This window comes from Schistocerca piceifrons, chromosome 2, assembly GCF_021461385.2.
Source record: "Schistocerca piceifrons isolate TAMUIC-IGC-003096 chromosome 2, iqSchPice1.1, whole genome shotgun sequence".
Taxonomy (NCBI): domain Eukaryota; kingdom Metazoa; phylum Arthropoda; class Insecta; order Orthoptera; family Acrididae; genus Schistocerca; species Schistocerca piceifrons.
In genome coordinates, this window is record NC_060139.1 from 406,867,277 (window position 1) to 406,939,365 (window position 72,089).

Here is a 72,089-nt window from a genome sequence, read left to right on the forward strand (position 1 = left end):
GACTCTGATCTTTTTCGATGTCTTCCTGTATCCGACCTGGTACGGATAGCAAACACTGGAGCAATACTCAAGATTAGACCGCACCAGCGTCCTAAACATTGTCTCCTTTACACATGAACAACACTTTCTCAAAATTCTCTCAGTTAATCGATGTCCATCATTTGCCTTTCCTACCACAATCCTCACATGCTTGTTCCGTTTCACATCGCTTTGCAACGTTACCACCAGATATTTAAACCAATGACCGTGTCAAGCAGGGTGCTACTAATCCTATATCAGAGCGTTACGGGTTTGTCTCTTCTTCACATCCGCATTGACTTACATTTTTCTACATTTAGTGGTAGGAAACGTTAGGCTGACAATTAACATTAAAAACCAGAACGAGAAAATAAATGGACTGAAAAAAAAGCTGACGGTTATGAGGAAAAATAACGATCAGAACACTCCATAGATAAAAATGCTCGCCCATTTTGGAAACGGAAATAAACCTTAAAAAAATTTTACGCAACTTCTTTCCGCCAGCAATGCTGCTTGTTTAGGTACCTTCATGTCTGATCATGTTAATTACAGTTATCATACTGTTTTCTTTTCTGGATGTTTAGTGGCAGAATTAAAGTTGAACAGGATGTCTTATCAAAGAAAATTTTTCTGTTATTTGGGTAAAATGAACCCACAGTCAACGCTCAAACCCTTCAAAACAACCCTCAAATTAACTGAGAAAACCAACTCTTAATAGCCTAAATCTGACCAACATGGCATTTGCACACGATACAGAGCAGTCTCGCCAACAAGACTGAAGAATTCATGACTCGTATAACCGCATGCAGCGCTGTACTGCACTCCACAGAGTCTGAGGAAGTACCAGCTCCTGATCTCCTGGAGAGGAAATTTTTCAACCTTCAAATGACATATTTTAACCTCAAATGGTAAAATACCACTGTGATTAAGTTGTGCAACGAGGGAAGGGGGATGTCCCAGTTGCAATCTGGAACGGACATCGGGCAGCATTACGCATCCACGTTTGTTTTATTCTTGGGATTGGCGGCAGAATCCGTGCGCTACTCTGCAACTCAATAAAGTCGTGAAAACTCCGTTTCACCAACGTTCTGCAAAGCTTAGCATTACTTTAGATCGCGAGACAGTGTCGAAACCAAATCCGCATAAAGTAAAATATTTTATTTCCAGAGAACAGCCCACAACCAAATAAACCAAAGTAATACAGTGCACTTGCTGAACACGTAGTATGTTGCGTCTTGCTCGACAACGCTAAACATGCAGTTTAGTGGAATCACAGACAATAATTTCTACAAATGCCTGACAATTTTGTAATGAATGGAAAATCTGTACTTCAGGCCACCCACACTATTTCAGCGGCAGGGAAAATCCTGTAAATGCTACATGCAAGTAAGAAATGAAGAGTTATGTATGTATTTGGGGAAACGGAAATATATACGCATACCAACTGAAACTAGCACAGTATGTGGAACGAACCGATAGAATTACGTACCACAACGTTTCACAGATTTTGAACCAAGTATTTGATTAAGTAGAGGGGCATAAGTGAAGTAATAAGAGCTCAGTTTTCTTTTCTTTCTTTCTTTTTTCAGTTGCTAATATGTTGTTACATAGAAGCTTAAAAGTTCAACAATCTTGTGAAAGATTTTAAATTTTAGTGTAGTTAATATTTCTGAAGCTTTATTCAAACAACATTCTGGTGAGGGCAACCAGTCCGGAACCGCGCGACTGCTTCGGTCACAGGTTCGAATCCTGCTTCGGGCATGGATGTGAGTGATGTCCTTAGGTTAGTTAGGTTTAAGTAGTTCTACGTTCTAGGGGACTCATGACCTCAGATGTTAAGTCCCATAGTGCTCGGAGCCATTTGAACCATTTATGAGTATATGGGGTAAGAACTTGAAAATAGTACATCACCGAAATCAGCTGATTCTGTGAATAGGTGAATATTGTCATAACAAACCAAAAATTAGAAAATGGATGTCACTCAATAAATATATGGCTTCAGCACTCGATACAATTATACATTTATTGAATGACAGTTCTTTTTCTATTTTTGCTTTGTTATTATAAAATGGAACGTCGTGTGGCGAGGGCCTCCCTGCGGGTAGACCTGATCGATTGGTGCAAGTCTTTTGAGGTGACGCGACTTCGGCGACTTGCGCGTCGATGAGAGTGAAATGATGATGATGACGACACAAACACCCAGTCCCTGAGCGGAGAAGATCCCAAACCCAGGCGGGAATCGTTCCCGGATCTCCCGGCATGACAAGGCGGCGAGCTGTCCACTCGGCTGCGGTGGCGGACTTGTTATGATAACAGTCATTTATCCACACAGTCAGCTGATTTCGGTGATGTACTCGATGTAATGAAGCCTTTCAGCACTAGATTGCAGGAGGGGGCCAAACGCGTTTTGCACACGTCTGCAGATATCTATGACCGTATAAAAAGCTGTTTGTTAATTGTGACTGGTCAGAATTGTACAAATCCTCTCCTGCTCTGAGAAGTTGGCTAGTGTGCATTCTGCAGTGCTTAGGACACAGCACGCGCGCAAGGAAGTAGGACGGTTCAAGCCCTCGTCCGACAATCCAGAATTAAGTTTTCCCTGAGTTACCTAAATCGCTTAAGGCAAATGCCGGGATGGTTCCTTTGAAAGGGCACGGCCGATTTCCTTCTCCGGCCGTTGGCAATCCTTGCTTGGGCTCCGTATCTAATGGCCGTTGTCGATCGGACGCTAAACACCAATCTTCCTTTATCCTTATGACATACACTTCTGCTCTGCTCAGCGCTTCTGGGGATCAAAAATGGTTCAAATGGCTCTGAGCACTATGCGACTTAACTTCTGAGGTCATCAGTCGCCTAGAACTTAGAACTAATTAAACCTAAGTAACCTAAGGACATCACACACGTCCATGCCCGAGGCAGGATTCGAACCTGCGACCGTAGCGGTCACGCGGTTCCAGACTAAAGCGCCTTTAACCGCACGGCCACACCGGCCAGCTTCTGGGGATCACTGAAGGAGATTCCATAGGTCTGAAAATGCCTTGTATACATTAAAACCTGTCACGATTAACCTTAGCGGTACCAACGCATTTTTCACAATGTGCCTCACTGGGTGGCGATGGGAGGGGCGTAGTACTTTACGGTAACAGCTAAAAATAATGTTAAAAAGCTAAATTCGTTACTTGTGGTCTGCTTATATAGACACACTACTCTTTTACGTTATGCTGCTGATGTATACGTAGGTCCAGAACTCGAAAATACTTTTCACCACACTCTTACCAATATCAACGCACTTTCAGTAATGTGTACTACAAAGGGCGCTGAACGAGGGTCGCTTTATACCCACCCCAACAAAGTTTAAGATATGTAATTTTCGTTAATTAATGCTGAGTTTAGCCGACAACGTACTTCTTCAAGAACTACTGATGTGTGAGTAAGATAATGAACTTGAAGTGCAGAAAGTGCGACTGTTAATATGACTTAAATTTTTGGGTCCAGGTTCACCACAAAATTTAAAACGTTTATGATATCTGGTAGAAAAATTCATTAAAAATAATTTTTTCCACAATTTTAAAAGTAAAGTAGCTCATTGCAATATTTATTAAAGTTGATAAAAAGTCGTCCTTCTCCCCTTTGCTACAGCGAAGTTTACTATAACATCCTCTATTTGACGGTCAGAGATGACTATTTTTTACAATTGATTTTAGATCACTGTTTTTCCAATTACCTTATCATAATTCATCAACGAACATTAGCTCAGAAAGCATACTCGCGAGCTGTATAATATCAGTTGTACTTAAACGTCTGAACCTGGCTTACGTAATTCCGTAGAAGCAGGTAACGTCTGCTTGCAACTTCCGATGTCGACAGTATTTTAAATAAATACCTTGCTTCACGAAAAAAAAGCTTTACTCCGCCTACACGCCAAGCATCGCGAGCCGCGTTTAAACTTGAAAGAGCAAATGTTGCCAGTTCGTTCCAGGGGAACGTTATTTAAACATACGGCATTTTAAAAGCTAAGCGGACTAAAGACTGTCAGAATTTTTTAGTACGAGAGGGATTCACGCCAATGAAATACTTATTGCTTTTTTTCTCGTAGTCAGGCAGGCCGGCCCTGGAGAAACGAAAACGGAGGAATTACGGGAGTCCTGCACAATAATGAAACGCGTCCCGGCCAAAGGGAGTGAGCGCCAGCGCCCGCGCGGCGGTAAATTCTTTTATTTATTCCATTAACAAGTAATCAGAGGAGCCGCGGGCTCTGCGAAAGAGTTATTACATGTTTACTTTCCGGCTTCGGCGGCGCTGCCGCTGCAGCGGTCGGGGCTTAACGGCGTCGCCACCTAAGCGGCTTAGCTACCGCCCGGCGCTGCCGGTGGGCGCGGCGTAGCGCGGCGCGGCGCGGCGCTGCAGCACCAGCCGCCCTGTGGGCGAACCTCGCAGCTCACGGGCTGCGCCCGCCACATCAAAGCAGCCTGTGCCACGCAAGTTACAGCTCCGTGCCGCGCTGCCCGGCTCCACAGCCGCCTGCGGACCCCATCTCTCGTGTGATCCCTTCAGCTCAGTCACCATCACCATCATACGGTTATGCGTGGAGCAGAAACTGACCACCTACTGCGGTTGACCTACGGGGTGGCGCACGAAAAACCGAATACTAGACTGCTAATTATCGCCCACCAGGCGTCACGTATTGTTTCGAAACTGTTGCGACTACGTTTCTTATTGTCAGAACGAAAGCCGTTGCGACGTGGTTAAAATGCGTGAAGTAAATATCTCGGCGAGACGTTACCTTCTTCAAGAAGAAAGAAAATATGTTATGTGGACATGTGTCCGGAAACGCTTACTTTCCAGGTTAGAGCTCATTTTATTACCTCTCTTCAAATCACATTAATCATGAAATGGAAACACACAGCAACAGAACGTACCAGCGTGACTTCAAACACTTTGTTACGGGGTACGTTCAAAATGTCCTCCGTTAGCGAGGATACATGCATCCACCCTCCGTCGCATGGAATCCGTGATGTGCTGATGCAGCCCTGGAGAATGGCGTATTGTATCACAGCCGTCCACAATACGAGCACGAAGAGTCTCTACATTTGGTACCGGGGTTGCGTAGACAAGAGCTTTCATATGCCCCCGTAAATGAAAGTCAAGAGGGTTGAGGTCAGGAGAGCGTGAAGGCCATGGAATTGGTCCGCCTCTATCATTCCATCGGTCACCGAATCTGTTGTTGAGAAGCGTACGAACACTTCGACTGAAATGTGCAGGAGCTCCAACGTGCATGAACCACATGTTGTGTCGTACTTGTAAAGGCACATGTTCTAGCAGCACAGGTAGAGTATCCCGTATGAAATCATGGCGGTGAATCGAGGAAGTACAGTACATACTAGTCTTTCACTAAAGCTTACGTAATATTCTTTCTTAGAATTTCCTATATATTGCGCCATTTTACATTGTCGAACGTTTTCTTAAGTCTTGCTTCCATTATCAAGTGCCTCTCTGGTGCTTCCACAGTTCCAAAAGGGAAACTGATCCTCTAACAACCCTCAGTCTTCATTTCACTATTTTAGATATTAATCGTGTCAGCAACTAGGTTGGACATGTAACATGATTATGCGATAATTCTAACACTTTCTGCGTTTGACGTCTTCGGGATTGTGTGGATTATTTTTTCGAAAAGTCTCATATACAGTACACACAAACTTGAACAGCCGTTTAGTTACGACTTTTTCCTCCTGACGTATTGGACCGCGAGCCTTCCGCACCTCTGGATCTAATATATCTCTACCCTAATTTTTTTCTTCTACCACATGAGACAAGTGCTACCCCTCTTACAAGCCTTCACTATACTCTTTCACCCTATCTTCTCTCTCTTCTGCACTTAACGATGGAGATCCTACTTTACTTTTAAAGTTGACGTCCAAGCTTTTATTTCGTGGAAGATTGTTTGGAATTTCCAATATGATGGATGGTCTTGCCAACGATAATTACTTTCAATTCCCTTTCATTTTCCAGCAGCCATTTCGACTTGGCTTCCATGAACTTCCTGTTTACTTCATTCGTATGTGACTTATACCTTTGCATTCTTGACTTACTTTCAACTTGTTTGTATTCCCTTCTATCGTCGATCAATCGAAGTGTTTCTGATGATATCCAAGGTTTATTCACCGTTACCCTCTTTGTACCTATGTTCCAAATTCTGTGATTGCTATTTTAGAGATGCCAATTTCTCTTCAGCTAAATCGACTACTAATACATTCATTAGAACGGTAATTATAGCCTCAGAGAACTTCAGACCCAACTCACTATTCCGCAGTACTTCAGGACACCACTACTTTGAACATGTTTATTCTTAAGGATTCTCTTGAACTTCAGCTACCCATCACCATTAGAAAGTGGTGATAGGAGTCTACCTGCCTCTAGGTGCTCCTAACAATGCAATATCAGATTTCGTAACCTCTGTCCGACCTTCATGTAATCCGTCTGGAATGTTTCCATGTCTTTAGATCTTTCCCAAGTATAATTCTCACATATGTGATCACTTTTATGTTCACATTAACTAACTGTGGTACATTCCTCTTCATAATGAATCCCATTTTCTTCTCTGTTGCTGTAGATATTGCCCTACATTACTCTGAGCAGACATCTTTCTCTTCATTCAATTTCGCGTCACTGAACCCCGCCCGCTTCCTCCTCTATACCTAGACTTTGCTTTTCCATTATCGTTTCAGGTTCTTAGCTTCCCTATCACATTCAAACTTGTTTTGCGACTCGCAGGTTCTTAAACATTCGTTGATCATTCAGTGTTTTTCTAATGGGTACCTTCCTTGTGGGAGTCCCCTCACGGAGATGGTGGACTAGACCGGAAGCTTTTGCCAACGGAGAGATCAACATAACACTTTTTCAATTATTGGTCTTATGTCCTCATTTAATGAAGGGGTTTCCACTGCCCTCAGAATTTTCATACTATTGATCAGTGCTTTTTCTTCCGCCCTTGAAGGCAGTTACGCTATTTGTCCATTCTTTCACCTTTTGACTAGGCCGCAGGCAGATCAAGGATGAGGAATTATACCTAAGGTCTTCCGTCACCATTATTGAGCCGGCCGCGGTGGTCTAGCGGTTCTAGGCGCTCAGTCCGGAGCCGCGCGGCTGCTACGGTCGCAGGTTCGAATCCTGCCTCGGGCATGGATGTGTGTGATGTCCTTAGGTTAGTTAAGTTTAAGTAGTTCTAAGTTCTAGGGGACTAAGCCATTTGAAGCATTTGAACCACCATTATTGAAAATTTGTCAATTTAAGCAGTCGCTGTGTGCCAATCCGGAAGCCAGGGCTCTTTGATTGCTCAAAGACGCTCTTCATAGACCACAGGAGACCAACAATTTTCCGATCTCTCCACTATACGGGGCGGAAAGCCTATGGCTAGCACCGCAGATTTTTACGGAAATACAAAGTGCTATAAACGTATGGTTTTCACAGACTGGATTTGTAGTCACGGGCTCGTATTTTTACTCAATAGAAAGACTGTAATAATGCTTAGATAGCGCAGTTTTAGTAGTTAACTTTAACATACCAAAAGTAAGGGAAATTAGAATGTCAGTGGTGTTTGTTGTAGGCCTCTAATGCGAGACGTTTACGAATTATCGTATTTTGAGCAGTTCCCAACGACACTTCTACAAACACATGTGGTAGCACGGACAAAAAAACAACAAAACTGCATACACTAGTTACGTGGATTCTGACCAGTAACGAGACAACTGATTACTACAGGCTGTGTTCAAAATGACCAGCGGCAGCTCCAACTCCTTTTTTTTCTTTTGTCATCAGTCTTCTGACTGGTTTGATGCTGCCCGCCACAAATTCCTCTCTTGTGCTAACCTTTTTATCTGAGAGTAGCACCAACAACCTACGTCTTCAATTATTTGCTGGATGTATTCTAATTTTGTCTTCCTCTACAGTTTCTGCCCTCTACGGCTCCCTCTTGTACCATGGCAGTCATTCCCTCATGTCTTAACAGATGTCCTACCATCCTGTCCCTTCTCCGTATCACTGTTTTCCACATATTCTTTTCCTTTCTGATTCTGCGTAGAACCTCCTCATTCGTAAACCTCATTAGTCGACGTAATTTTCAATAGTCGTCTGTAGCACCACATGTCGAATGCTTCGGTTCTCTTTTGTTTCGGTTTTGCAAGGTCCATGTTTCACTACCATACACTGCTGTACTCCAGACGTACGTTCTCAGAAATTTCTTCCTCAAATTAAGGCCGATATTTGATATTAGCAGACTTCTCTTGGCCAGGAACGCCTTTTATGTCATAGCTAGTCTGCTTTTGATGTCCTCCTTGCTCGGTGCGTCATTGGTTATTTTACTGCCTATGTAGCAGAATTCCTTTTAACTTTATCTACTTCGTGAGCATCAATCCTGATGTTAAGTTTATCGCTGTTCTCATTTCTACTACTTCTCATTACCTTCCTCTTTCTTCGATTTACTCCCAGTCAATATTTTGTACTCATTACACTGTTCATTCCGTTCAGCAGATCATGTAATTCTTCTTCACTTTCACTCAGGATAGCAATGTCATCAGCGAATCGCATCACTGATATCCTTTCACCTTGAATTTTAATTCCACTCCTGAACATTTCTTTTATTTACATAATTGCTTCCTCGATGTTCAGATAGAACAGTAGGGGCCAAAGGCTACATCCTTGTCTTACATTCTTTCTAATACGAGCACTTCGTTCTTGGTCGTCCACTCTTATTATTCCCTCTTGGCTGTTGCACATATTGTATATACCCGTCTCTCCTTATAGCTTAATCTATTTTGCTCAGAATATCGAACATCTTGGACAATTTTACATTGTCGAACACTTTTTACAGGTCGACAGATCCTATGAACGTGTCTTGATTTTTCTTTATTCTTGCTTCCTTTGTTAAATGCAACATCAGAGTTGCCTCTCTCGTGCCTTTACTATTTCTAAAGCCAAACTGATCGTCATCTAGCGCATCCTCAGTTTTCTTTTCCATTCTTCTGTGTATTATTCTTGCAAGCAACTTATATGCCTGTGCTGTTAAGCAGATTGTGCGATAATTCTCGCAATTATCAGCTCTTGCCGTCTTCGGAATTTTGTGGATGATGCTTTTCCGAAAATCAGATGGTATATCGCCAGATTCATACGTTCTACACACCAACGTGAATAGTCCTTTTGTTACCACTTAAGCCAATGATTTTAGAGATTCTGATGGAATGTTATCCATCCCTTCTGCCTTACTTGATCTTAAGTCCTTCAAAACTCTTTTAAATTCTGTTTCTAATAGTGGATCACCTTTCCCTTCTAAAGTGACTCTTGTTTCTTCTTCTATAAATTCAGACAAATCTTCACCCTCATATAGTGATTCAATGTATTCTATCCACCTATCCGCTCTCTCCTCTGCATTTAACAATGGAATTCCCGTTGCACTCTTATTGCTACCACCCTTGCTTTTAATGTCACTGAAGGCTGTTTTGACTTTCCTGCATGCTGAGCCTGTCCTTCCAACAATCATTTCTTTTTCGATGTCTTCACATTTTTCCTGCAGCCATTTCCTCTTAGCTTCCCTGCACTTGCTTTTTATTACATTCCTCAGAGACTTGTATTCCTGTATTTCTGAGTATCCAGGAACATTTTTGTGCTTCCTCCTTTCATCAGTCAACATAAGTATTTTTCCTGTTACCCATGATTTCTTCGCAGTTACCTTCTTTGTACCTATGTTTTCCTTCCCAACTTCTGTGATGACCCTTTTTAGAGATGTCCATTCCTCTTCAACTGTACTGCTTCCTGAGCTACTCATTATTGCTGTATCTATAGCCTTAGAGAACTTCAAGCGTGTCTCGTCATTCCTTAGTACTTCCGTATCCAACTTCTTTGCGTATTGATTCTTCCTGACTAATGTCTTGAACTTCAGCCTACTCTTTATCACTACTATATTGTGATCTGAGTCCATATCAGCTCCTGGGTACGTCTTACAATCCAGTAGCTGATTCCGGAATCTGTGTCTGACCATGATGTAATCTGACTGAAATCTCCCGGTATTACCCGGCCTTTTCCTAGTATACCTCCTCTTGTGATTCTTGAACAGGGTATTCGATATTACTAGCTGAAACTCTCCCATGCGATACTTTTACACTCCGTGGGCGCTAATGTTCCACCTGAGGAAGCAAACAGGGGTTGTCAGCAGATCAACAGTGCATGTTTGGGTGGTTTACCTGGCTAAGATTGGTAAATGTGGCTTCATCACTGATTAAGATACATAATACATCTGGAGTATCCTGTCTCTATGTCCATTGACAGAAGCTAAGACGATTCTCATAGTCGTTTCCATGCAGCTCTTGATGGAGAGAGAGGTGATAGCTTTGGTACCTATTTCGATAAAAAATCCGTAGGAATCTTGTCTGACTCATGCCACATCCTCATGCGGTTGCGTGGGAGCTAACTTGCGGATCAGCTACAACAGCAGCAAGAACATTAATTATTACCTCATTTGTCGTCAGTTGTTTTCTTCTGTTACGTCTTTTACTACCACTTTGATGTAACTGGTTGAAGAGGTTGATAAATAATTGTATGATGTTAGGAAGAACTCCGCTAAAAGCTGGTACAGTTCAAAAATGGTTCAAGTGGTTCTGAATACTATGGGACATAACATCTGTGGTCATCAGTCCCCTAGAACTTAGAACTACTTAAACCTAACTAACCTAAGGACATCACACACATCCATGCCCGATGCAGGATTCGAACCTGCGACCGTAGCGGTCACGCGGTTCCAGATTGAAGCGCCTAGAACCGCACAGTCACACCGGCCGGCCCGCTGGTACAGTTGTTGTTTATTAAAACACAACCGGTTTCGCGGCCTAACGCCGCATCATCAGGCGCAACCTACACGGTGGAAAGCAAAGGATATTAAACTTAACAAGGGAGCATCTAAAATATATTCACAACGTTAAAAAATCAGAGGTATATCCATCGCTCCTAGTCAAAATTTACAATTCAGTGAATAACGTCAATGCTATGACGAGCGAAATATAAAGAAGACGACCTACATTTTATAAATCTGCCTCCATGTACAGAAAAAAAAGTATTTTATAACCAGTGGAATCTAAATGTTTTTAAGAAATTGACACTGCTAACATGATTAGACGCGGCGCTATGGAAATTGCTGTATGGAAAGTATCAGATGGAAGTCAGTGAAAGAAAAGGGAGCTCCACTACAAGTTTAAACGCAGCCAAAACCTCTCAGACAAACAGAAGCTAAACGATGTCAAAGTTAGCGTAAGGAGGGCTATGCGTGAAGCGTTCATTGAATTCGAAAGTAAAATTCTATGTACCGACTTGACAGAAAATCCTAGGAAGTTCTGGTCTTACGTTAAATCAGTAAGTGGCTCGAAACAGCATATCCAGACACTACGGGATGATGATGGCATTGAAACAGAGGATGACACGCGTAAAGCTGAAATACTAAACACCTTTTTCCAAAGCTGTTTCACAGAGGAAGACCGCACTGCAGTTCCTTCTCTAAATCCTCGCACAAACGAAAAAATGGCTGACATCGAAATAAGTGTCCAAGGAATAGAAAAGAAACTGGAATCACTCAATAGAGGAAAGTCCACTGGACCTGACGGGATACCAATTCGATTCTACACAGAGTACGCGAAAGAACTTGCCCCCCTTCCAACAGCCGTGTACCGCAAGTCTCTAGAGGAACGGAGGGTTCCAAATGATTGGAAAAGAGCACAGATAGTCCCAGTCTTCAAGAAGGGTCGTCGAGCAGATGCGCAAAACTATAGACCTATATCTCTTACGTCGATCTCTTGTAGAATTTTAGAACATGTTTTTTGCTCGCGTATCATGTCATTTCTGGAAACCCAGAATCTACTATGTAGGAATCAACATGGATTCCGGAAACAGCGATCGTGTGAGACCCAACTCGCCTTATTTGTTCATGAGACCCAGAAAATATTAGATACAGGCTCCCAGGTAGATGCTATTTTTCTTGACTTCCGGAAGGCGTTCGATACAGTTCCGCACTGTCGCCTGATAAACAGAGTAAGAGCCTACGGAATATCAGACCAGCTGTGTGGCTGGATTGAAGAGTTTTCAGCAAACAGAACACAGCATGTTGTTATCAATGGAGAGACGTCTACAGACGTTAAAGTAACCTCTGGCGTGCCACAGGGGAGTGTTATGGGACCATTGCTTTTCACAATATATATAAATGACCTAGTAGATAGTGTCGGAAGTTCCATGCGGCTTTTCGCGGATGATGCTGTAGTATACAGAGAAGTTGCTGCATTAGAAAATTGTAGCGAAATACAGGAAGATCTGCAGCGGATAGGCACTTGGTGCAGGGAGTGGCAACTGACCCTTAACATAGACAAATGTAATGTATTGCGAATACATAGAAAGAAGGATCCTTTATTGTGTGATTATATGATAGCGGAACAAACACTGGTAGCAGTTACTTCTGTAAAATATCTGGGAGTATGCGTACGGAACGATTTGAAGTGGAATGATCATATAAAACTAATTGTTGGTAAGGCGGGTACCAGGTTGAGATTCATTGGGAGAGTGCTTAGAAAATGTAGTCCATCAACAAAGGAGGTGGCTTACAAAACACTCGTTCGACCTATACTTGAGTATTGCTCATCAGTGTGGGATCCGTACCAGGTCGGGTTGACGGAGGAGATAGAGAAGATCCAAAGAAGAGCGGCGCGTTTCGTCACTGGGTTATTTGGTAACCGTGATAGCGTTACGGAGATGTTTAATAAACTCAAGTGGCAGACTCTGCAAGAGAGGCGCTCTGCATCGCGGTGTAGCTTGCTCGCCAGGTTTCGAGAGGGTGCGTTTCTGGATGAGGTATCGAATATATTGCTTCCCCCTACTTATACTTCCCGAGGAGATCACGAATGTAAAATTAGAGAGATTAGAGCGCGCACGGAGGCTTTCCGGCAGTCGTTCTTCCCGCGAACCATACGCGACTGGAACAGGAAAGGGAGGTAATGACAGTGGCACGTAAAGTGCCCTCCGCCACACGCCGTTGGGTGGCTTGCGGAGTATCAATGTAGATGTAGATGTAGATGTAGTGACTTACCAGCGTCACCGTAAGCCGCTTTTGCTGTGCCCTGCACCGAGCTACCCTGCCGTCACACAGGTAAGGCATTGCCACCTGATACTTGGAACAAGCTTTCAACATCTTTTATTAACCTCATTAGAGCTTTATATTCCCTTTCAACTAAATTGCCTGGTGTGCTACAGTTTATCAAACTAACTATAGCCATGGAGAACTTCAAGAAAATGTCTTCATTCTTTACTATTTTAGTATCAACTTATTTGCGTATAGATTCTTCCTGACCAGTCTTTTGAACTTCAGCCTACTCTTCATATTCCTAACTTGTGACTTTACTGTACAACTACTCCTGGTTACATCTTACAATCCAGTATCTGATTTCGGAATGTCTACCTGACGATGAAGTAATCTAACTGGAACCTTTAAATATCTCCCAGACTTCTCCAAGTCCACCTCTTCCTCTTGTGATCCTTGAGCAATGTATTCGCTAGTCATAGCTGAAATACACTCCTGGAAATAGAAATAAGAACACCGTGAATTCATTGTCCCAGGAAGGAGAAACGTTATTGACACATTCCTGGGGTCAGATACATCACATTATCACACTGACAGAACCACAGGCACGTAGGCACAGGCAACAGAGCATGCACAATGTCGGCACTAGTACATTGTATATCCACCTTTCGCAGCAATGCAGGCTGCTATTCTCCCATGGAGACGATCGTAGAGATGCTGGATGTAGTCCTGTGGACGGGTTGCCATGCCATTTCCACCTGGCGCCTCAATTGGACCAGCGTTCGCGCTGGACGTGCAGACCGCGTGAGACGACGCTTCATCCAGTCCCAAACATGCTCAATGGGGGACAGATCCGGAGATCTTGCTGGCCAGGGTAGTTGACTTACACCTTCTAGAGGACGTTGAGTGGCACGGGATACATGCGGACGTGCATTGTCCTGTTGGAACGGCAAGTTCCCTTGCCGGTCTAGGAATGGTAGAACGATGGGTTCGATGACGGTTTGGATGTACCGTGCACTATTCAGTGTCCCCTCGACGATCACCAGTGGTGTACGGCCAGTGTAGGAGATCGCTCCCCACACCATGAGGCCGGGTGTTAGCCCTGTGTGCCTCGGTCGTATGCAGTCCTGATTGTGGCGCTCACCTGCACGGCGCCAAACACGCATACGACCATCATTGGCACCAAGGCAGAAGCGACTCTCATCGCTGAAGACGACACGTCTCCATTCGTCCCTCCATTCACGCCTGTCGCGACAACACTGGAGGCGGGCTGCACGATGTTGGGGCGTGAGCGGAAGACGGCCTAACGGTGTGCGGGACCGTAGCCCAGCTTCATGGAGACGGTTGCGAATGGTCCTCGCCGATACCCCAGGAGCAACAGTGTCCCTAATTTGCTGGGAAGTGGCGGTGCGGTCCCCTACGGCACTGCGTTGGATCCTACGGTCTTGGCGTGCATCCGTGCGTCGCTGCGGTCCGATCCCAGGTCAACGGGCACGTGCACCTTCCACCGACCACTGGCGACAACATCGATGTACTGTGCAGACCTCACGCCCCACGTGTTGAGCAATTCGGCGGTACGTCCACCCGGCCTCCCGCATGCCCACTATACGCCCTCGCTCAAAGTCCGTCAACTGCACATACGGTTCACGTCCACGCTGTCGCGGCATGCTACCAGTGTTAAAGACTGCGATGGAGCTCCGTATGCCACGGCAAACTGGCTGACACTGACGGCGGCGGTGCACAAATGCTGCGCAGCTAGCGCCATTCGACGGCCATCACCGCGGTTCCTGGTGTGTCCGCTGTGCCGTGCGTGTGATCATTGCTTGTACAGCCCTCTCGCAATGTCCGGAGCAAGTATGGTGGGTCTGACACACCGGTGTCAATGTGTTCTTTTTTCCATTTCCAGGAGTGTATATTACAAAAACCAAAAAAGTCTTTCTTCTCTCTGATTTTTACTACCAAGACCATATTTTTCAATAACTCTGTCTTCTCTTCCTTCCCCTAGAACCGCATCCCAATCTCCCATGACCATTAGATTGTCGTCTTCCTTTACGTGCTGAATTAATCCTTCATTATCCTCATACACTTTCGCTATCTCCTCATCTTTTGATTGCGACGTTTGTACGTATGCCTGAATTATTGTTGTCGGAGTTGATATGCTGTCGATTCTAATGAGAAAAAACCTGTCAGCTGAACTGTTCACAGTAATTGAACCTGTCCCTTGCTGTTGATATTGTCCTGTTTCCCCCTACATTGTCTGGCCTGAAATCCTAGTCTTCTGTCCAGTTCTCTTCACTGATCCCCACTATATCACGATTGATCCTTAGCATTTCGCTTTTCAGAATGTCTTGCTTTCTTGTCATCTTCAGACATTCCGCGCCCAGTTTGTACAACTTTGCACTTTAGTTTGGTACACAATCTTTTCCCATGGTCACCTCCCCCTGGCAGTCCCTTCGCAGAGGCTCGAATGGGGGACTAGTCCGGAATCTTTTGCCAACGAAGAGATCAATATGACATGTTTCCAGTTACTGGGCACATGTTCTGTGGATGCGCATTATGTGTCCTTTATATAGTGGATTCCATTGCACTGCGTCCTCTTGCCGTTAATGATTGTTGCGTCTTCCCCCTTGTAAGGGCAGATTCACACCCAGAGGAAGAGATTGCCCTGAGCCTCTAATCCCTTCTTCGTCCTTTTTGACAAGGGCGTTGGCAGACCGAGAGTGACTTCTTATCCTACGCCGGAGGTATTTGGCTACCTTTCCTGATGATTTTCATTAAAAATTTTGTGGCGAATTTCGATTCTGGGACCCACGATGTTTTGATTACCAGATAATACGCTATCCCTAGACCACTGTACGTAAGTGGGAACAGTTGCACCTCTCTGTTGCACATGGCCAACAGAGTGCATCTTGTAATTCGTGTTTAGTGTTATTACCAGACGTAGTATGATATGAAAGGGGTTTGAACAGCACCATACGTTGAGAGATCACTGTGAAGTAGGAGGAGACACAGGTTAGTCGTTGGAGGGAAAGTTAGCAGTGCCTGACAAGAGTTGCTACTAGAACATTTATTCATCTGCTGTAGATTCACAGTCAGTTTCATGACGGTAAAGTCGTATCCTCAAATGGTTCAAGTGACTCTGAGCACTATGGGACTTACCATCTGAGGTTATCCGTCCCATAGAACTTTGAACTACTTAAACCTAACTAACCTAAGGAAATCACACACATCCATGCCCGAGGCAGAATTCGAACTTGCGACCGTAGCGGTCGCGCGGTTCCAGACTGAAGCGCATAGAACCGCTCGGCCACAGCTACCGGCTTCGTATCCTCAATTGACATATATAGGTAAGACGTATCCTATCCTTATACTGATAGTATCGTGAGAACCATGTCATGTTTCAATACGCCAACGCTTGTACACACATGACAGTGTCTCTACGTACTGTCTGCGTGACGCTGAGATACTCCCATGACCAGCAAGATCCCCATATATGTACCCAGTAGACCACGTATGATAACAGCTCGGATGTCAACCACATCCCATTTCCAACATCCATAATATCAAGGATCAGTTACAGCACCGGGATTTGACACCCTTCCCAACAGAATAATACCATGCATCAAGACTAGAGGCGATGTAGCGTCGTACTGATATGTAGGCTCATACTGTCAAGTTCTTTACAAAACTGATTTAATTTTTAATGACTGAAATAATATCATACTACCAATCTGTCAATCTCCAGTTACTTTCCTTCTCCTTTTCTGGGTGATTCACCTTTTTCCTGAGTCGATGTATTACCAAATTAATGTTATGTCTACATCTGATGAACAGTAACAAGTTTCATTTACCCCAATTATTCTCTTCTAAGTGATTGTCATTTGAGGTTGTACCTCTTAAGAAGCCGGCCCATTGTGTCGGAGCGGTTCTACGCGCTTCAGTCCGGAACCTGGCTGCTGCTACGATCGCAGCTTCGAATCCTGCTTCGGGCATGGATGTGTGTGATGTCCCTAGGTTAGTTAGATTTAAGTATTTCAAAGTCTAGGGAACTACATCTACATCTACATCTATGTGATCACTCTGCTATTCACAATAAAGTGCCTGGCAGAGGATTCAAAGAACCATCTCCAAGCTGTCTCTCAGACGTTCCACTCTCGAACGGCACGCGGGAAAAACGAGCACTTGAATTATTCTGTGCGAGCCCTGATTTATCTTATTTTATCGTGATGATCATTTCTCCCTATCAGGTGGGTGCCAACAGAACGTTTTCGAAATCGGAGGAGAAAACTGGTGATTGAAATTTCATGAGAAGATCCTGTCGCAACAAAAATGGCTTTGTTTTAGTGATTGCCACTCGAATTCACGTATCATGTCTGTGACACTATTTCCCCTGTTTCGTGATAATACAAAACGAGCTGCCCCTCTTTGTACTTTTTCGATGTCACCGTCAGTCCCACCTGATGCGGATTCCACAGCGCACAGCCATACTCCAGAATAGGGAGCACAAGCGTGGTGTAAGCAGTCTCTTTTATATACCAATTGCACCTTCTAAGAGTTCTGCCATGAATCACAGTCTTCGGTTTGCTCTACCCACAATATAATCTATGTGATCGTTATAATTTAGGCAGTCTGTAATTGTAATCCCTAAGTTTTTAGTTGAATTTACAGTCCTCAGATTTGTGTGGCCTATCGCGTAATCGAAATTTAGCTGATTTCTTTTAGTACTCATGTGAATAACTTCACACTTTTCCTTATTCAGGGTCAATTGCCACTTTTCGCACCATACAGGTATCTTACCTAAATCAATTTGCAATTCGTTTTGATCATCTGATGACTTTACAAGACGGTAAATGACAGCATCATCTGCAAACAATCAAAGACAGCTACTCAGATATCCTCCTATGACGTTAATATAGATCAGGAACAATAGAGGGTCTATAACACTGGACTGATGACCTCAAGATGTTAAGTCCCATAGTGCTTAGAGCCATTTGAAACATTTGAGACTCTTAACAACCTTTTACGAAATTTATATTAACTATGAGGGCGTGCTGAAAAATAAGTCTCACAATTAAACAATTAATGCATAATCAACATACGTATTTATTCTGCATTTCTACACATTTATTTCTTAACATAATCGCACTGGCGAACGAGCTGATGTGATGAAACCGTCACTGTAGAATACTTGACTTGGTTGGATGAACCACAACATCACATCTGCTTCCACCACTTCATCACTATCAAAATAAACTCCTTGAAGATATTCTTCCGGTTTGAAACAGATGAAAATCGGATGGGACCAAGTCGTGACTGTATAGAGGATGACCGACGACAGTAAACCCAAGTCGCTGGATTGCTGGAAACGTCGCAGCTTCGTGTGTGTTCCGGCATGATCATGCAGAAGGAGAGAGTGCTCAGTGTGTGGACAAACTCTTTGAATTCGAAACTCGATTCAGCACGCTTTTCTTAAACACCAAAATAGTTTGGTTACACACTGCAATGGTACGCGCCACAGTTTGGAGCCCTCGGGCGGCATAGGACGGCAAATATGTAGATATTAAGAGAAATGAAGAAGAAAGATGTAGAATGCTAAAAAGTTTCTTTTATTGAAAAAGGCTTAAGAGCTCATACATAAAGATTTCTGAATCATTACTTGTCACCAAGCCGCCGTACACGTAATTAACGTGTTTAATGATCACTGGATCGACGGAGCGTTAAATTCAAATGTTCCTTCTTTCTTACATGTCAATATGTAATATTTAGCCCACAGTAAACGTAACATACACACTGTTGAATAGGAAGTTTTATATCATTTTTTTTAAAAACCACCAGTGAAAATTATACAACGTGGATAGCGAGACATTAGTGCGGTATCAAGGCAAAAGAAAGTACTTTGCCTTTCGCAAATGGACAGTCTAGTATCATGCAAAGTGATCTCCACTTTACGACCCTACATGAAATGTGATATCAGAATTAATCACTCTCAAAGCAGTGTTTGACAATACACCCCTTGTCTCCAGGTTTATTGTCGTTATTAGACGCCATTGTGGTTGGGGGACATGCGCCCATTGAATCGTAGTCATTAATACTGTTGCCATAAGCAGTGCCGCCTAGGGGCGTTGCGCTGCTCAATATTGTTACCATCACCCTGAAGAGAGAAAAAGTTATTTCATATTATTATTCTTATGATAGCACACTAAAATCATGTATCATATTTATTATTGGCCACTCAACGAGATATATTTGCTTTAAATAAAATTTATTACTTAACATAAATTACAAAACCTAATATCTTACTAATTTGGCTAACTTGGGGTTATGGAAGAATTCCTCCGGCAGCCTACTTCTCTGTGTTTCGATTCGTCGTACAGTGTATGCACCACACATGTTGATATCATGTGACAAGAATCGTCCGTAGACACAAACAGCTCTATGTATGTGTTCCATAGACTTCTAGTAAGTGCAATGAAATTGCCTATCCAGCTTACTTTGGGCGAAATTTTCTTTAAATCATGTTCCGACGTAATAGGCTGTGATAGGACTGGATTGAGTGGTGAGTGTTATTAATTTTAAAACTTTTATTTAACAACAACGCAGAGAACTTATATCACAACTACTCTTTTTTAAAAAAAGAAAAGAAAAGAAAACCTATAAGAGTAACGCGTTACAATCCAAGAAGATGAATAACAACAAATAGTAACAGCCTAGTGCCCTATCAATTAATGCAAAATGGAAGGACCGTTAGAAGTAATTAAAATACAAAACTAGATAAGTGACTCCAAACGTACGAACCATAACATGAAAAACAAGTAACATAATAAAATTGCGCTGGGTCAGCCGGCGGAATGAATATAAAAACACGTAATGGAAAAAAGGAAACTCCTTGATAACGCCCTGAAGACCACGCGAAAGATCACGCCGTAGTCGGACGATTGCCATGTTATCTTCATTCATCATCAGATGAAGGGGCATGAGGGCCAGCACACCGCACTTCCGACCGATGTCGAAGTTCCGACATTGGAGCCGCTACCTCTCTGTCAGATAATTCCTCGATTGACAGGATGAGGCTACGTTCATCCCAGTTCTGCCTTCATATCTAGGAAAAATCCCTGCCAGTACCGCGAGTCGAACCATGGTATGTCTCGTTGACATCTCGGCTATCGTGGCGGACATGGAAACACTTTATTTTGGGTCATCAGTCTTCTGACTGGTTTGATACGACCCATCACGAATTCCTTTCTTGTGCCAAACTCCTCATTTCTGAGCAGCGCTTGCAAACTACGTCCTCAATTATCCGCTGGATGTATTCCAGTCTCTCTTTTCCTCTACAGTTCTTACCCTACACAACTCCATCTGGTACCATATAAGCTATTCCCTGATGTCTTAACAGATGTCCTACGATTCTGCCCCTTCTTCTTGTCAGTGTTTCTCATATATTCCTCTCTTCAGCAATTCTTCAGAAAACCTCCTCATTCCTTATCGTATCTCTCCACCTAATTTTCGGCATTCTACTGTAGCACCACACCCCAAATCCTTCGATTCTCTTCCGGTTTTCCCAAAGTCCAAGTTTTACTTACATACAATGCTGTTGTCCAAACGTATATTCTCAGAAATTTATTTCTCAAATTGAGGTCTATATTTGATAGAAATAGACTTCCCTTGACCAAGAATGCACGTTTTGACAGTGCTACTCTGTTTTATGTCCTCCTTGCTTCGTCCGTTAGGGGTTCTTTTGCTGTCTACATAGTAGAATTTCGTACCATATCTACTTAGTTATCACCAATTCTGACGTTAATATTCTCACTGTTCCCATTTCTGCTACTTCTCATTACTTTTACCTTTCTTCGATTTAGTCTCAATTGATATTAAGTACTCATATGACTTTATTCTATTCATCAGATGCTGTACCTCCTCTTCACTAGCATTGAGGGTAGCAATGTCGTCAGCGAATCTTAACATTCAATTCCACTCTTGATACCTCCTTTAATTTCCATCAATGCTTATTCGATGTGAACATTGAACAGTAGGAGCAAAGACTACATGCCTTTCTTACACACTCTTTAATCCGAGCAATTCGTTGTTCTTCGTCCACTCTCATTTTTCCATATTGGTTCTTGTAAGTGCAGTAGATTACCGGCCTCTCCCTATAGCTTACCTCTATTTTTCTGAGAATTTCGAGCATTTTGCACCATTTGGCATTACTGACCGTTTTTACCAGGTGCACAGATCCTATGAAAGTGTGTTAATTCTTCTTTAGTCTTGCTTGTATTATCAACCGCAACGTCAGAATTGGCTCTCTGTGCCTTTACCTTTAATGAAGACAAACTGATCGTCTTCTAACACATCCAGAATTATCTTTTTCATTCTTCTGCATATTATTTTTTGTAGAAGCTTGGAACATAAGCTGTTAATATGATTGTACGATAATTGTCGCACTTAGCGTCTCTTGCAATCTGTGGAATTGTGTGGATGATGTTTTTCAGAAAGTCAGATGATATATCGCCAGAGTCATACATTCTACACGCCAACGTGAATAGCCGTTTTCTTGCCACTTCCCTCAATTATTTTAGAAATTCTGATGGAATATTATCCATCGCTCCTGCCTTGTCCTGCCAGCTGAGATCCCAAAGATGTACAGGCTCACATGCGTTTCCTCTTCTTCAAAATGTCTTGGCTCAAACTCATCTAGAAGTTGAACCACAGGTGTCGCATTACACGTCCTAAAGTATACACTTGTGACCCTTTGGTTAAATTGTCTGGCTATTGGCAGGTTTGCGAAATACAAAGTTCATATAACATATAATAACAGTAATAATAATATTGGGCACTAAATTAACGACCCATAAATGATGTAGGCCACACAGTTGGGATTTGGTTAGAAAATTGTTTATTCAGAAAGCAAAGTAATAGCGAAAGTGGTTGTATTTAGAATTCCCATTACACTCGAGTACATCCATTTGACACAGTTCGATCATTCACAATCTCATCTCGAATTACAAGTCCAATACACCACCTCGTTGACTACGCGGAAACTTAGGGTTCACACCAGAAGCGCGGCTGCTCATCGCTCAATTACCAAGACCCGCAATACCATACAATGCAAAATTTTCTAAGTCATTTCACTTCCTAGCTGCCTAAAGACCGACCGTCCGCTTTCGCGTCCATACCAGCGCTGTACCCTTTGGTGTCTAGACCAGAAGTGCCCTCTCTGCCCGTCTCTGCCCTCTCTGCGTCCCCCCAGTGCCGAACATCGTCGCTCAACCCTTTCCTGAAGCCGTGCTTCTGATTGACTACAGCTTATTCTACATTATTTTCCATTTTAATATATTTAAATATTCAAAGCTTGACCACTTTCACGTTCTAAAAAAGTAACAGCAATATCCATTACATAATAAACGTTAAATTCTTTTACATAAAACCAATACAATTTCCTTCTCTACTTTGAACGTCACGGCCAGTAGCCTTGCCCTATGCTATCTGATAAACAAATGAATAACAAAAATAAGGAATATGCACTAAACTTTACAACAAATATTCTATTACCAAGTGATTCAATAAGGTGTCATCTGTCATCATTCAATGTGCTTCTTGTGGAGAAAATTATGATCTGATGCTTAACTGAAAATACTGATAATTTAGATTTTCTATATCTTTTAAACAGTTAATGTTACAGTATTCATATTTACATCATTTGTCATTTTAATGATGCGCTTCTATATGGATATCGATCGTAAAGATCGACCAAAGCATTCAGAATTTAGCATTCAGGTCTTTGTTACAGAACTTGTTAATTTCACTTCAACAAAAAATCCTACACTATTACAGACTTGATCAACATTCAAGTTTTATTTGGAAAACAAAGAAAATTTATGAAAGATGGTAGGTTAAAATTACTGTGACTTCATTCCATGAATTACTACGGAATTAAATAATTTTCATAAATGTTTCCCTTTATGGCCGATCTTAGGTCCACCATAGTTAACACTGCTACGTTTCCTCAGCCACAGAAGCCTTCTACTGGGTTTCCCTATGACGTAGGTTCTCGTCTGTCTCACTCACATACAACAGCGCTTTGGCCTGATCAGCCTGGTCTAATTCAGCACAACTGACGCCCACGGACTTCCCCCTTCTCGTGGCGAATCTGCGCCCTTTGTGGCATACAGTCCTAGACGGCTGGATGCGTTTAACAGTTCCTGAAGGCTGACTCTTTCGGCCATTTACTTAAATGAGAGCGAAATGCTCGTTAACTCACAGTGTGATCTGATGCCTTCCAAAGCTCTTTTAAATTTAAATTCTAATACTGGGTCCCATATCTCTTGTGTATCGACCCTGTTTCTTCTTCTCTCACATTAAACAAGTCTTCCCCATCATAGAGGCCGCCAATGTACTCTTTCCACCTATCTGCTATCTCCTCTTCGATTAGCAGTGGAATTGCCATTGCACTCATAGTATTTCTTATTACCTTCTTTGTACCTAGGGCCTACATTTTTCTTTATAACTTTTGTGATAGCCCTTTGTAGAAATGTTCGTTGGTCTTCAACTGGACTACCTACAGTTACGTTAACAATTAGCTAGCGGTAATTAGATATTTGAGATTTGTGGAAAATTACGGTCGCTAGTACCATGGACAACTACTATAATAACTGAAAATGAGAGATTAATGCACATATATTTAGCACCAAAAGCGTGGCAACTGAAGGTTGACACGTGTTGTGTGAAAACTGAATGTGTGTCAGAAGTAATAAATTTTGCTACACTCTGACTTAATTTAGCAAAAGAATTAATAACACCGGAAAATTGAAAGTTAATTTAGTGACTGAAATTAATAGTGAACTTTGTTTCCGAAGCACTACGAAATTCAATAAAATAAGGTTAGTCTTGGGCTACCTCAACAATCATTTCAAAAGCTACTTGAATTTACGCAATTTACAAATAAGAGATTTAACTTTGAACTTGAATTAAATGATTCTGAACAACTAACAATAGTAAAATTTAGTACGTATCAAGCTGAGCTGCAGTCACAGGTAAGCTAAAATATGGTAACAAAACTCGAACTCTTAATTTGTGCTTGTGTAATGTAAAGATTATAGCCAGCTATGAATACTTTAACTGAATTTTAAAATTAAAGCAGTGAAATGGAATGATATTACTTTAATACTGGCGTTTGAATTCCAACGACACTCGGGTTCATTCCACAAAAGGAAGGGACCCTGCTTGGTAATGCAATTGGGACAATGAGCAACAAAGGTTCATGCTACGTTGCTGTAATTTTGTGATTTCAACAGTTTGAAAAGCTGAGGTCTGCCATACAGTTCTAAAACTATACGTGCTTCCAGTCTTCCTTGTCACTTGATTGAAGGTTTGACGTCGTCGATCGAGGAGGTGGCGACAGTCACTCACTGTCGGCCGTCGCTGTTGCAGAAGCTGGATGTTGGCGCGCCTTCTTCTCGACACGGTCGCCAGGCGAAACGGGCTCTTGATGTGCGCCAGCTAATGCTTCCCGTCCGTGACACCGTGTCAGAAACTATTATAGCAGGTCGAGCACAATTACATGCTGCCAAATCCCGAAAGCGCGGCAACTCGCGGGAGCGTCACAAAACACACCTGCTCAACTGAACCACTCCAGTGCTCTGCCCGCGCCCCACGCGGCGGAGTTAACACTACCAAAGTTCCTAAACGCTTTGGTTCTCCACACGACCTATCGATGTATTCGTTCGATAGCATAGTTTTACCTAGGCAAGACCCAGCGTAAAAATACAAATAGTATTTACAAAACAAACCAATTATACATCGACATAAATGCATGTATATACAAATAGTAAAACAATTACAATATACAAAGACACAGAAACGTCACATCTTCAGGTAACGAAATAAGGAAAAAAATTTATAATACAATAGAAAGAAATAGGAGGATATGCATTTCCGGCGTTACACGTGCCCCACATTGTCTGAGGATGTTCGTGTAACCTAAACAGACTCAGAAAATGTCCCCAAAAGAAAAAAAAAAACAGCGGAAATGCATATGCTCAAAACATCAAGAAATTTTAGCATTAGGCTGATTAACCATAAACCAATTTTTTGACCATAATAATTGAGTGGAGACACTCCTAATCTTATTCCAGTCTGTAATCTTACATAATAGAAAACATGTTGACAACATATTAAAATTCATAGAAAACATAGAAAATGCTTTAGCTATCCAAAAAATCAAAATTCCTGACAGTATCAAGAAATGGAATACTATTTACAAAATTAATCAGAGTACATGGTCATAAAGAACAGGTATATCAAAATAAGCAAATTAATAATTAATTACATAGAATACACATTTTATATAACATTTTCATAATTAATACTCTCGCCATGAGAGTTCACTTAACGCTAAACAAGGAAATAATATACAGCAGATCGACAAAAACATAAATATTGACAGCAGAATTCTTTCACATCAGCTGTCCGGGAAGAAAAACAACTCCGCCTTCCGTACCCGAAAGTACAAAGAATGCTGAGAGCGGCACAAGAGCCGATAGCGGCTCCGCCTCGCTAGTATTGTTGTGCCCGCCTGTGCGGCACGCTTGATCTCACTCGCCCTTATAACGGCATTTCCAGAACGTCCGTTTCACTGAATTCTTTCGGAAAAACTCACTCCCGAGTAATCTCAGGGACTCCATTAACACTATCACAGTGGATAACTCGACACTGTCCATCTTCACACGCATGTACTAGCCTGAAACTTAAAACAGCGTCTAAGTACATCGGCAATGACTAGTAAATCACATATTTATGAATCTTACAGCTAGTTACAAAATTATATTTACAGTCCTTTGTCTACTGTGACTCAGCTGAAAACTTAAAATAGCAGCTTGGATTTTTCAATTGATTATGTATCAGTTACTCTTAAATCATTTAATCAAAATTAATTACATATTAATTACAACTTCTTTAATGTCCTCTTGGTCAGGCAAAAGCATGGCAATCTAGCAAATCGTTAAATATTACAATCTATATTTACATACTGTACAAATTACCCATTCTGTGGTATTAATCAATCCTTGGTTGGTACAATTTCAAGTCTACAATGTTCCGTATACCTAATAGTTTTCCAGAGCTTGAATACTCTAAGCAATAAGCATTTGTGTGAGGTATACCAATGACTTTATATGGTCCATTATAAACAAACTTAAATTTAGAGATTTCACTGTCTATCTCGCTCGATCTCTCATGAGCTTTTACAAGTACTAAGTCTCCGATTGCAAACTTAGCAAAACGCGCTTTAGCGTCATGACAACGTATGCGAGCATCGGCTTTTAGCTTCATTACTTCTCGCAAACGATCTTTTTTCACACCAATACTAATGTCAATCCGTGGAGGGAATTTGATTATCTCTTCCACTAAACTTTTACTTCTGACATCCAACAGGATTTCCTCTGGAGAAAATTCCGTACATTCATGTCTCAAGGTGTTCATAATTCTCTCAAATACTGCTACATATTTGCCCCATGCCCTATGGTTGTGATGGCAATAGGTACGGCAAAGTCGGCCTAGCTCGCGCATATACCTTTCAGCGGGATTCCCAGCCGGACAATAAGCTGAAATATGGGTCACTTTGACCCCATTACTTTCCATGCCTTCATTCCACAACTTAGAAGTAAATTGTGCTTCATTGTCTGATAGAATCGCCTTGGGCTTAACAATATGAACAAAATAATCGTTCACAAGCTTGCTATAGACCGCTTTGGCTGTAGCTTTCCTAATCGGGTATAGTTTGATGAACTTGGAAAAAGATTCTAGCACTACTAAAATGTAGGCAAAGTTTCCTGATGACTTGGGCAAAGGTCCGTACAAGTCCACGCACAGTAATTCAAAGATGTCGTTAGCCCTTATACTTTGCATAGGACCACGACTCGTACAGCTGGTAACCTTCACCTTCTGACATAAATCGCAAGTTTTCACTTTGTCAGTAACGCGTTTTAACATGTTGTTAAAATGCACTACTTCACTCAGCTTTTCCGTACATTTCTTTGGTCCACAGTGACCAGACGCCAAATGGTAGTAGTCTAGTATTTCCGTGACGTATTTGGTGGGCCAGCATACCCGCCAAATATTACTATCTTCACCCTTACGTATGTACAGAATATGATCGTATATCTTGTAATACTTCCTTAATTTCTCTCCTTCTGGACTCCTTTCGTCATATCGGGTTTTCACCATATTGAAACAACCATCCTCGTTCTGATGACGACGTAGATTCTTACAGATGTTCACTATTAATTTACGTCCCTCAACTTCTTTAAAATAGTATAATTTGACCACTCCATCTGACTCATCTTTCAATACGTCTTGATCAGACTCGGGCATTTGTGTGAGGTATACCAATGACTTTATATGGACCATTATAAACAAACTTAAATTTAGAGATTTCACTGTCTATCTCGCTCGATCTCTCATGAGCTTTTACAAGTACTAAGTCTCCGATTGCAAACTTAGCAAAACGCGCTTTAGCGTCATGACAACGTATGCGAGCATCGGCTTTTAGCCTCATTAGTTCTCGCAAACGATCTTTTTTCACATCAATACTAATGTCAATCCGTGCAGGGAATTTGATTATATCTTCCACTAAACTTTTACTTCTGACATCCAACAAGATTTCCTCTGGAGAAAATCCCGTACATTCAGCGCATACGCTACGCAATTGTCGGTCCCTTTTGCGTAACAGATGTCATAGTTAAATTGCTGTAAATACAGCGACCACCTAGTCAGTCTTTCGTGAAGTACTTTACAATCCTTCAGATATGTGAGCGCCTTATGGTCCGTATGAATAATCACCTTACGGTCCCATAGGTAACCCTTGAACTTCTTGAATCCCTACACGATAGCGAGACACTCTTTCTCAGAAATCGTGTATTTTCGGTCACTTTTTGATAAAGTTCGACTCGAGAACGCTATCGTCCGGTATTCCTTATCCTCTCCTTTACCAACTTCTTGGAACAGTTCTAACACCACCCCGTAATTCGACGAATCCATTCCCAGGTGGAAGGGTAGCGATAAATCAGGATGAAATAGTATGTTAGATCTTAACAACTCGTCTTTTAATCTCACGAAAACGGCCTGACACCCGTCAGTCCACACAAACGGAACATTTTTGCGAAACAGGTTATTCAAATTTTCATTATTAAACACTTGTCCTTTTACAAATTTACGGTAAAATCTTGTGAGCCCTAGAAAATTTTTTAACTGTTTCCTAGACTTGGGTGGAGGACAATTCCTTATTGCATCTAGTTTCTCTGGGTCCTTCGTAATACCAGCAGTGGTAACTACATGCCCTAAAAATTTCAGTTCCTGCTTCACAAATTCGCATTTCTTTAGGTTTAGAGTCATTCCGCCACGGCGCAATGCTCTAAAAACTTCATCTAACAGGTCACAATGGCCATGCCAAGTCGCATTGGCCAACAATAGGTCGTCAACATATACAGTTAATCTTGAACTCAAAGTCAGTCCTAGCACTTTATCTAGGGCTCTGATGAATACGGACACAGATATATTAAGTCCAAACGGCAGTACTCTATACTGATAACACCTGCCCGCAAACAAGAAGGCGGGCCTAGATTCTTCTTCGAGTTCTATGTTCCAGTAACTAGCAGTCAGATCGAGGCTAGTCATGAACTTCACGTCATGAAAACGTTGCAAAATCTCCTCCATACTCTCAGGTCTGTCTGTTTCGCGTTGAACGACCCTATTCAACTTGCGTGCGTCAATCACAATACGTACACTATCATCCCATTTTGCTACAATGACCAAACCGTTATTGTATGGACTCGTACTTCTTTCAATCACTCGCCATTCGATCATCGTATCTATCTCCCGTTGCACTGCTTCCATTTCGGACAGCCGTATAGCATTCGGTCTCACGAAGGATGGCTCGTGTGGAATTACATGCAACTTGCATTTATATCCCTCCACAAGTCCCGGTTTGTCTGAAAACAAACTCTTATTCCTCATTATTACTTCATACAGGCCTCGTCTTTGTTCGTGTGTTACGTTTGACACACCATCTACAATACTTTCCAATTCACTTTCTACACTATTGTCAATGCAGAGATTCCTCACATTACAGTAGTTCAAATTCATACCTATGTCAATAGCATCCGGCCAGTTAACAATGTGTGTGGGCTGGTATTGCCTAAGCACACCGTCACCTGCCTCGTCAAAACTAACTACTATTGTTTTATCTTGTGACGTACATATCAAAGTTTTACTTTCGCAATTAATCTCTGCACGGTACTTCAATAGCCAATCTAACCCGATAATTACTTCCCTAGTTAAGTCTGGCACGACGACAAACTCTTGTTCGACTCGTGCCCCACATATATCGAAGTTGACAAAAATCTGTTTTGTGACCGGTTTACTGGCCTTCCCAGTATCACCGATAATTTTCACTCCTGTTACTGGCATAACTACGATGCCAGGTCTGTCTTTCAGTAACTCAAACATTTTCCCAGATACAGCACTCAATTCTGCACCGGTGTCAATCAACACGTTTAGTTGTAGGTCGTGCATATTAACAGACACTACTATCTGTCTACACTTGTCCTCGACTGTTTCTTTATTTTCCCACAGTAAATCCTCGTCTATATCCAGGTCAATCCAGAAAAAAAACCATCCGGCTTTGATCCTAAATCCGGCTTATCTGGCGGCTTTTTCAATCTCTATTCACATACAGTTTTAATTTCAGAACGTTTGTCCTAAGGCTTAGTCTGTAGTTTCGCCTCCAATACCGAAACCTTTTCCTGTAACTCGTCAACTAGTGAGTGTTGCTTTGCTATCAATTCAATAATTGTCACCTTCGTTGATTCCTCTTTGGTCAGATTGACCTCATCTGACAATCTACTTGGAGGAATGTGCCCAGTAGTATCTGCAATTACTTCCTCTGTATCTCTGCAACCCACACTGCAACCGTCTGACCGTATAACGTCAGCTCCAACCTCATGTTGTTGTTGTGGTCTTCAGTCCTGAGACTGGTTTGATGCAGCTCTCCATGCTACTCTATCCTGTGCAAGCCTCTTCATCTCCCAGTACCTACTGCAACCTACATCCTTCTGAATCTGCTTAGTGTATTCATCTCTTGGTCTCCCTCTACGATTTTTACCCTCCACGCTGCCCTCCAATACTAAATTGGTGATCCCTTGATGCCTCAGAACATGTCCTACCAACCGATCCCTTCTTCTGGTCAAGTTGTGCCACAAACTTCTCTTCTCCCCAATCCTATTCAATACTTCCTCATTAGTTATGTGATCTACCCATCTAATCTTCAGCATTCTTCTGTAGCACCACATTTCGAAAGCTTCTATTCTCTTCTTGTCCAAACTATTTATCGTCCATGTTTCACTTCCATACATGGCTACACTCCATACGAATACTTTCAGAAATGACTTCCTGACACTTAAATCAATACTGGATGTTAACAAATTTCTCTTCTTCAGAAACGCTTTCCTTGCCATTGCCAGCCTACATTTTATATCCTCTCTACTTCGACCATCATCAGTTATTTTGCTCCCCAAATAGCAAAACTCCTTTACTACTTTAAGTGCCTCATTTCCTAATCTAATTCCCTCAGCATCACCCGACTTAATTAGACTACATTCCATTATCATTGTTTTGCTTTTGTTGATGTTCATCTTATATCCTCCTTTCAAGACACTGTCCATTCCATTCAACTGCTCTTCCAAGTCCTTTGCTGTCTCTGACAGAATTACAATGTCATCGGCGAACCTCAAAGTTTTTACTTCTTCTCCATGAATTTTAATACCTACTCCGAATTTTTCTTTTGTTTCCTTTACTGCTTGCTCGATGTACAGATTGAACAACATCGGGGAGAGGCTACAACCCTGTCTTACTCCCTTCTCAACCACTGCTTCCCTTTCATGTCCCTCGACTCTTATAACTGCCATCTGGTTTCTGTACAAATTGTAAATAGCCTTTCGCTCCCTGTATTTTACCCCTGCCACCTTTAGAATTTGAAAGAGAGTATTCCAGTCAACATTGTCAAAAGCTTTCTCTAAGTCTACAAATGCTAGAAACGTAGGTTTGCCTTTCCTTAATCTTTCTTCTAAGATAAGTCGTAAGGTCAGTATAGCCTCACGTGTTCCAGTGTTTCTACGGAATCCAAACTGATCTTCCCCGAGGTTGGCTTCTACTAGTTTTTCCATTCGTCTGTAAAGAATTCGTGTTAGTATTTTGCAGCTGTGACTTATTAAGCTGATAGTTCGGTAATTTTCACATCTGTCAACACCTGGTTTCTTTGGGATTGGAATTATTATATTCTTCTTGAAGTCTGAGGGTATTTCGCCTGTTTCATACATCTTGCTCACCAGATGGTAGAGTTTTGTCAGGACTGGCTCTCCCAAGGCCGTCAGTAGTTCCAATGGAATATTGTCTACTCCGGGGGCCTTGTTTCGACTCAGGTCTTTCAGTGCTCTGTCAAACTCTTCACGCAGTATCGTATCTCCCATTTCATCTTCATCTACATCCTCTTCCATTTCCATAATATTGTCCTCAAGTACATCGCCCTTGTATAGACCCTCTATATACTCCTTCCACCTTTCTGCTTTCCCTTCTTTGCTTAGAACTGGGTTTCCATCTGAGCTCTTGATATTCATACAAGTCGTTCTCTTATCTCCAAAGGTCTCTTTAATTTTCCTGTAGGCGGTATCTATCTTACCCCTAGTGAGATAGGCCTCTACATCCTTACATTTGTCCTCTAGCCATCCCTGCCTAGCCATTTTGCACTTCCTGTCGATCTCATTTTTGAGACGTTTGTATTCCTTTTTGCCTGTTTCACTTACTGCATTTTTATATTTTCTCCTTTCATCAATTAAATTCAATATTTCTTCTGTTACCCAAGGATTTCTACTAGCCCTCGTCTTTTTACCTACTTGATCCTCTGCTGCCTTCACTACTTCATCCCTCAAAGCTACCCATTCTTCTTCTACTGTATTTATTTCCCCCATTCCTGTCAATTGCTCCCTTATGCTCTCCCTGAATCTCTGTACAACCTCTAGTTCTTTTAGTTTATCCAGGTCCCATCTCCTTAAATTCCCACCTTTTTGCAGTTTCTTCAGTTTTAATCTACAGGTCATAACCAATAGATTGTGGTCAGAGTCCACATCTGCCCCTGGAAATGTCTTACAATTTATAACCTGGTTCCTAAATCTCTGTCTTACCATTATATAATCTATCTGATACCTTTTAGTATCTCCAGGGTTCTTCCATGTATACAACCTTCTTTCGTGATTCTTAAACCAAGTGTTAGTTATGATTATGTTGTGCTCTGTGCAAAATTCTACCAGGCGGCTTCCTCTTTCATTTCTGTCCCCCAATCCATATTCACCTACTATGTTTCCTTCTCTCCCTTTTCCTACACTCGAATTCCAGTCACCCATGACTATTAAATTTTCGTCTCCCTTCACAATCTGAATAATTTCTTTTATTTCATCATACATTTCTTCAATTTCTTCGTCATCTGCAGAGCTAGTTGGCATATAAACTTGTACTACTGTAGTAGGTGTGGGCTTCGTATCTATCTTGGCCACAATAATGCGTTCACTATGCTGTTTGTAGTAGCTTACCCGCATTCCTATTTTCCTATTCATTATTAAACCTACTCCTGCATTACCCCTATTTGATTTTGTGTTTATAACCCTGTAGTCACCTGACCAGAAGTCTTGTTCCTCCTGCCACCGAACTTCACTAATTCCCACTATATCTAACTTCAACCTATCCATTTCCCTTTTTAAATTTTCTAACCTACCTGCCCGATTAAGGGATCTGACATTCCACGCTCCGATCCGTAGAACGCCAGTTTTCTTTCTCGTGATAACGACATCCTCTTGAGTAGTCCCCGCCCGGAGATCCGAATGGGGGACTATTTTACCTCCGGAATATTTTACCCAAGAGGACGCCATCATCATGTAATCATACAGTAAAGCTGCATGCCCTCGGGAAAAATTACGGCTGTAGTTTCCCCTTGCTTTCAGCCGTTCGCAGTACCAGCACAGCAAGGCCGTTTTGGTTATTGTTACAAGGCCAGAACAGTCAATCATCCAGACTGTTGCCCTTGCAACTACTGAAAAGGCTGCTGCCCCTCTTCAGGAACCACACGTTTGTCTGGCCTCTCAACAGATACCCCTCCGTTGTGGTTGCACCTACGGTACGGCTATCTGTATCGCTGAGGCACGCAAGCCTCCCCACCAACGGCAAGGTCCATGGTTCATGCACGCTGTAATCTACGTGCTTTTCTACCACTCGTGTCCGGCTATCACTAAAATTCTCGTAAACTTTCTCCTCATTAGTTTCGCAATGTTTACAATGGAGTTTTGCGTCGGATGGGTCGGCCACTTCTAACACTATAACTTTCGTTAAAGTCTGCCGGTCAGGGCCAGAACTTTCCGTTACTACTTCAACATCCGACTCTTGCGGTATGAGACATGACGAATCTTGCTCGTGCTCCACATTAACATCAACTATTTCTGGTAAAGTCTGCCGGTTAGGGCCAGAACTTTTTATCATTTTACAGACACTATCTTCCTGCCGGACGAGATGCGGAAAATCATGCACGCGCTCCCCATAAACAGTTCTTCCGTACAGGCCCCTATAATCTCTTAGTTCGTCGTATAAGCGACCGAACTGCCTCAACCAGACCTCATCCCCCTCTGCGTACCCTCGCTCGATGACGGACGTTTTATCTGACATCAGATCTTCTCTCAACACTTGCGAATCATTCTTAAATTCAATCTCCAGTTCCGCTGTGGATGTTACAGCTGCCACTTTATAATCGATTTCCGTAACACTACTTAAATTTCCAGAATGGGATTTTCAATCTGCACCGGAGGGTGCGCTGACATGCAACTTCCTGGCAGAAGTAAAGCTGTGAGTACCAGGAGTGAGTCGTGCTTCAATAGCTCAGATGGTAGAGCACTTGCCCGCGAAAGGCAAAGGTCCCAAGTTCGATTCTCGGTCGGGCATACAGTTTTAATCTGCCAGGAAGTTTCACTACTTAAATTGTTCTCACTGACAGTGAATGTATTTTCTACTGCCGTGTCTACAGCTGACCTACTACTTGTGGGTGCACTCCTATCTCTTAACACTGGCACACTAGCTGCGGCTAATGGTTTCCCCATCTCGTCCCAGCAGATCTGCTCCCTGGATACTGCTGAAGCTGCTGATCACACCCTCTGGTGTTATTACTATTCTGCGAAGCCCGTATCATGCTAGTATGATACTGGTTTCCGTCATTCCTGTTATTATTTGCATTGTACCAATTGTCATTATGGCCTGAACGACTATTGTTATTGTTGCCAAGATTGCGGTATGCATTATTGCCATAGTTATCATTGTTGTGGTTGCTGTGGTACCCATTGTTGTTACCTCGGCCTCTACCACTGTCGCGATTATTGCGCCAATTGTCCTCGTCCTCAACTCTTTCCAGGAAATCATTGAATGTCCTGTAATTGCTTCCTACGTAGCGTTTTGTATCATCTGGAAGCTTCTTGTAGAGTTCCCAGACTATTTCGGATTTCGTGCGGCGATCACGCAAATATTCCAACTTGCGGATACAGCCCTCACAAAACTCCTTCATCGAGCCGCGCGAATTCGCATCGAAAGGCCTCGATACGACAAATTCACACCGGACACTTTGTTGTTTTTGCTCTGACCAGTATTCAGCCAGAAACAAATTTTTAAACTCGTCAAAAGTCAGGTTAGTAATGTTGAGGTTTAAGCTCCAACGCTTGGCATCACCAGCCGACACATCAATAACCGCATTAATATTTCTCACATTAGTCCATGATCTGGGTAAAACTCTTTCACAATTTTTAATGAAATTCGTCGCGTGTATACCGCCTTTTTTCAAGGAGTCGAACCGCTCCTCTTTCGTCAACAATTCCGAACTATGTGCACATATTGGCACATAGCTCTGTTTTTCGTCAAGTTTCTTTTCTAATTCCGAAACTCTCGTAATTACTTGGCAAGGGGTTGTCGCAAGCGTTTCCACTTCCCTCTTTTTCTCTTCGCAGGTATTAGCCTGCTTCCTCACTTTAATATCTACTTCGGACACTAAAGCCTTTAAAGTTTCCACCTTCTGTTGATCCTCTTTTTTCACTAATTGAATTTCTTCCGTCACCTTATTCTCGATGATCGGAGCATCTCCTGCTCCTACACTTTTCTCGATTCTGCTAATTTCGGAATAAAAACGAGTATTTAGGCTCGCAATTTCCGCCTGAACGCCTATCATTTCCTGTTTAAGATTACCGATTTCGGTATTAATCACAACAACATCTTCTTTGATTTTATCAACTTTTGTGTTAACAACTCCAACATTGTTGTTAACAACATTAATAGCTTTGTTCTGATTGTCTAGCTTCCGATCAATTTTTTCAGACAGAGCTTCTTGCTTGGGAGACTGAGCTTGCTTGGCAGCCTGAGCTTTAATTTCTGCCGATTGACTCTTGATTTCGTTAATCAAAACATTCAATAAATCAGTTAAATTCCCAGAAACTATCGGTTTTACTTCCGTAGCGGCATCCTCTTTAATTGTCCCCCCGTATTCGTCATCAAGGGGTTCAGATTTGATTTTCACTTCCGATTCCGAAACATTTTCTAAAGTTTGGAATTCCATTTTTGCTCTTTGTTGCGATTCGGTGGTCGCATCCTTCATGCTAGCCGCCTGCCCCTGAACAATGGGTATCGCGGTGCGCGTTTCCCACTGTCCGACCGTTTGTGCCGTATCCAAGTCTACCAAAATTTGGTAATTGTTGCCTTCACTCATTTTAATAATTTTCAATATAAATGACAAATCTCAAACCTAATTAGGATTCCTCCCAGTACTTAATCTCGCTGACGTAACGATCTGTTCGTAACCAATACTTTGTTACGAGATTTGCACCATACAAAATGCGTGCCCAGAACAACCACAAATCCGAAGATTGTCCTGTAACCAGGTCGCCAATTGTAACCCCCCCCCCCTTCACTTATCGACCTTAATGACAGTGAAAAATTAAACCACGTGTACCTAATGGAAATTTGAGAAAAGCAATCGTCCCCGAAGTTAATCTGTCGGTAAAGAGGTTACATCTAAATGAAAGGAAAAATGCAAATTAAACTGGTGGAAATTAATTTTGAAAAGAGGTAAAGTTAATAAGGAAATTAAATGTGCGGCCGTTACGTTAACAACTAAATAGCGGTAATAAGATATTTTAGATTTGGGGAAAATTACGGTCACCAGTCCCATGAACAACTACTATAATAACTGAAAATGAAAGATTAATGTACGTATATTTAGCACTAAAAGCGTGGGAACTGAAGGTTGACACGTGTTGTGTGAAAACTGAATGTGTGTCAGAAGTAATAAATTTCGCTACACTCTGACTTAATTTAGCAAAAGAAGTAATAAAACCGGAAAATTGAAAGTTAATTTAGTGACTGAAATTAATAGTGAACTTTGTTTCTGAAGCACTACGAAATTCAATAAAATAAGGTTAGTCTTGGACTACCTCAACAATCATTTCAAAAGCTACTTGAATCTACGCAACTTAGAAATAAGAGATTCAACTTTGAACTTGAATTAAATGATTCTGAACAACTAAAAATAGTAAAATTTAGTTCGTACCAAGCTGTGCTGCAGTCACAGGTAAGCTAAAACATGGTAACAAAGCTCACACTCTTAATTTGTGCTTGTTTAATCTAAATATTGTAGCTATGAATACATTAACTGAATTTTGAAATTAAAGCAATGAAATGGAATGATATTACTTTAATGCTGGCGATTGAATTTCAACGACACTCGGGTTCATTCCACAAAAGGAAGGGACCCTGCTTGGTAATGCAATTGGGACAATGAGCAACAAAGGTTCATGCTACGTTGCTGTAATTTTGTGATTTGAACAGTTTGAAAAACTGAGGTCTGCCATACAGTTCTAAAACTTTACGTGCTTCCAGTCTTCCTTGTTGGTTGATTGAAGGTTTGAAGTCGTCGATCGAGGAGGTGGCGACAGTCACTCATTGTCGGCCGTCGCTGTTGCAGAAGCTGGATGTTGGCGCGCCTTCTTCTCGACACGGTCGCTAGGCGAAACGGGCTCTTGATGTGCGCCAGCTAATGCTTCCTGTTCGTGACACCGTGTCAGAAACTATCATAGCAGGTCGAGCGCAATTACATGCTGCCAAACCCCGAAAGCGCGGCAACTCGCGGGAGGGTCACACAACACACCTGCTCCACTGCACTACTCCAGCCAGACCTTCTCTGCTCTGCCCGCGCTCCACGCGGCAAACTCTACCAAAGATCCTAAACACTTTGTTTCTCCACACGACCTATCGATGTATTTGTTCGATAGCCGAGTTTTCCCTAGGCAAGACCCAGCGTAAAAATACAAATAGTATTTACAAAACAAACCAATTATACATCGACATAAATGCATGTATATACAAATAGTAAAACAATTACAATATACAAAGACACAAAAACGTCATATCTTCAGGTTACAAAAGAAGGATAAAAATTTATAGTACAATAGATGGAAATAGGAGGATATGCATTTTCGGCGTTACATTTTGTCTTTCGCAGGCGAGTTCGAGTGTCGGTCCGGCACACAGTTTTAGTCTGCCAGGGAGTTTCATTAGTTCGTTGATTAATTGACAGGGCAATCAGCACACCGTACATTCACAGTTAAACTTCTTTGTATCAGTATACGAAATGAACATTCGTTACACATTTTCTGTTTCATTCCAGTGCCATGGTGTGTACTAATCAGTTTGTGTTGTCTAAAACTGAAAACAGTATCTTTAAGGCGTGCACATCATTTATCAGTCTGCAAACCAAAGTTTTATGTTTAACGAGTGAAAACAGCCCTTTAATAGGGATACATACCCAGATTAAATATAGCAATGTCCAAACACTGATGATTTTCATGGTCAACTAACGCAGTGTGTAGCAGGACATACACGGCACGACAATCACCGCCACTCTCTTCTTCTCACTCCCGTCTGTTTCGACTTATCGATATGATCTACATCGCTCATACACCACGCTTCAAACAGGACTTTCAAAAATTCCGATTACATCGACTTCCAGTTTTACCAACATTAAAATTTGAAATTGCTCTGTCAATAGAAAATGAATTAAATAACATGTTAACATATAAGACAATATATAACATCAGGTTAACTGGAATTTGCAGTTTAATTATACCAAGAACTAAATTACAAAAGTATTCTGAAACCAACGTATCAATCTACGATGAAGCTAAAGCAGGAAATAAGGAAAAGAAAAGATAGTAAAAAGGAAACAAAAATTCTATAACAGCCTGTAGTGTTATCATCACAGTGTTATAGCTGGTCTCAGACGCCGACTCGCACCTGCCCTTGTGTTGACTCTCTCGCTGACAGCGCCCTCACGCAGTAGCGCTGCCGCAGCCGCCACTCAGTTTGCGCGGCTGTTCAAACGTCTTGTGTGTATCAGGATCTGACACGAAAAGGATTTCTACTTCAGCAATCTCTTAAATGATAGTAACAGTTCGGATTTATTGCCTAGTAGGTTTAGCAATCTAAAAGCCTATGCTGATGAGCGTACATATAACAGTTCGGATTTACTGCCTAGTAGCTTATGCAATGAACCGTTTGTGTTGATGAGCTTACAAGCAGTCATACAGAGGAGCACAACTAGGGATGAAGGAATCTCTAGTACAGTTTTGTCATAATGTGCACTTACCAACCAATGCATCGTGAAAGAATGCTGAACACCTACTCTTGTCTTACGCAGAGTCAGTTCGGTAAAATTTTTCAACAGAGGCGACATGTCGTTTGTTATCAACCACACCTCTCCCTTTTCCCTAGTGATAGGGGGTGGGATCCAGAAATACACGGAAGATTTGCTATTTTGCATTTTTATTGAACTCTACATTCGCAGCATTTTAATCCCTTCAAAGTATTGTCCGCGTGCATTAGTGCACAGACCTACGCAACGTCATCGTGCACAAGGGCTTGCATTTGTTGTCAGTCACCAGGGACGAACACTGGAACACTAATGTAACATGATATCGTCGGAATCACGATTTCAGCTGCACCATACCGATGTCAGACACCCTGTGTGGTGAAGATCTCATGAATTGATGGACCCCGCTTGCCAAGAAGGTGTGGTGTAAGGCCGTGGTGTCAGCGCCTTTTTCTGGCTTGGAATGGGTCCCTTAGTGGTCCTGAAAGGGACTTTCGAAGGTTCACGATATGCTGAACTGCTCGGGTCCCATCTACACCCATTTTTGACTTTCCAACACCATTGCGGTTCTGTGGTTCTCAGGTTGATAATGGGCAGCCACGTCGTCCGTGAAAGGTTGCAGGTAACATGCAGGGGAAGTCCAAAGACTGAGATGCCCACCCCTGAGCCCAGATGTGAACCTCATCGACGGTGGGACGTCACTGAACGCAGGCTGCATGCAATGGATCCTGCACCAGGATTGGCCGCCGCTTTGCAAACGATTTGGTATCAGCTGCTTCGAGAGGAGTGCCAGGGACTTGTAGACTCGATTCCACCATGATTCACTGCAGTCCGCAGGGCCAGAGGAGGCCCCACGCGACATTAGGTGCCTATCCCATGACATTTTCCAAGTCTGTGAATACTTGACACGTGTGTATGACGGCAAACTCACAGGTAGAAAGCTCACCCAAACCTCTGGAACGATTTCAGTCAAATTTGGTACGCAATTATTTAAAATATGGAGAGAAATAGTGCAGGGGTAAGAAGCACCAGCCTCCTGTTGGGGTGAATGGGAGTGGACGAGGAGACGGACAGAGAGCAACGGGGGTGCAGGAGATACGCACAGAGTACGAGGAGATGGACACAGATAGGGGAGAGAGAAATAGACCGAGGGAAAGCAGAAGAGTAGCTGGACAGAGAAACGAAAGGACAAGACAGGTGGAGGGAACGATAGGCATAGAGACGGTGCAGGAGGAGATGATAGACGGGAGGAGAAAATGGACAAAGGAAAGTGGAGGATATGGACAGAGAGAGTGGAGGAAACGAATGCAGAAAGAAAAAGGGAGGAGACGAAAAGGGAGAGGGGAGTAGGAGGAGGCGGGCAGAGACAAGGGAAAGAGAAGATGGAGTAATAGAAAGTTTGAATAAAAACATACCCAGGCCACACCAGGTTCTCAGCTTATTGATAATAAATATATTTAAATATTCTTAGGGATTTATGCTCAGCCACCTGCCACTCGCACCTTTTCCTATACCATGTATTTATAATTATTTACTTTCCTGAAATAGTAATGGTTTTCCTTTATGTATAGCTGCGTAGGGTGTTGGACATTAGGGAAACTTCGATTTTTTAGTGTGTAGATGTAGTCAGCCTAAACAAATATGACTCAAAGCGTGTCGTGCTACGCATAGAATCAGCAGGAAATACCATTTTACTGTTTTTTTTTAAATATGTAATAGTGAAACCTTATGTGCACCTTCTTTAGTTAGGTTCCAGCACGGCCTAGCACAACACTGGGTTTAGCAATATATATTAGTATGGAAAGTAAAACAGCAACATTAACTGGTACTCCATCAGAGAATTAGTAACACTGCTGAATGGCGGTAGCTGACAGTCTGCGGGGTGCCTGCATGCAGTGTGGGGCAGGTAGCGTATATAAACTGAAACACCAGACCATAAATGTTGAAAGTGACAATGAACATCAGTGCATGAATACCGTTTTTGAATGGTTTGTTCTAGATAGGTCTCTAATGGAGTAAATACCTTCAAGGATCACCGAAACATGGGCAAACACCTGTGTTACATATTTCTTCTCCTTTTCCACCGTATTATGGCTCGCTCTCTTGGCTGTCGATATGCAGCAGAGGTATTCTTATTTCTTATTGTTCTCCCCCACCTTAAACCATATTGTTAAGCCCAGTATGACATTACACTAATTTGGCAGACTTCGAATACATTTGTAAAAACATTTTTTAATTCGGTGATATAGATTCGCTACAGCATTCGAAAACAGAATTAAAACTTTGTTAAACGTAATCAAGGTTTTACCACTCTCCCCTCCCGCTCCCTACCGCTTCAATGGTGCTTGGGGAATCTATTTCATGTAAGTATCCATAGGTAGCGAATATCTTTCGTGAAAACAAGTAAACAGTCTGGATACAAAAACAGATCCCTTCTTAAGCGGCGTTAGCACCGTTCGTACAGGTTCGTACAGTTTCAGAGAATATCAGAACATTTATCGACAATTTTTGTGAATAAGTTCAGCGCCGACATTAACTATCGTTATGTCAGTGAAATCGTATTTTAAAGAAATTTCGAATGGCTTCTACAAAAATGGTATCGTTCCATTTTAAATAAATCATACGTTCTTGAATAACGTGGTTAATAGGAGTTAAGAAGATTACACGTAGAAGAAAACTCTGTTTACCTTTCAGTTCTATTGTTTGGCGAAAATCCCGTTGCTGCATCTTGATCCAGTCACTAAATAAAATGGGTGTTTCTTTTTGGTGGTTTCGTACTGCACTATTGTCACGGATGAGGAGGACTGAAAGATAATCTCTTTTCTTTTAATTTATCAACATCTAGAAGAACTCACTAAGAAGGGCGTCTTCCCTGACTTCCCCTTTCATTGCTCCAGTCATCATCAACAGTGATAAATGCTATCATTCCTATAAGGTCATTGCCAGCTTAAGAGGGGCGCCAGAGGCTCCACAAATGTATGATTTCTGTATGAGATGAATCACAATTATTAATGGCCATTTGGGCACCAGACTAAGGGTAGTGCCAAAGAGCAAAATTTCTGTATGGCGTGTATCGTAATTAATAGAGAAAACTGATGCAAGTGAAAGCGTACGAGGAATCGAACTGATGCATATGCACGCTTTGTAGTTACGCGTTGTGCCACTAGGTGGTGTTAGTTTAGGGTCTCCCACGCCGTTGAGTAAGCTATCATCAATGACAGTCTAGTGGTTTGTTTATGGTGCTCTGTTGTTTGCGTTCCTATTTCAACCCTTTGGCGATTAATGATATGGTCGACAAGAGGTAGCAAAGAATTTGTGCGAAATCTTGATTCCTGTTAGAGAAAACTACAGCTGGGACTGCTGGGATGCTTCGCAAAGGATTAGTGATGATACTTACAGGAAATCACAGACCTACCTGTGCCAACTCCCATGGAACCTATGATCCTAAGAATTTTACAATGGGAGGCAAATGTGGCATGTCCTAAGTTGAACTGAGACCTGACTCGTGGCACTGTTGCCCTTCTGTCACTACTGACGATCCATGTTGGATGTCGCCAACATGGTCATCGAAGGTGGCTGGACAGCCGGTAGCTCGTCTGTTATGGATTGCGACTCCCTCATTTAGTCATTCACGACACACCCTGGACACGGCTGAAAGAGTGAAGCCGAATTCCTGCATCACAGCCGAAATCGATCCGTCGGGCTCGGACCACTATACCTCGCTCGAATGGCGTAGCTCACGAAGACGTTGCACGTTACACGAATCACTTGCACAACCACTTCTCACAAGGCCTCCTAAGCAACTGCAGGTTGCACGGGGGGAGTATGGAGCCAATACAACGCAACTGTGCCATCTGTGCTCCACTATCCCATGACATTTGCTAAGTCAGTGTAGCCCACACGTATTTAACAAATTTCACGTGTGTGACTTCACCGAGTTTTGCCCAGAAGCTTCAGTTTCACGCATCTCATTGTTTATGACATCGTATCGCCTAAATATGTCCGAACATATATAATACAATTTTGCAGATACGTCCAGTGGTAAACCTGCCTACTTTTTGCGAAATGTGGTGTGAACAAAGTTGGTAGTAAAGAAGTAATACACTGAAAAGCATGATGTGGTAATTTTTCACGCATCTCAGTATTTGACATCATATTTCCTGAAGTATGTGTCGTACAATGATAATTTCTCTTCGTATGCACATTCAGAGCGAGATATGGTGCGGAAAGTGATGTGAAAGTTATTGTAAGAAAGAAGTTTTTGATGTTACCGAGCAACAAATAGGCATACAATAATTTTTAAATGAACACCCCACGATTTGACTCAATCACTTGAAAATAGCATAAAAGACCGAAACCTGGGTCGTAATTAAATAAACAACAATGCAGTCTAATGATGGTGTGTTCATTTAAAAATAGAGAAGCAATAAACTTAAACGACTTCATGATGTAGTTTTCACTCATCCTGGACTAAATGTCGCACAGTGATGTAATTTTCCCGGTACATGTGAAAATTTGTTTGCAAAATGTGTCACGAAAACAGTTAGTACAACGGAAGTAACAAATTAAAGCACCATGCTTCATTTGGTAGTTTTACAGCTTGAACAGCAAATATGAGTATGCGGTAATCCTTTTTCTTTTCGTCGTTTTGTGGGGGTTGCCATCGAGAAAGCTTCGAAATTATGTGTAAGGTCGGTCTCAAGTCTCTAAGTGCTCTGATTCTCAAATGCTGAACGAGTAAAGTACGAGTGTACCTACGTCGCGAGCTGCACTGTTTTTTTTTATCCTTTCATCCCTCCACCATTTGACAGATGAGAGTCTCATAGCCCCACAGTGATTCTTTCCAGATAGTAAATAGTACGTGTAGCAAGTTTGGTACAAATCGGTTTAAATTGGTCCAGTCGTTTAAGATGAGGTGTGGAAAACATCAAAAAACTGTTGCATCACCCTGGTTCCTGAAGATAGACGTTGACTGCGGATATTGCATCCCAGACACAGTCCCTTTGACTGTTCAGAGATGTCACTAAACACCTCCCCCCTCCCCAGTGATGTAAACAACTATGCATGAGCAGCGCCTATTAGACGGAGGGGTTCCGATAGCCGATCAGTTCCAGTCATTTCACTAGGAAGGAATACACGGTTCATGTTGTCTACTGTTCAACCAGGCCTAGACAGTCAATACCTAGGATGGATCGCGTCTGCATTGTTACTTTGTGTAAGGAAGGGCTCTCAACAAGGGAAGTATCCAGGCGCCTCGGAGTGAACCAAAGCGAGGTTTTTCGGGCATGGAGGAGATACAGAGGGATAGGAAATATGGATGACATGTCTCGCTCAGACCACCTAAGGGCTATTACTGCAGTGGATGACCACTAACTACAGATTATGGCTCGGAGGAACCCTGACAGCAACGTCACCATGTTGAATAATGCTTTTCGTGCAGCCACAGGCAGCCACGTCCATGGCGAGGTCCATCTTTGCAACCACGACACCATGTAGCGCGGTACAGATGGGCCCAAGAACGTGCCGAATGGACCGCTCAAAATTGGCGTCCATTTCTCTTCACCGATGAGTGTCTCATATGCCTTCAACCAGACAAACGTCGGAAATGTGTTGGGAGGTAGTCTGGTCAGGCTGAACGTCTTAAACACACTTTTCAGAGAGTGCAGAAAGGTGCAGGTTCCCTGCTGTTTTGGGGTGGAATTATGGGGGGTCGACGTACGGCGCTGGTGGTCATGGAGGGCCTTGTAATTGTTGTAAGATACGTGAATGCCATCCACGGACCGATAGTGCTAACGTATCGGCATCATATTGTCGAGGAATACGACAATACGCGCTCCCATTTGCACATCTTATGAATGATTTCCTTCAGGATAACGATATCGCTCCACTAGAGTGGCCAGCATGATCTCCAGACATGAACCCTATCAAACATGCCTGGGATGGATTGAAAGGGGCTGTTTGTGGACGGCGTGACCCACCTACCACTCTGAAGGATCTACGCAAATCGCCGCTGAGGAGTGGGACAATCTGAACCAACAGTGTCTTGCTGAACGTGTGGATAATATGCCACGCCGATTGCAGACATGCATCATTCAAGAGGACGTGCTACTGGGTATTAGAGGTACCGGTGTGCACAGCAATCTGGACCACTACCTCTGAAGGTCTCGCTGTATGGTGAAACGACATGCAATGTGTGGTTTTCATGAGCAATAAAAAAGGCGGAACTGATGTTTATGTTCATCTCTATTCCAATTTTCTGTACAGGTTCCGGAACTCCCGAAACCGAGGTTATGAAAAAGTTTCTTGATGTGCTATATAAATTTACGTGCATATATACATACATCCAACCGAGGTTATGAAAAACTTTCTTGATGTGCTATATATATTTACGTGCATATATACATACATCCAGTTTTATAACTTGTAAGGATTTCAACAACTTCAAGCGCTTCAGCAAGACCATCGCAGGTGAGGTATCCAGCGCTCACCATACCAAAAGCGCAATACTTAATAAGTAACACAATAAAACACATGACAAAATAATCTGCTGCTTTGAATTTCTGCAGCTTCAAGATAAAGGGACCAAGCACATTCAACTGAGAATAGTATCACAATAGTAAAAAAAAAAAAAAAAAAATATGTAAACCCATGATAACTTTAACTCAGAATACAAATGCCAAAATGTTCGCAACAAATAGCCGACAGCCTAATTAGTACTAAACAAGCAATTAACACAAGAGGAAAATTCAGCTATAGAATACGTCATCCGAAGTTACCTTCTACAGCGCACAGCAAATGAGAGAAAAAAAAAAAAACGTCAGCAACAAGGAGATCTTAAAATTTTACGGAGTGCAACAACAATAAAAGATAATTCTCCCACTTTACTACTCTAGGCCTTCCAATGGTCTCGCCATAGCTTAAAACGATGGAAAGTTAATCTGATCGACCCAGACTTACTCGTCAGCAGTACAGGACACAGTAATCACAGCCAGTACCACTTCCTTTAAATGCAAAAAGCAAAAAACACGCCACAGCGAACAACACTACACTTCTTGGTCATGCTGTCCTCTGCTCCAGACAGGAACGATGCCCCGTGTTGACAGCAAGCAACCGCTAGCCCCGATTGCAAATACACCAGGCTGTCTCCTGCCTTTGCACCATGTTAGCCAACTGCTACCTGGAAGTGACTAGCTACGACACCTTCGAGATTCTCGCCGAGAATCCTTCCTGATGATGACAACGGCCACTCAATTCTTCATATTAAGTGACCACTGAATTATTCACCTGGGTGTGAGGGCACTTCCGTCGGCTTATCCTTAGGATAAGCCGGCGTATTGTCGGGCCTGACAAGATATTCATATCTGACCCGGAAGCGTTGACAGTGTGATGCGTTATCCATATTCGCCACAGCAGTTGTTTGTTTCAACGTCACCGGTAACGGCCAAGTGGAATAATACCGTAGTTGCGTAGAACACAGTGCCGCTATAAAGGTTAACTACTTGGGGTCAGCCAAGCGCTAACGTAAACACTGTCAGCCAGCGCGCCGTACGTGGTCCCTCGCCGAACATGAGTACTCATCCGCTAGTGCCCAGAGCACTTGACGCTTGCTCCTAGTTGCTGGTTCCAGTTCACTTGCAGAAGTCAGATTGTTCCTCATGGTCACAGCAAGCCGCTCCACACCCCACCGCGTCGCTATGAGCTAGTGATTTGTTGTTGCAGGTCCATTCAGCTGCAGTAAGAGGAAACGTCAGCGCTCGAGCCAGCAGCCAAACATGGCGGGTATGTGAATTTGTTGTGAAGCGCCAGTACCTGGCACAATATCTGCTGCTTAAAATGAATGCAAGCGACAAGCTACGGCTGTTATAGATCAGCAAAGTCTTAATCCGCTGTACACCATTAAACTGTTTTTACCCTTTGTATTGTGCATTGAACCGGGGACCTAGAAACGACGGAGAGGCTTCGTCGCCATCGTAGCCCTCAGTGGTTCACAACCTCACAACAGGCTACAGCAGCGCACTCACTCCACCGCCGCCCCACACCGAACCCAGGGTTATTGTGTGGTTCGGCCTCCAGTGGACCCCCCACCCTCCGGGAACGTCTCATACCAGACGAGTGTAACCCCAAATGTTTACATGTTAGAGTAATTATGGTGTACCCGTACGTGGAGGCAGTGTTTGCTCAGCAATCGCCGACATAGTGTACCTGAGGCGGAGAAAGGGGAACGAGCCCGCATTCGCCGAGGCAGATGGAAAACCGCCTTAAAAACCAGCCACAGGCTGGCCAGCGCGACCGGACTTCGACACTAATCCTCCGGGCGGATTCGTGCTGGGGACCGGCACGCCTTCCCGCTCGGAAAGCAGCGCGTTAGACCGCGCGGCTAGCCGGGCCGGCTTTTTTCCTGTGCTTTATTATCTTTTAAAATACAGTGAAAGTGATATGGTTTCTTTCTAAACATGGGAGAAGCGTATTCGTTTTGTATAGCTTTTTCGAAGGAAACTGATACCAATGGATTTCAGCTTTAATGATATCGTCGTAATTGATTCACTGAAGTGATCGCTACTGTATCGAAAACCAAATTGCGTATGAAGAAATTAGGCATGACCACTTAGACTCTACACGAAAACTTACAAGAGAAGTATGTGGTGTATATGGTGTAGAAATTGCTTCAGGCAGTCATGTAAAACTGCTGCTGAGGAAAGTCACAACAGTGAAGCAGTGTGTAAGTATCAGTCGGCATCATGTGAAGAATGCAATGAATACATTCGACATGAGGAAGAGATAGAATACCACAAAGAAGCTATCACATGTAGAAATGCCGTCACCACACCGAGAATAATGTAGCCCGATTTTTTGGTGTATCAACGCTGACTATTTAAGGGCAAGGATTGGTGTACCACTCACAGCAATGTAATACAACGGAAGGGCTTTGATCATCAGAAGATTCTAAACACACAAACTACAGGCGAATGACATGCCTTGTAAAGATAATCGGTTTCATATGCGTTAGGAATTGTTGCTTTCATTCAGTGCAGGTCTGTGTCAATCAGTTTCCGTTGTTGTGAGGAGAATGCTATGTACATGTGAAATCGGAAACTACTCAAAACTCTACGAGACTTCAATAAAAAAAAAAGGAACTGGACAGTACACTGCAAGCGTATGGTGCAGTCCTCTTGCCTCTCTTCCTCGGCTCCTAAGTTTGCCTCTTTGCTCGAGTGGGCCGACGGTCCAGTGATGTGTTTAACATAGTGAGTGGAGGGTGTATTTCAGACCTAAAGTGGTGGTGTAATAATTGTGCAATACTTTCTGTACTATCGTTTGGGATCACTCATTCAAATAACCATGAACGTGAATCATGAAGTTTATTTCATGATGATGTTTGGTTTGTGGGGCGCTCAACTCCAAGGTCATGAGCGCCCGTACAAACCAATTTTTACACAGTCCTATTTTTTACATAGTCCAGTGGAGCCACTGTCATGAATGATGATGAAATGATGAGGACAACACAAACACCAAGTCCCCAGGCAGAGAAAATCCCCAACCCAACCGGGGATTGAACCCGGGATCCCGGGATCTAGAGGTAGCAACGGTAACAACTAGACCAAGAACTGCGGACAAGTTTATTTCATGGTGAATATGAGGTGATCACTCAGCCATATTTGAAGGACTGCACACCTACCATCCTGGTTCGATGGACTGTCAGGCACTACGTAACACCTCGACTGGACTGTTCAGTTACCTCATCTTCATCCCATACAAAAGTGAGTAGGACATTGGAATCAACTGGCGAAATGTTACATTCAACGTATCCTTAGTTTGATAGCTCTACAGGTTCTAGTCATGAACTGATCGCTTCTATCAGATATGGCATACATGGAAAAACTAATCGATTCTTCTTGCTGAATTGAGGCCATTATACTAGAGGCGATGTTACGAGATTTTAGTGCGTTGTCTCCTGGGGAGGGGCAGCAATTTTTTTAATCGGGTGTGCGTATTTCTAAAGACACGATCCAGTCGCATTAATGAGACCTCCGCCTATGTTCGACGTCAGCGGTCTGTGACAGGCCGTACGTTGTAGCACTAGCAGCGGAGGCTGTAAACAGCGTGTCGAGGGGTCGCGGAAAACAGTGCACTAGTTGCCGTAATGCATGATCATAAGCTTTCAGGCCAAGGGTGGAAGCACTTTCCAAACGGTTAACTTTGTAGACTTTTCACGTGGTCTCTTAGTTAAAGCGTGTCCGCCCCTGGTGGCTGAGTGGTCAGCGCGACAGAATATCATACGTAATGGCCTGGGTTAGATTCCCGGCTGGGTCGGAGATTTTCCCCGCCCAGGGACTGGGTGTGGTGTTGTCCTTATCATCATCACTTCATCCCCATCGACACGCAAGTCGCCGAAGTGGCGTCAACTCGAAAGACTTGCAACAGGCGAACGGTCTACCCGACGGCAGGCCTTAGCCACACGGCATTTCCAGTTAAAGCGTACCGCTCGCGGCAAAGTGGCACTATCCAAAACCGGCGCCGACGGTCATAGGTGATAGGAGTGATAAACGACAGTTGCAGAAATGTGTATGGACGAATAGGCGTGCAACTGACCACCCACATGGCCCATCCAGATGAATCAACAGTGTCTCGTCAACGACCGTCCAGCGAACGTCTTTGCGTATGGCTCTTCGCAGCAAACTCTTTGTTTATGACAAAAAGTTGGTTGGTGACGCGCTCAACTGCCGGGTCATCAGCGCCCGTACAAATTCCCAATCTTTTCACTATCCAGTCTCGCCACTTTCCCGAGTGATGATGAAGTGATGAGGTCAGTACAAGTACCCAGTCGCTGGGTGGAGAAAACTCCCAATCCGGCCGGGAATCAAACCCGGGACACCGTGATCTACAGGCAGCGTCGTTAGCCACCAGGCCACGAGCTGCTATCTCTTTGTTTATGTATCCATGCGGACTATTGTTCATCGACGACGAAGGCTGGAATATGGACAGCAATACCGGAAGTGGACGTCCACTGAGTGGTGACAGATGGCGTTTTCAGATGACAAAAAAATGTTCAAATGTGTGTGAAATCTTATGGGACTTAACTGCTAAGGTCATCAGTCCCTACTTAACCTAAATTATCCTAAGGACAAACACACACACCTATGCCCGAGGGAGGACTCGAACCTCCGCCGGGACCAGCTGCACAGTCCATGACTGCAGCGCCTGAGACCGCTGGTTCAGATGACAGATGGCTGTCGGCGTGCATGACATGTCCCACCCTCCAAGACTCATTCGAAGGATCCAGGCCGGAGAAAGGGGAGTAATGGTGACAGGAATGTTTTCTCGCCATTCCTTGTATGATCTCGACATTCCGGAAGGCACAGCGGATCATGAGAAGTATATATCTATCCGTGGTGACAATGTCCACCACTGGATGCAGTGTGTTTCTCATCGGCACGATGACACTTACCATCAAGACAATGCAACATGTGACACAGCTCGCAACGGCGTGCGTGGCTCGAAGAGCACCGCAATGAGTTTATCGCATTCCCTAAACACCAAATTCCCCGGATTGAAGCCCATTCGAGAATCTGTAGGACCACCTTGATCAGGCTGTTCGCACCAGGATCCTCAACCGACAAACATAGCACAGCCGGCCACGCTACTGGAGCCAGAAGGGGTCCCCATCAATGTCGATGCCTGCCAGAATCTCAACGACTCTCATTCTGCACGTTCGTGGTGCAAAAGGTGGTTATCCAGGCTTTTGATTGGACAGTGTATGATGTTCTGTTGATGAGCAACAACCTTTCGAAGAAAATGTGCCGGCCGGAAAACCGTGCGGTTCTGGGCGCTACAGTCTGGAGCCGAGCGACCGCTACGGTCGCCGGTTCGAATCCTGCCTCGGGCATGGATGTGTGTGATGTCCTTATGTTAATTAGGTTTAATTAGTTATAGGCGACTGATGTCCTCAGAAGTTAAGTCGCATAGTGCTCAAAGCAATTTTTGAAGATAATGTAGCCTTGGTGTTGCAGATACTGATCAAGATGATCTATCATCTTTCAAAGAAAATGCCACCTAGGTACGGATCAAATATGCCAAGTATAGGTTCATTCGATTAAAAAAAATGCAAGGGCAGTGAATAACGTGCAATTCCTTGCCGCCCTCACCACTTCCCGAGTGGCTTGTAAAACTCCGAGAGAGGAGAGATTAACGAGTCGTTGTGAATGTGCAGTAAAATATGAGCTGTTATTTCACTGCGAAAATTTCCAGTCCAATACAGCGAAGGGCGCTGCGTATTCAGGCGATTAAATACCGTGTATTGCTTAGTGTCTCGCCGTTTTCAACGCAACGTACTGTAGACGGAGGTACGATGCCACGTATTAACAGCGGAAACGGTCTGTTTACGTCGTCGAGTAGCGCAAGGAAGATTACTTTCCGGGCCATTATAGCGAACAAACAGCTTCACTTTGAGTTCATAGCGACCTGTCGGAGGCAGACCTCTTCTTCTACATAGCTGCTCGGCACAGAACGTCAGCGCTGCTCCGCCAACAGAGCAGCGTGCATTTTCGTCTTCTTTCATGACTAGGAGACTACTTTTTCCAAGTAATTTTCATCCAGTGGTCGTGATGCTCTTCTGAGTTTAGGCTGTCACCGTTTCCTCTATTTATTTTAATGTTAATGTGTAGGAAACAGGTCAGGATCACGGAAATGAGCAATCGGCTGTAATGAGTTAGTCCTCTTCTGCAATTCATAGATAAGGTCTCAAAAAATTTTCAAATGTGTGTGAGATCTTATGGGACTTAACTGCTAAGGTCATCAGTCCCTAAGCTTACACACCACTTAACCTGAATTATCCTAAGGACAAACACACACACCCATGCTCGAGGGAGGACTTGAACCTCCGCCGGGACCAGCCGCACAGTCCATGACTGCAGCGCCAGAGACCGCGCGGCTAATCCCGCGCTGCAGATACTGTCTATCAACCTGTTCTGGTCGTGCTGTGTCCCTCCTTGCTTTGGGTTTGTATTGCAAGACCATCTGTAGAATCCTCATTTCTTCTATTTGTTCCAGTTTGCCTTCCAGTTCGGTTTCTCTGTTTTCTGATTTACTGGAAAAATAGTGGGTTCGTGTATAATGTTTCCGTTAGGAATCTTGTACAACTTAGTGCAACGTTTGGCTACTACTAAAGATTTCGTATCAGCAGCCTGAATATGGTTAGAATCTTTCCTGTTCATAACCCAAGATTTACTACCATATAGCAGAACAAGGACAGCATTCACCTTATAGCATTTTACCAACCCTTCCTGTATTTTTTAATGTGCTCCTTATACCGGCAAATACACTCTGTTATCCCCGTAATTTTATACCTACATTCTTATCATCTTGAAAAGCCATATAGGTCCCTAGATAATTGAAGGGCTGAACTTGTTCCAAATTTGATCTTCAATTACAGTTTTGTTTCATACTGAGATTTTCCAAAGGAATACCATTGCATTAGTTTTATTTATCGCTATCTCAAAATTTTAATCTTTACGGATTAAGTTTAGAAGAACGACTAATTTTTGGACTCGTCTTCAGCGTTTTCCTACGAAAATTATTTGTAAGCATATAAGAGTACGTTAATATATTGATTCTTGTTTATATGGAATCCTTCTGGTGCGCTTTCTTTCCATTTTTGAATGGCATCGTCTATTTAAATCTTCAAAGGAGTGGTTGTTAAACTACACTCTTGTCTCATACCTTGGTTTATCACAATCTATGCCACCACATAATTGAGGACTTCTAGCATTATATAAGTTTCATAATACTGCCTCTTGATGCAGTTGTTGGTAATCAGGTTTTGGCATAATTTACCACAAGCTGTCTCTGTCTTCCCTGTCAAATGCTTTTCCAAGACCTATGCAAACCAGGTAGGTTGGTGAATTAAATTGTCGTCTATTCCGCATTCTTCGTCGCACTGCAAATATATTATCGCTATATGTCCTTCCCCTTATCAAGCCGCGTTGTTCCTCAAGAGGTAGACTTCTATCATATCTTTAATATGCTATGTAATACACTAGAGAATATTTCGTAAGTAGTATTTAACATACCTAAATTAAATTTTCATCTATTCTGCATTCTTCGTCGCACTGCAGAAATATTATCGCTACATGACCTTCCTCACGTCAAGCCACGTTATTCTTCAATAGGTAAACTCCTGTAATCTTTAACATGTTATTACATACACTTGAGTATTTTTGTGAGCAGTGTTTAACATACTGATACTGCTTTAATTTGAAATTTTGCTGCCATCCCCCTTTTTTAAACAATGACAATACTTCTGCTCTTAGACAGTCTTCTGAAACCTTAGCGTTTAGGCATCAGGTTTAGATCGAATGTAAAATAATAAATTTGAACAATAATTAATCATCTTTAAGTAAGTCTATACTAAAGCCATGAGATCATAAGCGCTTCTTGCATTTTTTTTTTAGTTTCCATCTCTTGTAACGTATCTAAATCAGTGTTAACATAATCAATTATATTTTCGGAATGACTACTAGCCTTTAGATTACACCACAGATTGTTGTGCTGATCTGTCCGTTTTGCCTGGCTTACTACATTTGTCTGTGCTACATTTGTCTCAGATCAGTGTGTTAAAAAAATTGAAAGCGATGTCCGCCGTATATTCGTATCAAGTTCTACATATGTAAAAAATTTATCCCAACTATCTCGATGAGCCGTTCTGCTTTTGCTTCACTTCTCATCATTCTGTGGTTTTATCTTGTTCCGCAGTTTCTAAATTGCAGAAAACAGTCGTATGCTCTTTACTTTTCTTTATTTTTTCCTTCAATTTCTTAATGTAACAATTGAAGCCCTATTTTCCATTGCTTTTGTACAGCCTCAACAGCTGCTTTACGTGGACAGTATTGGGTGCTTTCTCTTTCTAAGTTCGTATCATATTGTGTAGGTAAGTTTATGAATTTAATAATTCAATCTTTGTTGGAGCAGAACTGAGGCTACAGGATATTCTTAAAATATTACTTTAAAAATGCTTGTTTTTTCTTTGCTTGTAGGCGATGACACCGTGAGTGCCTTCCACTTGGTTAGTAGTGCTGTTTTGGTCATTACGAAAATTGGTCGCTGAGAACATTACAATCTACGAAACTTTTAATGTCTTGCACTAAGAAAGAAGACTTCTTATTCACTACAATATAATTTATAATTGATGTACTTCCTCTGTTAGCCCAAATGTATTTATGAATAATTTTCTTTCAGAAGAACGAGGTGGTTACTTTGGAGTTATTTAAGTACAGAAACTTCTCACTTTATTACCATTTGTATTTATAGTATACATTCTGTACCTTCCCACCATCTATAATGATAGCGCTATGTGGCATTCAAGTCAGGTCTGTTTTATTTACTACTGAAACTTTTCTTCATGATTTTTTGCTTCGTGAACTCCTCCTTCTTCAGGGCAGTAAACTCGAGTCATAGTTAAGTGCTCTACGTCTATTATGAAACTTACATCATTAATTTCTCTTTGTGAAAGGAATAGGATGCGATTCTTTCCTCCCTTTCGAATCTGTCACCATAGCTATTCCCGCCTGTACAAGAATCTGTTCATTCGCACCGCTGTGTAACAAAGCATTATCCTGTAAACGTATTGTTCCTCTCAATTTTTTCTGTGTTTCTATTAGTATTCCACTATTAATCCTTGTGTTCTTTAAATCGTTCCGCAAGTAAATTCTAGGACCTCTAACGATCCATATCGATACACTTGTATTATGCGTAACCGCCATTCCAAATCGTTTGGCCTTGTCCTTGCTGAAGCCGTATCCCTTGAAACTGGCCGATTGTATTCCTTGATGCTCATGAGTAATAATGTTCTTACACGAGGGAGCTATCAACCAAAGAACACCACACTCAACCCGGAGAACTAGGTAAATTTTTAACAGTAGTCCTCTGCCCCAGTCCTTGGCTAGCTAACATCGTACGGCAAGACAGCTACTTTTCTCTTCTTCACCCCTACAGAGAGGATTGCTACTGCCTTCATTTGGGGCTTGGTTGGTGTGCCTTCCACCAAAAATGCCCCGCCGACTGGCGGCAGCGTTACAAGGGGCTTTTACGAGGCGCTACCAGCCACAGCCATCTGAATCAATGTTTCGTAAACGGGTCTTACTCCTCTGCCTCCTTTCTCAACCAGGTTCGCGACCGACTATACGAGACTAAAAAAAGTGGAAGATGAATACACGAAAACTCGGATTGTGGTAAGGTCGAAAGGTGATCACCACCTTCTTTTATCTCGTGTGTGAAAAACGGTGCTGGGTAGATAGCAAAAAAGAGGCAAAATTCTATTTGGTAAGGCTTGTATAAGGCAGGAATTACTCTGGGGGACGAAAAAGACAATTAATACTATTTCAATGGAATAGACAGTGTACTTAGCATAGATTTCAAGCACATATTTCACATAGAGAAAGAGTTTTTTTTTCAGAAGAGAACCGATCATACATAATGAACTAAAAGAAAGGAGGAACGGAGATCAGAGTATAACGTCCCGTAGGCACCGGCACCATGGAGTACAAGCTCTGTTTGGGGAGAATGGGAAAGGAAATCGGTCAGACCATTGCAAGGGAAATATCGGTACATTTGCCTTAAGCACCTCCATGTCGGTGCTCCGCATAGGAGTCGCGCTGCGTTGCATATACGTATAATAACTGGATATACATCCTTATCTCCTTCTCTTCCTTATCTGTCCAATCTCCTCCACCTCCTCCACCTCCTCTCCTTTTTGTCCATCTCTTCGCCGGCCCCTTCAATTTTTCTCTGTCCTTCTTATCCCTCTCTCTGTCCATCATCTCCTCCTCCATTCTCTGTCCATGTTCTCCTCCCCCTCTCTTTCCAACTGCCCCTCTCTCTGTCCATCTCCTTCTTTCCACTCACTATGATCACACCCTTCGACCCCTCCGTCCCCCTGCTATTTTCCCCACCCCCTTCCACCATCTCGGACCTTGAGTCTTATCTATTGTTACCGTTAATTCAAGTTCTGTGGTAGTGTAATAATCATATGTAGATGAACCAGAAATACAACATTCCTGTTTCCTGTGAAATCCGTCTGCGAAGAAGAAAGCACCAGATTGTTGTGTATAGGTTTTATGTTTAAAAATATATATATAATGAGAAAGAATGTAAATGAATGTATAAGGAAGGAACAACTTGTCTAATAGCTATCGCATTTAAAACTGGTGCGAAGAAGAAAATAAAACAGCACCTTTCTCCGGCAGAGCATTTACCTTCTCGGAGTCGGTTTTAACAAAAAACTGTACCTTGTTGATTAAAACTATATAGTTTATGCCTGTCTGAATAATTTATAGAGCACCCCTTAACATTTGAGGTAAATCGGTCAAGAAAGTTTCAAGATTTTTGGTAACAGCCTTCCCACTATATATGTTTTATATTTATTTATTTTATATTAAAATATGTGTGTAAGAACGCTCGAGTAATTTCATGCAGCTTGTGTAAAAATTTCAAAGTAATCCATGATGAACTTCCGACGATTTGCCATTTTTTACCAAAGAATCCTTCCATTTTTATTTATTTAGATTTATTGATATATTAATATTCGGTCTTGGAAACAGTTTTTTGATGAATCCGGTGGCTGTAGTCGTTTGTTCTGATGACGTCAAATCTGTATCTGTACCACGCTATTTTATGAATAAATATATAGCGCAAATATTGTACTGGAACCCCAGACACTATCAATTGATCCCACCATTGTAACACTAAGAGCCCAACTGCACGAATTAATTTCTTCCTTTTTCCTAGGGTGAAGAACCAATGCGTCGCAGGTATTTCCATAATCATGTCTTGATCATGTTTTAGGTGGAATGTGTGGTGTCACCGCCAGACACCACACTTGCTAGGTGGTAGCTTAAATCGGCCGCGGTCCATTTAGTACATGTCGGACCCGCGTGTCGCCACTGTGTGATCGCAGACTTAGCGCCACCACAAGGCAGGTCTCGTGATACAAACGAGCACTCGCCCCAGTTGTACGACGATATTGCTAGCGACATTACGGACGAAGCCTTCCTCTCATTTGCCGAGAGACAGTTAGAATAGCCTTCTGCTAAGTCCATGGCTACGACCTAGCAAGGCGCCAATTGTAACAGTGCATGTATCTTACGAGTCGCATTTGAATAGTCAAGAGAGATGTATCACAAGGAGTCATTAAAGTTAAGTATAAAGCAGCTACGTACTTTTCTTGCTACCATTCAATAGTTATCCTGTTCCAGACTTGACGCCAGTCGGCGTGTGTGTACGCGTGCCTTTCTTTCGGCTACTTCAGTGTGACGTAACAGTCTTGTTACGTCACTACAGAATGTTTACTAACAAAATACTAACCCTACAACCAAGGTCTCCACCAAGTCATCCATGGGTGGAAGAAATGTTTCGCCCTGAGGGGTGGATCTGCAGAGAAGGTGGTGCACCATGACTCATGGTCGCCGGCTAATTCACTTGAAGTTATGTATAAGTATTTTCATGTAGCTTTGCGTAAAAATTTCAAAGCAATCGATGATAAACTTCCGACGATTTCCGATTTTGTGCTGAAGAATCTTTACACTTTTCATTTACGTAGATTTATTGATATATTTACAGTCTTCGAAACAGTTTGCTTATGAATCCGGTGGTTGTACTCGCTTGGTGGATGGGCTGCGTACCCATCTACACTAAAACAGGCAGATGATGCACAAAAAGGAAGAAACGGGTTACGATAAGAACTTAGTGAGTACAAGTGAAGATGTGTTTACTACAGTAAGTGACTCTATAGTGTACAACTTTTAACTTAAAAGATTGGCCTCATCATTTATGTTTGTATGGAATCTATAGTAAAAAGCTTCTAAATTTTATTAACAGGTCTTGGGTATTAATAAACCAATTCAGCTGTTCTCACTTCTTTATTATTGGATCACTACATCTTCAGCCATATAAGTAATGTTTCGATGTTGAAGTGAAGGTGTGGATTTTAGTGCCACGAAAGCAGTAGTGATCCAAAAATAAAGAACTAAATACAGCTAAAGTGGTTTATCAATACCTAAGATGTGTTCCTACAAAGAAGTTTTTTCCTATAGCTTCCATACAAACATAAATGATAAGGATCATCTTTTAAAACAAAAGTTTTACACTATAAAGTCACTTATTGTAGTAAACACATTTTCACTTGAACATTAAAACATTACTTATATGGCTGAAGATGTAGCTTTTAGTGCCACGAAAACAGTAGTGATCCAATAATAAAAGGCTAAATACAGCTGAAACGATTTATTAATATCCAGGACCATTACTGTGGTGGCCATACCTACAAGGTTGTCCGTATAAGAAACAGTAAATGTTAAGCTCTAGGCATAGTAACGTATGGGTCTGGCGACAGTTGCTTGTGGGTGGCAGGCGCCCGAAAGCCAGATCCCGGACTAGCGTCGAGACCCACATGTTCGTAGAACTGACGTAAAGGAGCCTGCACGAGGCAGCTGTGGTTTAATAATGGAGTAAGCCGGTAATCCCCTGTTGCTGGGAAATCTGTCCGCCGCTGCCTTCTACCTGGCGCACCCGGGTGACTACAACCAGTCAGGTAATTTAAATTCAGCGCAGCCGGAATACGGTGCGGTAGGGGCGTCATCAAGCATTTATCCCTGACGCCGTGTCAGGTAGCGGTTTTACGGCTTACTGCTCCGCAGTCTTTGGTGCGATGCTCTTGTGGCGCACCCAAGTAAGCGTTATTGTTAGCGTCTGTTCTGCAGAAGAGACACCAAAACAGTTTGTGCATTTCCTTCAATCTTATTGTTTGCCTTTGGACACGTACACAAGACAGCGTTAATCAGGGCTTTACGGGCAACTTCTAGCGTTACGTACACCTTCACAAAAATAGTTACACTGCATAGAACTGTTTCCCTGGCGATATTAATGTTCGAAAACGACATAACATACGGTTTCGGAGAATTCTTCATATCCCGCTTTACTGTGTTTAATTGAGAAATAAATAATTATGTAAGTTTGCAGGCTTTCGTGGCCGTTGTCACTAAAGTTAAGTGTTAATCCGCATCATATTTCCTGTAAAATAATCGACGTTCCAACCCCTCTGCTGGGGTCATCTTCAGGATCTTCCGGTGTCCACTACCGCTAGGACGCTGTAAGAGACCAGTGTCGCGTTCTCTTATAAAGTGGAGTTTTTCTCGCGTTTGTGCTGGAGAAGTGGGAGTATAGATTAAAATTCTTGTGGCAACCATTGGTGGGCCTTCGTCATAGGCCAATATTCCTGCGCTGATGCAGAAGGAGCGTTATTCGCTAAGCTCTTGTGGATACTATTGGTGGCCCACCGTCATTAGACAGAAAGGCATTATTCTACACTGACGCAGGAGAAGGGTTATTGGTTGATGTTCCCCGTACTGCTATTTGTTGCCATCGTCACTGGCTAGATGCGAAACTGACAGAGCAAGAGAGTGGGAATGTTTACCCAAAATATTATTGTTCGCCAAGGGGACTTGCGGCGCGTTATTTTGCTTGCACACGGCGGCCGCATAACTACTTCCTTGATGGCTGGGAGCCATGATGCCAGAAGCCTACAGCCGTCCTCTCTATTGAAATTACAACATTCTTGGAAATTTCAACCGCTTCTCTGACCTTTCTTCAACAAATGTTTGTTTGCCTAGCCAGCACACGTACATTATTAAAATCGATGTCTGACCCACAGCTCTCATGATGTTCCGCTACTGCCGATTTGCACTTTGTTTTACCCGCGTGTGTCGTTCGTCTTTCTTGATGCGATCTTTAACAGTTCTTCCCGTTTCTCCTGTATACACATTGCCACAGCCACACGCGACTTGGTAGACGCCTGCATTGTGGAGGCAATCAGGTGCATTCCTTTTTGGTCGAAAAAAAATTCTTTTATTTTGTTTTGACCAAAGAACGATGTCTAGATTCCATTTTTCTTTAGAAGGCTACCAATACGGTCAGTGTCCCCAGAAACGAACAATAGCCTAACAGAGTGAGAAGGCGGTTCCTCGTAATTCTTGTTAGTGTGATTAATGTTCCCTCAAAGGCCCTGTTATTTGGACGATACATTTGTTATATGGCCACACTGAGAAGAACAACATCACACATCCACAATTTCATAAATGGAATTCACCCGAAAATCATATTCACATTGGAGGTTGAGAAGGATACCCCTAGTTTCGCAAACATAGGACATTGTTGTGTTCACACCACAAATACACTACTGGCAATTAAAATTCCTACAACAAGAAGAAATGCAGATGATAAACGGGTATTCGTCGGACAACTATATTATACTAGAACTGACATGTGATTAGATTTTCACACGATTTGGGTGCATAGATCCTGATAAATCACTATCAGAACATCCACCTCTGGCCGTAGTAACGGCCTTGATACGCCTGGGCATTGGGTCAAACAGAGCTTGGATGGCGTGTACAGGTACAGTTGCCCATGCAGCTTCAACACGATACCACAGTTTATCAAGAGTAGTGACTGGTGTATTGTGACGAGCCAGTTGCTCGGCCACCATTGATGTCGCCAAACACGGATGCGACCACCAAGATGCTGTAAACAGAACCTGGATTCATCCGAAAAAATGACGTTTTACCATTCGTGCACCAAGGTTCGTTGTTGAGTACACCATCGCAGGCGCTCCTGTCTGTGATGCAGCGTCAAGGGTAACTGCAGCAATGGCCTCCGGGCTGATAGTCCATGCTGCTGCAAACGTCGTCGAACTGTTCGTGCAGATGGTTGTTGTCTTGCAAATGTCCCCATCTGTTGACTCAGGGATCGAGACGTGGCTGCACGATCCGTTTAAGCCATGCGGATAAGATGCCTGTCATCTCGATTGCTAGTGATATGAGGCCGTTGGGAACCAGCACGGCGTTCCGTATTACCCTCCTGAACCCACCGATTCCATATTCTGCTGACAGTCATCGTACGTCGACCAACGCGAGCAGCAATGTCGCGTACGATAAACCGCAATCACGATAGGCTACAATCCGACCTTTATCAAAGCCGTAAACGTGATGGTACGCATTTCTCCTCTTTACACGAGACATCACAACAACGTTTCACCAGGCAACGCCGGTCAACTACTGTTTGTGTAAGAGAAATCGACTGGAAACGTTCCTCATGTCAGCACGTTGTAGGTGTTACCACCGGCGCCAACCTTGTGTGAATGCTCTGAAAAGCTAATCATTTGCATGTCACAGCATCTTCTTCCTGTCGGTTAAATTTCGCGTCTGTAGCACGTCATATTCGTGGTGTAGCAGTTTTAATTGTCAGTAGTGTACATCTTATTACAAGTTTCTGGACTCTGAAAGCTTTAGGTTGGCTTAATGAGTCATTCCAAAATCATAATCTCATACGGCATTATGGAATGAATGTAAGAGAAGTATGCTAGCTTGTTTACTTTATATCAACCACACGTGGCAACTTCCGTCTAGGAAGTCGAGGTCTGTCAATACAAATTTTCCAGAGTACGTGATTGCAAGGCCTCCAGCGTTTCAGCCAATGTTGCAAATGGCCTTCCTCAGGATGTTGTAATTATTTCTGAATGAGAAAAAGCTTCAATTCTCATATACTAACAGAAGAGGCTGTCATCATGGTCTGACCGAGGACGAGCTTTAGAAGTCCTTTATCGCTATTATTTCATTTCTTGTTTGCCGCCCAGTGTGGCCGAGTGGTTCTAGGCACTTCATTCTGGAACCGCGCGGACACTACGGTCGCAGGTTCGAATCCAGCCTCGGGCATGGATGTGTGTGCTGTCCTTAGGTCAGTTAAGTTTAAGTAGTTCTAAGTTCTAGGGGGCTAATGACCTCAGATGTTATATCCCATGGTGCTCAGAGCCATTTGAACCATTTCATTTCTTGTTATTGGCGGAAACAGACGAACCTGATTGGTGTTTGCTTTATTTCTTGCTAGTAGTGGTAATATGTGAATGATAAACGGGGGCTGGCCGGAGTGGCCGTGCAGTTCTAGGCGGTACAGTCTGGAACCGCGCGAACACTACGGTCGCAGGTTCGAATCCTGCCTCGGGCATGGATGTGTATGATGTCCTTAGGTTAGTTAGGTTTAATTAGTTCTAAGTTCTAGGCGACTGATGACCTCAGAAGTTAAGTCGCATAGTGCTCAGAGCCATTTGAACCATTTTTTGAGAAACGGGCGGCAATTGCGGCGGAGCGGCGTTTAACTTGCTGCCTGGTGCCGGCCGAGGCGTGCCAATGCTCTGTGTACCTACCACCGCTGTGGTCTCTTGCTCGCCTTAGTGTGTTGGTTTTCGAGAGCTGCCGTCCCGTTTGGCTGTTACCGCTGCCAGCCAAAACGCTTGAAGTCTGTAGCCGTCTTCTCTGTGCACGTTGGCAGGTCGCTTGGCCACTTCTAACGCCCCTCTGGTCTTCCTCCATAAGGCAAATGGCTGTTTCGCCAGCACGCAGTCTTCACGAAATATTATCGGTTTGCCGCACTCGTCCTAGTGTTCCGCCATTGCTGACCTGACAGTATGGTCATATACACTGAAAAATTTTATGGTTACCGGACGTCATCGGCAGGAGAGCGATGTTTTATTACCAACATTCTGGTTAGAGAAGTTTTATTTAGCGTAGATCGCATGAAATACAGATGTGGACGCTTAGTTTCGGCGTACTTAAACTGCCATCCTCAATGCTTAACGTGTATCAGTTTAGTGCCACAGTATGAGGTGAACTGCCATCACATACAGTGACACTAAACTGATGTGTGACAAGGATTCGGAAATGGCAGTTAAAGTTCGCCGAAACTACTAGTCAACAAATGTACTTCATACGATCTGGGCAAAACGAAACTTCCGCCATCAGAAGATTATACTTCTCTGAAAAAATGTATTGACAGTCAAAACGGCGCAGAAGCGTCCTCTTTTATATAGAGATTTGCTTTGGCCCTTAGGACGTTCTTTGGTATACTCCTCCCAGTTAAATTCATTATTAACCTGTAATCCGAAGAATTTGACGTTGTCAACTTCTTACATCGGCTTGTCTTTACATTTTAGGTATAGGCCTATACTTCTGGGATGACACTTACTAGTGTTTCTTTTCTTTCTTCCTTTTTTTTAATTTAATGGAAAATAATCGGCTAGGAACGATGGCTTAAGGTTTCATTAACCTATCTTTGTAACACCACATTTGATTATCTGATTACTGTAGCGTTTGTATCACCTGGAAACATAACAAATTTGGCATCTACTACATGCAAGTATTCTGATTTACTTCAAAGGATACTGTGATTGACACAGCCGATTGCTTGTAACACATCACAGAATATACAAGTAGCCATGACCGTCCGCAAAAGTTTTTGGAAGAGGGGGCAAAATTCTAAAATTGCTAATTTTGAGCTAACTGAATCGATTTATTTAATACTCTGTCATCCTCCAGTGACTAACTTTGACAAGAAGTACATAAAACCTACATTCCTTCAAACAACACTGATAGTGCAAAAAAGCTACGTTTATTGGGAAAACTGTAAGAATTTTATACAGAAATTACAGTGTTTCAAAATAATTCGAAAAATTACTAAAAGATGACGCCCTACGATATGCAGTATCAGTGAGCTTAATGAAACTCTTCCACTGCAAGTAGTCTCTGCAATACGTCATAAGCTTTCCGAAGAGTTTACCACTCGCAGTTTTGGGTGGCGCAAGTCGATCAATGAATTTCGCCATCACTTCCTGCAGCGTTTCAGCGTAAATGGATTCAGATCCCACACAGCTCGCCGATTCGTACTTGTCCATCTTGGTGGCATGGATCCGGTAGACAGTGTATTTTAATGTGATAGGGGCGAATTTGTAGAGCAACCCATGCCTACTCTATTAAATTTGCAATAATCCAAGGCAGTGACAACACTTTCGAAATATTCATAAAGAAAGCGAAACATCTGTTCGGTACGACTTGGTCTATCCCCATCTTGGATGAACTAGTTGGTTCCTGGCCGATCCTCCAACGCTAGCTGTGGGGGCGAAAAACCATTCGAAAACGGCAACATAACGTTCATTAGTGATCGCTTCTCGCAAGAGTAAAGGGTCGGTAATTCTACTTTTGCATATCACAGCCGAAAGAGTGACTTTGGAGGAATACAGTGCTTTCGCATCACGCAAACTGGTGTTTAGGGAACCCAAAAATCGTCCATTTTGTATATTCACGATCCCATGCAGATGTAAGCGTGCTTCATGTGCCAACCAGATGCAGTCCTTTATCATGGTGCGAAACTGGCTCGCAAAGTGAACCCTCTGTCACCCAGTTCCTAGAGATATGGTATGGTATATTTGTATTTTGAATGGAAACATATTAAGACTGGAACGCTTCAAACCAGTGTCTGCTGCAATTCGTCTGATGGAATTCCTAGGATTTTACCAAATAATTCCGGAACATGGTGACATGTTCATGAGTAAGTACATTCTGCCTGGGGCCAACATTTACCACTAGATAATAAGCTACGCTGCTTGACCCTTTCATATCGGGTACTTTTGGAAGACTAAATCGTATCTGAAAACAGTGCGTTGTTGCATGACTGTGTTTTAACCTGTGGTATCCAAGTGCCAGAAAAACACGTTGTTCAAAGTGCGCCTTCACCTGCGGTTACTTGAACCTTACGTAACTGGACTAGGAACGGCTTTATTTAACAAGGATAGCTGGATGAAGTCTTATGGTCAAACAGTGCACGTCCGCAGCTAAACCACCTGTCAAAAATATACTGTACCTGTGATCCTGCAGCCAAATATTCTTGGCATTGGCCAGAACTGCTTAATACAGTGATCTAGATATAAAATAAGAGATAATTGAATATTTAATAAAAACGATTTCGTTATAACGTGTGTAAGATTAGCGATATCAGGTGAATAAAGTTTATTCCAAAAAGTAATCTCAAGTAAACGAATGTGGGCCAGAAATATAACATTATGAAAGGCACTAATATCACGTTGAATTCTGTGAGTTGTCCTCCACTTCCACTGACTACATATATTCTGCATCTGTACGGAATAACAGTCCCAGAATTCCGTTAGGACCAGCGCAACTAAAGATGTAGACTGATGGAATTTTCAAATGTAAATTGCATTTCACGATCTGGTAACTGCTCTTTGCTGTGTAATTAGTAAATATTCTCGGAGTTCTTCTCAGAATGACTGCCGGTTCAAGTTTCACAATAATCTAAAGAAAGGTATCAAAATATGTACCAAAATGGCGGATCGGTGTCACATCGAAATGTTGCGTCTTTCACACAAAAGGCTGATAAACGGAACTGTTGAAACATGTTAGTTATCATAAGTATGTGGACCGATATGACAAGAAATATCTGAACACATTGCGATTGAGAAGTAATTTAAGATATTATAAGTTATAGAGAGTTTACGGTGACTATTTTACAATAAACTTTAGAATTAACTACTTCTAAACGCTTCGTGCAAAATATACCTCAGGTGATAGAACTGAACTGTAGCTATCCTCCTTTGAAGATACATATCTTTGATATTTATGTATTACGGGTTATATCTCATTTATTATGCAGATATTTTTAGAACATCATATCCTCTGCAATAACAGAGCCACTGAATGCAACATGAGCACCTCTTATTTTGTCATACTAGTCTAGTTATTTAATGAACATTTTAGTGTCTTCCAGACAACTTCATTTCTTTATGATTACAGTCAATATTAAAATCCAAAGTAGTTTAAAAGTGGTCAATCGCATCTGTTAGCTGACACCACTATCGAAAATACTGCCAAAAGATGGTTCTATCAAGTAGACATACGTAATTGTTCAAACATTGTTTAACGACATCAGGTTGTTGTTTAATGTGGCTCACATGTGCAAGGATCTGAGTTATTTATTTATGAACGAACTATTACTTATTGTAAATGGTCTGACAATAAGTGTGTCAAAATCTTTGTAATATTTCTTTATTAAATATTCGTATGATGTATTAGTTAAGGCATAGAGTGTTCAAGTTGAGTTAAATCATGTCTATGGAACATAAGAAAGATGGGGACGGCCTTCAGCGTGTGAGAGTTAGACAGTGATGAAACTGTAAGTGAACAAGTAGAGACAGAAACTACGGAGAGCTGTGCTTAAGGGAGCGGTTCCAGACACTTTTACGTCGGATCTGGAGGAAACCAGACCTGCCGGTGATAACGTGTTAGATTCGGTGAAATGTGTGATGATTCTAGGCGGTGAGCGGCCGTTAAAATACTTGAACTTTCGCAGAGATATTTTAGCTTGCGCAAATTCTTAGTTCTCTCCACAACGTAACTTTAACTTTTCCGCTTTCATTTCGAAACTGAGACCAGGGAGTGTATGAGGTTTCACTCGTCATCTGTCATGAGTTAATGAACAAATTGTCATGCTGAACTCTTAAAGTATTTGGAGCCGGCAAATATTTTGTTTATGGTGATCACGGAGTGGGGTTAGTTTACTCTCACGTTTCGGATGAATATTTTTCTTGCGGATTAACTAGGATTCCAGTACGTTATGTAATATCCCTTTCTAAAAAAATAATTTTTGTGCAAAATTTTATAAAATGATGCTAGACCAAACGTTCCATAAGTTAACACTTTTATTACCTATGGTAGTAAACGGAGGCATGACCTTCACTTCGCTAGGAGAAGCTCAGCTGCCAGCCTTTGGCTTTTACCATCCTGTTCTCTTCATGTAAACATCGTCCTCTGTAGCCCTGGTCTTACGTGTAGTGTGACAAAATACGAGGTATTCATGTTGCATTCAGTAACCGTGCTATTGTAGAGGATATTATGTTCTAAAAACATCTGCATAAAGAATAAGGTATAAAACGGTAAAAAGCCAATAAATAAAATGGCACAGATATGAATCTTTCATGGGTGGTAACTACAGTGCAATTCTATTATCTGAGATACCGTTTGTTGAAATCGTATAAAGCATTTAAAAGGTGTAAGTTCCAAAGTTAATTCTGGGAATATTCACTCACTGTAAACTATTAACTTTCGTAGTTTTAAGAGATTGAAACGTTATTTTCTCCATTGTATGCACCTCAATTGTCTGAGGTCACAAATGTAATTAGATTTGTATTGTGAATGCGTGGTGTCTGTTGTTTCGTACATGTCCGAAAGGAGAGAAATCATGCGGAATTCGCGGCTGTGGTGCATTTTATTTAAATTGAAGGAATAACAGCGACGCGTGAAAATGTATGCCGGACTGGGACATGAACACAGGATTTGCTACTTACTAGGGAGTTAGCCAGTATGCCACCCAGACACAGTGCTTACCGCCACCCCCAACTATCTCGACACTCTTCTCGGCTGACCCACATTCCCACCTAGCGCCACCTATCCGCAGTCCCAGGTCGGACATGACTGTGCATCCGGACTGGAGGGGGTGGATTCATCGCCCACTGAGGTGAACCAGTTGTATGAATGCTTGGCGTCTGGCGTTAGGTGGGAACGAGGATAAGCAGTGAGGCGTCCCCAGAACGTCCGCACAATTACGGTAAGCACAGTGTTCTGATAACTTAGTGGTTCACGCAACTACCTAGTAAGCGGGAGATCTGGGGTTCGAATCCCAGTCTGCCTCTTATTTACACTCTTCGCCGCTGATTCCGCGAATAGTCCCAATGCAGCTGCTATCATTAATTTTCTACCATTTCTTTCTTCTCCTCCGCATCCCGTTCCTGCCTCCCTCCTCCCGCCGCTCCCAACCTACAGCTAACATAGTATATACACTCATGCTCATAAGTTAAGGATAACTGTAGAGTGTAGTGCCCCACAAAGTGGAACTACACAAAACTGGTGTTAATAGCATAGGCACATAGAGAACACACACGACAGAGATCTGTATGTCCACGAAACATATGATAAGTTGAGAAAACCGTCCCGAAACACATGTGCTACAAAACGCCACTGTTTCCTGCGCATGTACCTCGACATCAATACGGTTCAAATGGCTTTGAGCACTATGGGACTTAACATCTGAGGTCATCAGTCCCCTAGAACTTAGAACTACTTAAACCTAACTAACCTAAAGACATCACACACAGCCATGCCCGAGGCAGGATTCGAACCTGTGACCACAGCGGTCGCGCGGTTCCAGACTGAAGCGCCTAGAACCGCTCGGCCACACCGGCCGGCATCAATATGGGATATGATCACCATGCACACGTACACAGGCCGCACAACGGGTTGGCATACGCTGTATCAGGTGGTAGAGTACATGCTGGGGTATAGCCTCCCATTCTTACACCAGTGCGAGCTCCGAAAGTGTCGTAGGGGTTTGAAGACGTGCAGCGATACGCCGACCGAGAGCGTCCCAGACGGGCTCGAAGTGGTTTAGGTCTGGAGAACAGGCAGGCCACGCCATTCGCCTGATATCTTCTGTTTCAAGGTACTCCTCCACGATTGCACGTTGGTGGAACTGTGTGTTATCATCCATCAGGAGGAATGTGTGACCCACTGCAACCCTGAAAAGGCGGACATATTGGTACAAAATGACGTCCCGATACACCTGATCCGTTACAGTTCCTCTGTCAAAGAGATGCAGGGGTGCACGTGCACCAATCATAATCCCAATCCACACCATCAAACCACGATCTCCATACAGGTCCCTTTCAAGGTCATTAAGGGGTTGGTATCTGGTTCCTTATTCACGCCAGATGAAAACCCTGCGAGAATCTGTGCAGACTGTGCCTGGACTCATCCGTGAACATAACGTGGCACCACTGCTCCAATGACCATGCACTGTGTTCTTGACACCAGGCTTTACGGGCTCTCCTGTGAACAGGGGTCAGTGGAATACACCTTGCAGATCTCCGGGCGAATAATCCATGCGTGTTAAGTGGTCTGTAGACTTGTCTGGAGAAAGCTGCTACAGTGGCTGCGGTAAGGTCCCGAGCAAGGCTGCCTGCAGTACTACGTGGCCGTCTGCGGACACTGATGGTGAGATTATCAGTTTTCTTGTGGTGTTGCACGCTATGGACGTCCCGTAGTGTAGCGCCTGGACACGTTTCCTCTCTGCTGGAATCGTTTCCATAATCTTGAGATCACACTTTGTGGCACACGGAGTGCCCGCTCTACGACTTGCTGTGTTTGACCAGCCTCCAGTCGCCCTAGTATTCTACCTCTCATAACGTCTTCCGTATGTGTTCTTTGAGCCATTTTCAACACACGTCTGAAAACGTCTGCACACTTACTCGCTGCACGGTACACTGACATACACCAATACATCTTTGCGTAAGTGGACTGCTGCCAGCGCCACCGTGCGACGACCGCAGGTCAAATGCACCCTATAGTCATACCACTAGGTGATTGAAACCAACAAACCGCCCGCCAGAGAGTTATTTTGCCATGTATCAGCTTTATCCTTAACTTCATGTGTGTAAATTTACTTTACTGTATAACTGTTATTAATGAAGTTCAAAGAACTGTAAGTGGCGCTTGTTTCAGACTGCCTTATACTCCGCCATTTCTGGTGCATCTTCTGGCAGCGTAGCCGTGCGAGCAATTGGAGTCCACATGGTCCCTGCACTTGGTTTGCCCGTTACTGGCTACGCACTGACTGCGTTTGTAACTGGACTGACTCGTACCGGTGAGTCCTCTGGTCAGCCACGTCGCATCCTGGTCCCTGGGCACGCTATGTGGCGCCCAGCCACACAAGCAAAGTACCTTACGTCACACCAACTCTAGGTGGCCTAATAACTCGCCTACACACGCATAACATTACAAAAGATATACGTGACGTCAACCTCTTCCTTCAGTACGGTAACTTCGTGTTTCATCGGTGAAACTTATCTTTCAGAGCTTCGGCCCACTATTCATAGGTATTACGTATTGCTGTTACACAGCTATCTGTTATCAGGTTTTGAACTATTTCTAAACTTCTGAACACTGTTCTTACAGTTTTAATCACAAGCATCCCGACTGTAGCACTCATATATCGACCTTAGCTTTCGATATATTTCATTCTGAATTAAGGTACTCCTTCGATGGATACCCGCAGCACGAAAATACTGATCATGCGAAATGCAACTTTCCCGTTTCTCACATGAATCCTGAAAGCCATGGATCAAAGCACCTGGCTCAGTACCACAGCAGCAAGCGTTAACAAAATTTTTAACTGGACAAAGGATTTATTTGTAAGATGCAGCCGGCCGGAGTACAGTCTGGAACCGAGCGACCGCTACGGTCGCAGGTTCGAATCCTGCTCGGGCATGGATGTGTGTGGTGTCCTTAGGTTGCTTAGATTTAAGTAGTTCAAAGTTCTAGGCGACTGATGACCTCAGAAGTTAAGTCGCATAGTGCTCAGAGCCATTTGAACCATTTGTAAGATGCACGCAACATGTTTTCTCCGATGGATAGTCGTCGACAGAAGTAAGAGTAACTACGCTGGGACTCTTGTTGTTCTTATTGTATATAAATGAACTGGCCGACAGTATTAATTAAGTAGACTTTTCTTATTTCTAAATCGGATGAACCGAAAACTACGTTAAAGCGTAATATCTGTTCGGCCCATCCCGAATTATATCTAAAAATCTACCGCTTGAAACGAAATTCGTAATAATTTGTACAACAAAATAAAATTTTGTCCATACATTACGTGTTTCATTTTTTGTGCTACATCTAAATGGAACAGTTAGGGAAATGTGTAGCGTTGTATTTTCTGTTATGTATTTTAGATAATTTTTCTCAGTAATGTACTATACTGTAATTTCACAATTATGGTCCGATCGCTCAATTGCTGCTCAGTTGTCACATGAACAGCGCAATATGCACGGCCTGGGGGAAGGGAGGGTTGATGAGGAGACCGCGTGGCGGTACAGCAGCCAGAAAGGTGTCCATATACTTTGAGAGCGGACACAGCTGTGCCCTCACGGTTTGTTGTGAGCCGAAGCACACGCGTAGCCTCGCCAACGCGAATTTGACAGTAAAAGGCCGACACTGGCCACGGGGGGCCGCAATGAGATGCCCACAGAGGAACCCGCTTTGATGTTCCGCCGCTCTTTGAGCCTCTTCTATTGAGTATTCTAGAAGTACGAATAATCTTGGTGACTAGCAGACGTTTAGGATGCTCTGAAAACACGTAGTCGGAATATTCCGTGCGCGCTGGCCTTTCGGGACAAAGAATGGAGGAAAAGGCCGCTATGAGTGGCCAGAGGAACTAGGTAAAATGCTATGAACCCATTAAGATAATGAAACGCCAGTACCACAAATAGAAGGAGAAAATTATGACGAGCCCTAGGGTTTAGACGCACCCTCTGTGCGATGTATAGTTTCTAAGCTGTTTTATGTTACATATTTGTGACCAATATACGCATTAACAATTTATAAATTGACGACACCTTTACCGATTTTTGTGGACGAAATGCCCATTACTAGTTCTCTTAAAGGTCTATCAAAGAATCAAAACAAGAATTTTATACATATTACTAGTGCTGAAATAATGGTTGGGATGTGTATTCCGCCTTGTAAAATAGTGAATAATAGCGACAACATAGATTAATTTGTTGAAAGTATCGGCAGTACTGTAAAATAAATTTAGTTAGGGAAGTATGAGTACGCCTACCGTTAATTGTTTATATCTATTAACAACAATATAACAACAAACAACGTTTTCCATGATTCCATTTACGGTAAAACTAGTGAATATACACTCCTGGAAATGGAAAAAAGAACACATTGACACCGGTGTGTCAGACCCACCATACTTGCTCCGGACACTGCGAGAGGGCTGTACAAGCAATGATCACACGCACGGCACAGCGGACACACCAGGAACCGCGGTGTTGGCCGTCGAATGGCGCTAGCTGCGCAGCATTTGTGCACCGCCGCCGTCAGTGTCAGCCAGTTTGCCGTGGCATACGGAGCTCCATCGCAGTCTTTAACACTGGTAGCATGCCGCGACAGCGTGGACGTGAACCGTATGTGCAGTTGACGGACTTTGAGCGAGGGCGTATAGTGGGCATGCGGGAGGCCGGGTGGACGTACCGCCGAATTGCTCAACACGTGGGGCGTGAGGTCTCCACAGTACATCGATGTTGTCGCCAGTGGTCGGTGGAAGGTGCACGTGCCTGTCGACCTGGGACCGGACCGCAGCAACGCACGGATGCACGCCAAGACCGTAGGATCCTACACAGTGCCGTAGGGGACCGCACCGCCACTTCCCAGCAAATTAGGGACACTGTTGCTCCTGGGGTATTGGCGAGGACCATTC